At 35.3% G+C, this 72,089-nt stretch overlaps 1 protein-coding gene across 1 annotated transcript; it reads left to right on the forward strand.

The window, feature by feature from the left end:
* Window positions 1-18,194: 18,194 nt before the first annotated feature.
* Window positions 18,195-19,697, forward strand: LOC117933078 (GDP-mannose transporter GONST3-like). The gene has a single exon (XM_034854443.1). The coding sequence runs from the start codon at window positions 18,392-18,394 to the stop codon at window positions 19,415-19,417; it is 1,026 nt and encodes a 341-aa protein (XP_034710334.1). The 5' UTR covers window positions 18,195-18,391; the 3' UTR covers window positions 19,418-19,697.
* Window positions 19,698-72,089: the final 52,392 nt, after the last annotated feature.

Raw genomic sequence — 72,089 nt, forward strand, 5'->3', positions numbered from 1 at the left:
AAAATAAAAGAAAAATAAGTGGCAACTCCAAGTTTTTTTAAAAAAAAAAATTAAAATTTTCACAATAAATAAAAAATGAGTCGTGCCATCGAGTGGGAACGCATCGTGCGAAATGCGAGGTCCACAATCACACAATGAAAAAAAAAAAGATTTTTTTGAAAAAATACCCACAAAAAACAAGATAAAACATATCTTAGTTTTCAAGAATTTTAAAACTAACTTAGCTAAGTTAAGGAATGAATGTAAGATGTGTTTGGCGATTTTTTTTTTGATAAAAATAGTTGTAGACCCCCATTTGACTATCAGCCTTTTTCCCGCCACCTTTGAGGAGTGGCTGGGTGGGAACGACTTCTAAGGGCGAGCTACTGGAGACGCGTGGCTGGGGGAACTGACCATCACCATGGTGGTGGTTGGGACGGCGACGGGCTAAGCGGTGAATAGGAGAGCAGGTCCAGGGAGGAAAAAGAAAAAGAGAAAAAATTTTGACGGAACAGAGGAGTGGAGATTGGCTTGCGAGAGGAGAAAAAAAGGAAAAAATGGGGATCTGGGGGAAGCAACGCGGAGGAAAAAAGGAAAAAGAGAGAAAGAAAAAAATAACAAGGGGATCTGAAGAGGCCGCACCCTTGAGAGATTTTTCGGAGAAGCCATACCATTGAGAGGAAGAAGGATCTTCATCTGACTAAATCGTTCCTTAGACGAGGTTAGTGTTCCTTGACTTTGTTTTATTGGATTCAAAATACAAATGAAGGTGAATATATGTTTAGTTATGCTGTGAATGCTGTCCTTGGCATGTTTTCGCTTTATTTTTATTTTTTTAAATAAATGGAATGAGATTATGGCCTGCCATGTTGGGATTTATATGATCAGTTATGAGGAAATGGGAGTGGGCGTGAGATGCTGTGGGCGGCTGCGCGCGGCCACAGGCGTTGCAGGTCTCTTCGGGCTGGCGGAAATCTATATAAAACTTGGTTGGTGACGATGCCAAGAAGGTTGAGGCATTGGTCACCAGGCTGATTACACACACCTCGGCAAGGTAAGCACAAGGCGTGTTCGAAGCATTTCGTGGCAGCCATGGCTGTGGAAGGGAACCTGATGAAGGAGCGTTCTTTGAGGGGCATGGAGACGAAGGCGATGCAATGTTATGCAAAAGGTAGATGGAAAGGGTTCCGAGATTAGCATGGGTGTATTTGCTTTCTGTATGGTGTTGGATGCTTTGAGTAAAAAATGTGTAGTGTCAGTGCTTTAAAAAAAAAATGATGATGTTGGCAGAGGCTTGATTTGAATTTAATGGTGTACATAAAGCATGTGTTTGGCTCAGCTATGCATGACCACTTTCTCTCAGGGCGCGTGTCATCCTTTTAAGAGTATTTACTTATTTGTTTATTTTCTTTCCATGTATTTAAAAATTCCATGCCAAAAATAATTTCCTTCAAAATTTAGTTTTTTTTTACGTACTGTTCTCAAACAATTCTTTGACATCCCGGTCTTCGAATTTGTTTTTTTAGGTATTACTATTATTCCCATCATTTACTTATTTTAAAACTTCACCTTTAAATAATCTTTCAAAATTCTTGTTTCTAAATTTAAATTTCAATTTTCGTAAATTCCCAATATTCCCACTAATTTATTTAATCGTTAGCATTTTATTTATTTATTTTAAAACTTCATTTTAAATCAAATTCTTTAAAACTTCTGATTTCCAAATTAGATCCCTAATCCCGTAAATTCCCAATATTCCCACTAATTTATTTAATCATTAGCATTTTATTTACTTATTTCAAAACTCCATTTTAAATCAAATTCTTTAAAACTTCTAATCTCCGAATTAAATTCCTAATCCCGAAAGTTCCCATATTCCCATTAATTTATTTAATCATTAACATTTTATTTATTTATTTCAAAACTGATTACTACTCAAAAAGTGCTATTTGATAGCTTTTAATTAATCCCTTTAAACACTTTTGAGTAGTAGTTAGTGCCTTTTAACCCAATTAGCATGTTAAGGCCCCTTTCAATCAATTCTAATCAAATTGTGTAAGTTTTGGTGTTTTTGTTAGTATTTTTGATCACCAAAGCTATATGAGATTTAGGAGAGTTATTTGGAATCCTTGTCAAAGCAATGGGAAGCTCAGAGGTATGAAGAACTAAAGCTTTGAAGCACTTTTGCCATAGCAAAGTGGAAATGCAAGGAGGGGAAGCAAAGAGAATCTAGCCATGAAGCATTCTTGATGACAGTCACTGCAGCCACTTTTGGAGCACTTCCTGATGTCCAATTTATGCATGCTATATGTCATTTGAAAGCTTAGGAAGTCAACAATCCAATGCTTCAAACCGTGTGCAATTCGGAGTTGAAATGAGGAAGTTATAGCCTTTGGAAGATGACTGCTCCAAACTGAAGGAAGGCTTCAGAAAAGTGCTGCGAAATCACCATTTTGTTGCGGAATGATTTCGCAGCCTTTTGTACAGTACCATGGATTTCCCCTGAAGCTTCACGCCGCGATGGAAGCCAAACACCACAAGATGGAAGTCAACTTCGCAGAGGTGTTGAATCAGCCTTTTGCTGCAAAGAAATTTCGCAGCCCTTCTTATGCACCTGCGAAATTTCGCAGACCTCATTTTTCACCTGCGAAATGGTCCTTAGTGCTTCCCGATATTTGTAACCGACACTTGGAGATATTTTTCATTAGATTTTTGTTGCCTAAATGCCCAAATTCTCCTTGTAAGCCACCAATTATAGGATTCCTTAGCTTTTAAGTTAGGAATTTGGCTAAAATATCCATGTAATAGCTGTAAATGTAATTTTGGTATAAATAGAGCCCGAGGAGCCTGTTCTGAGGGTGTTGAACCTTTTGTAAGTTTCAAAGGAAGTAAAATCGGAGCTTGAGCTCTGCTTTACCTTCTCACTTTGATTGTGTTTTTTATTTATTTATTAAGTTATGCACTCTCTGAGGAGTTTTCCCCAGAGAATGAGTAACTAAACCTTTTAGTTCCTTGGAGTTAAGGTTGCCAGGAAAGGTTCCAAGTGCAAGAATAGAGGCTTTGTGGTTTCAGCTATGAATGAATAGAAAGTGTGTCCCGTGAATGGTTTCTAATGTTTTTAGTTAACTTAAAACGCCTTGGAGTCACCTGGGCCAACACTTGGTAAGGCAAGTGATCTCTAACCATGGAGATGCACTAGTTTACCCCTTGCGAGCCTCTGGTAGGTGACTTGAAGGTAGGATTTTCTAGAATTGCCAACACTTGGTAAGCTTTTGGACTCTAAGGAGACATCCATTAGTTATCTCTTGCGAGCTTGTGAAGGGAAGTCCAAGGTTAAAGATCACCTTGAATGGTAAAGGCTAGTGAGAGGCTCAAACCATTGCAAGTTGCATCAGTGAGAGAATTAAAGCTGAAATCCAATTGAGGGATGCATTTGTGCAGCACCTGTTAGAGAATTGACTTTATGTTAATTCTCTAATGTGAGGAATTGAACCAACTGACCGGAGCTATGCTATTGCATGAGGAACCTCCCCTGTATACCTGAATCTCCAAGGAATGCTTTTCTTCTTAAGTAATTTTCATCACTTGCTGTGTTGTTAATCTAAGTCCAAACCTTTTTCAACCAAAGTTTGTGTTTTATTTCTTAAGCTATTCTTGAAATGAAACAACACCAATTCACTTTGAATTGGTATCATTTTTAGTTTGAGTACCCTTCCCAGTGAACGATCCTAGAGCCACTATGCTATAGTAGCTTTTTCTTTGCTACCCTAGTTCATGGTGTTGTAGGTTATAAATTTTGTTGATTACTCCCGCCATCAAGGAGCACCAGCTGGACACGAATCAGCTGAGACACCAATTAGGCATGAATCAAATGGTGCCATTGCCGGGGAAGGTGTCAAGTTATAGTGATACTATTTCAGTATACTTGTGATTTTCATCACAAGTGTGGTAACGTTTCTTAAACTTTACTAACTCTCATTTTTTTAGTTTTACTGATTCATAATCTAAATTTAGCTTTCAAATTCAGCTTAGTTTTATTTTGTATTTGTAGCCCTGTTTTCTTTTGTTGTCCTGTATTTTCATTTTAGTTTCAGATAGTTACTAGTTGTGTATGCCAAAGTGGATACGAGGCAATGGAGGAAGGCTTGTTAGAAGTGATACCCTTCATACTAAGGAATTGGAATTGAGCTTGAATATCATGGAAACTACACCTGAAGATCAGCATAGTCACCAAGTTCGTCAAGACAATCTCAATGAATTTAGATCAATGAGGGACCGTATGCATCCACCTCGTATGAGTGCACCATCATGTATAATACCTCCTACAGAGCAGCTAGTGATCAGACCGTATATTGTTCCACTTCTACCAACTTTCCATGGAATGGAAAGTGAGAATCCCTATGCACATATTAAGGAATTTGAAGATGTTTGTAATACATTCCAAGAGGGAGGAGCTTCAATTGATTTGATGAGGCTTAAGTTATTTCCTTTTACTTTAAAGGATAAAGCCAAAATTTGGCTTAATTCTTTAAGGCCAAGGAGTATCCGTACTTGGACTGACTTACAAGCTGAATTCCTTAAGAAATTCTTTCCCACTCATAGAACAAATGGCTTGAAAAGGCAAATTTCAAATTTCTCAGCTAAAGAGAATGAGAAATTCTATGAGTGTTGGGAAAGATATATGGAAGCTATAAATGCATGTCCTCACCATGGCTTTGATACTTGGCTATTGGTGAGTTATTTTTATGATGGGATGTCATCCCCAATGAAGCAACTCCTGGAGACAATGTGTGGAGGAGATTTCATGAGCAAAAATCCGGAGGAAGCTATGGATTTCTTGAATTATGTAGCTGAAGTTTCAAGGGGATGGGATGAACCAACCAAAGGAGAAGTGGGAAGGATGAAATCTCAACTTAGTGCTTTCAATGCTAAGGCTGGGATGTATACCTTGAAAGAGGAGGATGATACAAAGCAAAGTTTGCAGCTGTGACAAGAAGATTGGAGGAGCTGGAACTGAAAAAGCATGAAGTGCAAGCTGTGCTGAACACCAGTGCAAGTGAAGCTATGTCCTAATTGTCAATCATATGAACACTTGGTGGAGGAATGCCCTACAATTTCAGCTGAAAGGGAAATGTTTGGAGAGCAAGCAAATGTTGTTGGACAATTCAAGCCCAATAACAATGCACCCTATGGAAACACTTACAACTCAAGTTGGAGGAATCATCCAAATTTTCATGGAAGCCTAGAGCACCTCAGTACCAACAGCCAGATCAACCATCTCAGCAATCTTCAAGTCTTGAACAAGCCATTTTGAATCTCAGCAAGGTAGTGGGAGATTTTGTTGGAGAACAAAAAGCCATCAATACCCAACTTAATCAAAGAATTGACAGAGTAGAGAATACTCTGAACAAAAGGATGGATGGAATGCAAAATGATATAACCCAAAGAATTGATAATCTCCAGTACTCAATATCAAGGCTCACAAATTTGAATACAGTGCAAGAAAAGGGAAGATTTCCTTCTCAACCCAACCAAAATCCCAAGGGTGTCCATGAAGTGGAAAACCATGAGGGGGAATCATCACAGATGAAAGATGTCAAAGCCTTGATCACTCTAAGGAGTGGTAAGAAAATTGAGCAGCCACCACCTAAGCCACCTGTTGAAGAAGAAGAGACAAAGAAGGAGGAGGAAATGAAAGACAAAGAAGGAGAGATCAGTGATAAGAAAGAGGACCATGAGTCAACAATGAATGCAAATCCAGAGAAGGAACTTCTGAAGGAAGAAATGCTGAAGAAATCAACTTCTCCACCTTTTCCTCAAGCATTGCATGGGAAGAAGGGGTTAGAAATGCAGCTGAAATTCTTGAAGTATTGAGACAAGTTAAAGTCAATATCCCACTGTTGGATATGATTAAGCAAGTTCCAACATATGCAAAATTCCTAAAGGACTTGTGTACTATCAAAAGAGGGTTGACTGTAAATAAGAAAGCCTTCTTGACTGAGCAAGTAAGTGCAATCTTACAGTGTAAGTCTCCTTTGAAGTACAAAGATCCGGGAAGTCCTACCATTTCAGTCATGATTGGAGGAAAGGTAGTGGAGAAAGCTTTATTAGACTTGGGAGCTAGTGTGAATTTGCTTCCATATACTGTCTACAAGCAATTGGGCTTGGTGAGTTGAAGCCAACAGCAATCACTCTATCTCTAGCAGATAGATCAGTAAAAATTCCCAGAGGAGTAATTGAGGATGTCTTGGTTCAAGTTGATAATTTCTACTATCCGGTGGATTTTATTGTTCTTGATACGGATCCTACTGTTAAGGAAGCTAATTTAGTTCCTATCATCTTGGGAAGGCCATTCCTAGCTACCTCAAATGCAATCATCAACTGTAGGAATGGGCTCATGCAACTCACTTTTGGCAATATGACACTTGATCTCAACATTTTTTATATGTCTAAAAAGCAAATCATTCCGGAAGAAGAAGAGGGTCCAGAAGAAGTGTGTATTATTGATACTCTGGTAGAGGAGCACTGTAATCAGAATGTGCAAGACAAGCTGAATGAAAGTTTTGTGGATTGTGAGGAAGGTTTGTCTGAACCTCCTAATGAGCTTGCTACTTTACAAAGTTGGAGGAGGATAGAAGAGATTCTACCTTTGTTCAATAAAGAAGAAGGAGCAGATGCTGAAAAAGAGATCCCAAAACTCAATTTGAAGCCTCTACCTATAGAGCTGAAATATACATATCTTGAAGACAATAATCAATGTCCTGTTGTAATATCTTCATCTCTGACCAATCATCAAGAGAAGTGTTTACTGGAAGTTCTCAAGAGGTGTAAGAAAGCTATAGGATGACAAATATCTGATTTGAAAGGCATTAGTCCTTTAGTCTGCACGCATCATATATATATGGAGGAGGAAGCTAAGCCAATTCGTCAATTTCAAAGAAGATTGAATCCTCATCTACAAGAGGTTGTGCGAGCTGAGGTGCTGAAGCTACTTCAAGCAGGTATTATCTACCCTATATCTGATAGCTCTTGGGTGAGTCCTACTCAAGTGGTCCCAAAGAAGTCAGGGATTACTGTGGTTCAGAATGAAGAAGGAGAAGAAATCACTACGCGTCTCACTACAGGGTGGAGGGTGTGTATTGATTATAGAAAGTTGAATGCAGTAACCAGAAAAGATCATTTTCCATTGCCGTTTATTGATCAAGTGTTGGAGAGAGTCTCTGGCCATCCGTTCTACTGTTTTTTGGACGGGTATTCAGGGTATTTTCAAATTGAGATTGCTATGGAAGATCAGGAAAAGACCACTTTTACATGTCCATTTGGAACCTATGCCTATAGAAGAATGCCTTTTGGTTTATGTAATGCACCTGCAACATTCCAAAGGTGTATGTTGAGTATCTTCAGTGATATGGTGGAGCGAATTATGGAGGTTTTCATGGATGACATCACCGTATATGGAGGTACATTTGAGGAATGCTTAGTCAATTTGGAAGCAGTTCTTCACAGATGCATTGAAAAAGACTTGGTGCTCAATTGGGAAAAATGCCATTTTATGGTACGTCAAGGAATTGTCCTTGGTCATATCATCTCTGAAAAGGGCATTGAAGTTGATAAAGCAAAGGTGGAGCTCATTTCCAAATTGCCATCCCCAACAACTGTAAAAGGAGTAAGGCAGTTCCTTGGCCATGCTGGTTTCTATAGGAGGTTCATTAAAGACTTTTCAAAGCTTTCAAAACCTCTTTGTGAGCTGTTAGCTAAGGATGCTAAGTTTGTATGGGATGAAAGATGTCAAGATAGCTTTGATCAATTGAAGAAATTTTTGACAACAACTCCAATAGTGAGGGCCCCTAACTGGCAACTACCTTTTGAACTAATGTGTGATGCCAGTGACTTTGCTATAGGAGCTGTGCTTGGTCAAAGAGAAGATGGGAAGCCCTATGTGATCTATTATGCAAGCAAAACATTGAATGAAGCCCAAAGGAACTACACAACTACAGAGAAAGAATTGCTAGCTGTGGTATTTGCCTTGGACAAATTTCGTGCTTATTTGGTAGGGTCTTTCATTATTGTTTTTACTGACCATTCAGCCTTGAAGTATTTATTGACAAAGCAAGATGCAAAAGCAAGGTTGATAAGATGGATTCTTTTGTTACAAGAATTCGATCTCCAAATCAGAGATAAGAAAGGAGTGGAAAATGTGGTAGCTGACCACCTCTCAAGGTTAGCCATAACACATAATTCTCATGTCTTACCTATTAATGATGACTTTCCTGAGGAATCACTTATGTTCCTAGTCAAAACTCCTTGGTATGCTCATATTGCTAATTATTTAGTCACTGGTGAAATTCCAAGTGAGTGGAATGCACAGGACAGGAAGCACTTCTTTGCAAAAATCCATGCTTATTATTGGGAAGAACCTTTCCTTTTTAAGTATTGTGCAGATCAGATCATAAGGAAATGTGTGCCTGAGGAAGAGCAACAGGGAATTCTAACCCATTGTCATGAGAATGCATGTGGAGGCCACTTTGCCTCTCAGAAAACAGCTATGGTGTTGCAATCAGGGTTTACTTGGCCATCTCTGTTCAAAGATGCCCACATCATGTGCAGAAGTTGTGATAGATGCCAAAGGCTTGGCAAGCTGACAAAAAGAAATCAAATGCCCATGAACCCCATACTAATAGTAGAGCTATTTGATGTATGGGGCATTGACTTCATGGGACCTTTTCCAATGTCTTTTGGTAATTCTTACATCTTAGTGGGGGTGGATTATGTTTCTAAATGGATTGAGGCAGTGCCCTGTAAACAAAATGATCATAGAGTGGTTCTTATTTCTGAAAGAGAACATTTTTGCAAGATTCGGGGTGCCCAAAGCTATAATCAGCGATGGAGGTTCTCATTTTTGCAACAAGCCTTTTGAAAGTTTGTTAGCCAAGTATGGAGTGAAGCATAAGGTAGCTACACCTTATCATCCACAGACTTCCGGGCAAGTTGAGCTAGCAAACAGGGAGATAAAGAACATATTGATGAAAGTGGTGAGTACAAGCAGGAAAAATTGGTCTGTTAAGCTTCATGACTCATTATGGGCCTATAGAACAGCTTATAAGACTATTCTTGGTATGTTCCCCTATCGTCTTGTCTATGGTAAAGCATGTCATCTCCCTGTGGAAGTTGAATACAAAGCTTGGTGGGCAATCAAAAAGTTGAATATGGACTTGATCAGAGCAGGAGCAAAGAGGAGCTTAGACCTTAATGAGATGGAGGAATTGAGAAATGATGCTTACATCAACTCCAAAGTTGCAAAACAGAGGATGAAGAAGTGGCATGATCAATTGATTTCTAACAAGGAATTTCAGAAGGGACAAAGAGTTTTACTCTATGACACAAGACTTCATATTTTTCCTGGAAAGCTCAAGTCAAGGTGGATAGGTCCATTCATTATCCATCAAGTACTTAACCATGGGGTAGTGGAATTATTGAATTCCAATGGCAAGGACACTTTTAAAGTCAATGGATATCGTCTCAAGCCATTCATGGAGCCGTTCAAACCAGACAAGGAGGAGATCAACCTCCTTGAGCCTCAAAAAGCCTAAGCAAAGAAGGGTTTGATGAACTTTGTTTCACCAAAGTCCAAAATTTTTGTAAACTTTGTAAATTTTAAAGTTTTATTTCTACTTTTGATCTTAGTTTTTGATCTTAAATTGTGTGTTTTTATGTAATTTCATCTTTTTGAATGATTCCAGGTGAGAGAAAATGCAAAGGAAGAAATCGGGAAGAAATCGGAGCGAAAACAGAGCAAAAACAGAGCCAAAACAAGAGAAAAAGAGCTCTGCGAGATTTCGCAGCCAAAGAGGATTTCTCTGCGAAAATGGCTTTTTGTTGCGAAATCAGTTCGCAACACTTTTGAGTCCTCTGCGAAAGTTTTCGTAGCTGCGAATCCAAGATTGGCACACGAGTGCCACTCCGCAGCACAGGAGCCCCCATTTCGCAGCTGCGAAGTGCTCTGCGAACCACTAAGGCATAAAAAGCCCCAATTCCGCAGCGATTTCTCCATTGCGAAGGGTGTTCCGCAATTGCGAAACCGATTTTTGGCACACGAGCGCCATTCCGCAGCATAGTGACTCCAATTTCGCAGCTGCGAAGTGAGCTGCGAAAGCGATTTTCTCCTACGAAACGCCCAATTTTGCTGCGAAAGTGATTTTCTTCTGCGAAACCTAAAAATGACCTTTAGTATTCCTCTAGTCTTTATAAATACCGGTCATTTGGGCTGCGAAACCATTTCAGAAAGAGGAAAAGTTGCAGCAGCTGTCCATTCGTCTCCTCTCCAAAGCCCGACGCTGCTAGCACCTCCGTTCGTCCCCCCCGTTCATCACCGCCGCCCAAAACCTCTTCAGGTTGTCATGGCACGAACTAGAGGCGCGAAGTCTTCCTCTCTCTCCGCCCGAAAGTCAGCGCCGCGCGAACCGCCTGTGCAAGCTTCAACCTTTGAGCCGCCGCGGCCAGACGTTGCTCCGCCTCCTGTGAAGTCCGCGTCAAAGAAGCGCTCAGCCAAGCTCGTAGTTCAGACGCCTCCGGCGAGGCGCTATCTTACCAGGTCAGGGGGCCGGCCCCTGCAAAAGCGAGCTAGAGTGGAAAGCTTGGAGCCCATCGACTTGACAGAGCAGTCCCCTATTCCATCTCCTGTTCCATCTCCAGTTCCATCTCCTGTTCCATCTCCGGCACCGCCGGCGAAGCCTCAAGCAAGCCAGCCGCCGCCTTCTGAGCCCCAAATTCCATCTGAGCTAGCTCCGGAAGCGATAATCAGGCGTCCAATGCTCACTCAGCCACCAATTGAAGGCAATTTGGACTGCCGAGCTAGGCCATTCCATTCTGAGTTGTGTTTTGACACAGCCGCCTTCCAGTTGCGCCCAGAGCTTGACGGTTCTTTCCAATTGCTACGAAGACATCGAATAGAACAGCTTCTGACCCCGCGGGACTTCTTCTATCCAAGAGTGGCCATGGATTTTTATCAATCCATGACTACTCAGCAGGTCAGGGATCCTACCTTAATTCATTTCACTATTGATGGTAGACATGGCATCCTGGGAACTCGGCATATAGCTGAGGCTTTGCATATTCCATATGAGCCCAGCCATTTTGATGACTTCAGAGCTTGGGCCAATCCATCTCAGCTGGAGATGGTGCATATTCTGTCTGGAGGAGCTTCCAGAAATCCATATCTGTTGAGGGGGGAACTTCCTCCAAGGATGTTCCTCATTGATGCCCTTTTGCGCCATAATATCTATCCCCTCCAGCATTGGACCCAGAGAAGAGGAATTCTGTTGGAGGCTTTGTTCAGAATGTCTGAGGGGTGCTTTTTTGGCCCTCACCACTTGATCATGGCAGCCCTTCTCTATTTTGAAGAGAATGTGCATAAGAAAAAGTTGCCCAAAGCTGATGCCATCCCTCTTCTCTTCCCGAGGCTGCAATGCCAAATTCTTGAGCATTTGGGGTACCCAGCAGAGCCTCAATTGGAGCGAAAGAGGATTTGTAGAGATGTGTTTACTTTCGAAAAATGGAGCAACATGACAGCTTATAGGATGGAGCAACCAGAGCTTCCACAGCCAGCTCAGGCTCCAGCTGCTAGGAGAGCATCCCCACGTCTTATACCTGAGGGTATACCTGTTGCCTCTCCCTCCACAGCCAGAGCCTCTCCAATCCCTCCAGTTGCCCCAGCTTCAGCACAGCCTTCCACATCAGCCGAGCCTAGGATGGCTATCCCTATTTCTGAGTACAGGGATTTATGCCAGGCATTGGAGACCTTGACAGCCTCTCAGAGCAGCCTTGCTCAGGAGATGGCAGCCTTGAGAGCTCGCCAGGAGCAAATGATGACCACTCAGGCTCTCCAATCCCTCCAGTTGCCCCAGCTCCAACAGCATCTTGGTCTCCCATCAGCAGTAGAGCCATCTCCTTAGGCCATCAGCTCTAGCACCACCCTCCTATCTGAACATATATATGTCTTTTATATATTGCTTTTATGTATTTTGTTTTAGTTACTCATATATGAAATCCCCCACATTTTGATATTACATATGGGGATTGCTTAGATTACTTGTATTACTTCTTTGCCAATTGTACTCAAATGATTAAAGTAATGCAAAGTCTAGTTTTTTTGTTAACTCTTAGCATTAATTTATTCTTATTTCCTTTGCTCACACCTTTTATTCTTTTTGAAACATGTGGTTTCTCCAATCAGTATTCGAAATTGATATCACTCAGGAGGTACCACTTCCTCCCTATAATTTTCGATCACCCATATCACATTGAGGACAATGCTCAGCTCGGTTGGGGGGGGGGGGGGGGGGGGGGGAGAAATGAGGAAGGAAGTAGGCTAAGTTATTTTGATAATTCAATTGTGCCTAGTAATTTAGTTGTAGTTTTTTGCTTGTTACTATAATCTCCATGGATTTTGAGGAAAAATTTTCAAATTAAAATAGGAGAAACTGAACTTTTGCTTTTCATCTAACTTAGAGTTTGGATTATGCTTGCTAAAGTGGTTCAATTGTTGAAACTTCTATTGAATTCAAGTTTAGTCCTTCCACTTTAAGCTATCCACACATTGTGCACAATAGATTCCGATTATAAGATGAAAAACTATTTCCCCCTTAACTTAGAAAATTTTAGACTTGGTACCTTTGACCTCATTTTAATGATATTGAGACACCCTATGAAAGGCCAATGAGCCTTTGAAAAAGAAAAAAAGAGATAAAATAAAATGTTTGCTTGCCTTGAAACCCGAGCAAGGTCTGAGGGGTATATGGTGAAAACCTTTAAAACCTGGTGCCCTAAGCCTTAATTGGTTGGGAGTCACCGACCTCAATGCTCGTTACAAGGGCGGATAGGTGGAGTTAGCATATGGTAGGCAAAAAAGGGTATATGAAAAAGTCTAGGGTAAAATCCGAGGAGTTAGTGGTTGAAAGATCTTTAAAGCTTGATGCCCTAAACCTTGATTGGTTGGGAGTCATCGATGGACCCCCGTTACATGGACAAAACAGAAAAGAATGCCCCTTAAGCCTGTTACCTTAAAAAAAAAAAAAAAAAAAAAAAAAAAAAAAAAAAAAAAAAAAAAAAAAAAAAGAAAGGTGTGTTCTCTGCTTATTGAATTTGGTCAGCTTGCTAAGTGTTGAAAAGAGATAGGTTGGGAGGAGAGATTAGTTTAGCATGCTATATTCGGAAACTATCATCTTACACTTAGATTTTTGTGGAAGATTAAAGTTTGGTTCTTTGGAAGTGAAAATGATTTTAAAACTTCAATTTGCATAATGCATTCCCTTGATCAATGGTATTTAGCAAAGTTTTTGATAACTCTTGTTGAAATTTGAGGTTATATTCCTTTAATGTTCCATGTGAGAGTTTGTAAGTCATGCCACTTAAATATTTTTTTGGAAGTGATTAGCATGATGTTGTAAATTATGGTATTTTTATTTTGTTTTTCTCTCCTTCATTGCTAAGGGACTAGCAATATGTCAGTTGGGGGGAGTGATTACTACTCAAAAAGTGCTATTTGATAGCTTTTAATTAATCCCTTTAAACACTTTTGAGTAGTAGTTAGTGCCTTTTAACCCAATTAGCATGTTAAGGCCCCTTTTAATCAATTCTAATCAAATTGTGTAAGTTTTGGTGTTTTTGTTAGTATTTTTTATCACCAAAGCTATATGAGATTTAGGAGAGTTATTTGGAATCCTTGTCAAAGCAATGGGAAGCTTAGAGGTATGAAGAACTAAAGCTTTGAAGCACTTTTGCCATAGCAAAGTGGAAATGCAAGGAGGGGAAGCAAAGAGAATCCAGCCATGAAGCATTCTTGATGACAGTCACTGCAGCCACTTTTGGAGCACTTCCTGATGTCCAATTTATGCATGCTATATGTCATTTGAAAGCTTAGGAAGTCAACAATCCAATGCTTCAAACCGTGTGCAATTCGGAGTTGAAATGAGGAAGTTACAGCCTTTTGAAGATGACTGCTCCAAATTGAAGGAAGGCTTCAGAAAAGTGCTGCGAAATCACCATTTTGTTGCGGAATGATTTCGCAGCCTTTTTGTACAGTACCATGGATTTCCCCTGAAGCTTCACGCCGCGATGGAAGCCAAACACCACAAGATGGAAGTCAACTTCGCAGAGGTGTTGAATCAGCCTTTTGCTGCAAAGAAATTTCGCAGCCCTTCATATGCACCTGCGAAATTTCGCAGACCTCATTTTTCACCTGCGAAATGGTCCTTAGTGCTTCCCGATATTTGTAACCGACACTTGGAGATATTTTTCATTAGATTTTTGTTGCCTAAATGCCCAAATTCTCCTTGTAAGCCACCAATTATAGGATTCCTTAGCTTTTAAGTTAGGAATTTGGCTAAAATATCCATGTAATAGCTGTAAATGTAATTTTGGTATAAATAGAGCCCGAGGAGCCTGTTCTGAGGGTGTTGAACCTTTTGTAAGTTTCAAAGGAAGTAAAATCCGGAGCTTGAGCTCTGCTTTACCTTCTCACTTTGATTGTGTTTTTTTATTTATTTATTAAGTTATGCACTCTCTGAGGAGTTTTCCCCAGAGAATGAGTAACTAAACCTTTTAGTTCCTTGGAGTTAAGGTTGTTGGGAAAGGTTCCAAGTGCAAGATAGAGGCTTTGTGGTTTCAGCTATGAATGAATAGAAAGTGTGTCCCGTGAATGGTTTCTAATGTTTTTAGTTAACTTAAAACGCCTTGGAGTCACCTGGGCCAACACTTGGTAAGGCAAGTGATCTCTAACCATGGAGATGCACTAGTTTACCCCTTGCGAGCCTCTGGTAGGTGACTTGAAGGTAGGATTTTCTAGAATTGCCAACACTTGGTAAACTTTTGGACTCTAAGGAGACATCCATTAGTTATCTCTTGCGAGCTTGTGAAGGGAAGTCTAAGGTTAAAGATCACCTTGAATGGTAAAGGCTAGTGAGAGGCTCAAACCATTGCAAGTTGCATCAGTGAGAGAATTAAAGCTAAAATCCAATTGAGGGATGCATTTGTGCAGCACCTGTTAGAGAATTGACTTTATGTTAATTCTCTAATGTGAGGAATTGAGCCAACTGACCGGAGCTATGCTATTGCATGAGGAACCTCCCCTGTATACCTGAATCTCCAAGGAATGCTTTTCTTCTTAAGTAATTTTCATCACTTGCTGTGTTGTTAATCTAAGTCCAAACTTTTTTCAACCAAAGTTTGTGTTTTATTTCTTAAGCTATTCTTGAAATGAAACAACACCAATTCACTTTGAATTGGTATCATTTTTAGTTTGAGTACCCTTCTCAGTGAACGATCCTAGAGCCACTATGCTATAGTAGCTTTTTCTTTGCTACCCTAGTTCATGGTGTTGTAGGTTATAAATTTTGTTGATTACTCCCGCCATCAAGGAGCACCAGCTGGACACGAATCAGCTGAGACACCAATTAGGCATGAATCGAAAACCCCATTTTAAATCAAATTCTTCAAAACCTCTGATTTCCGAATTAAATTCCTAATCCCGAAAATTCCAATATTCACATTAACCTATTTAATTATTATTATTTTATTCATTTATTCTAAAATCTCATTTTAAACAATTCTTTAAAATTCCAACTTTTGAACTTAATTTCCAATTCCCAAAATTCTAATTTCTTTCTAATTTAATTCCCCAAAATTCAAATTCTTAAATTTAATTCCCAAGACTCCAATTTTTAAATAAATTTCAAAAATCCAGTTTTCTCTTTAACAGTTTTAATGCTTTTCAGGTTTCAAATAATCTTCTATTTATCTCGATTTTACATAAGCATGAATATCATTTTCATAATCTCAGAATAATGGAATTTGTGAGATCAATTTGTGCAAGATCAATCGGGCTTTGGTGGGGGCCCTACATACGTGACTTTATGATTGATTGATTGATTGTTTGCTTTGATTATTATACATGATTGATTTACCCTACTCTCTAACATACCTGCGACTATTCCTAAATTGTGCACTAACCCTCTCTATTGATAGCGCATGGTGGCTCGTTGCCCAGGTATGTACCCATTTTCCTCTAATTGTTGTCTATGCATGTCTCGACTCTTTGTGTGCATGATCATTCAGGATATTCACTGATTTACTCGTAAATTGCCACCTCAGCTTCATTTTATTAGTAGAGACCCGATTTTAGGGACTTAGAGGGTGCTATGGTCTTTTACCGTACCTTCCCGATAAGTAACCTGACCCCTGAGCCCGATTCGGTTTCTCGTAGATCACCTTTTCCAAAATAAGGAGTCGCACTTAGGGTTTTCTTTCTTATTTTGTTACCCTTTAAAAATAAAACAAAAATAAGTGGCGACTCCAAGTCATTTTCTTAATCAAATAAAATCATTTTTCGAAATTAAAAATCGAGCTCGCCATCGAGTGGGAAGCGCATGAGCACGAAATGCGGGGTCCACAAAATGACGACTCCAAGTCATTTTTCCTAATCAATAAAACCAATTTTTTAAAATCAAAATCGAGCTCGCCATCGAGTGGGAAACGCATGAACCGAAATGCGGGGTCCACAATAGTATTTTATGAATTTGTAGTGAAAATAGATCAATATATTTTAATTATTTTGACTTGTTTTCTAAATATTATTTAAAAAAATAATTATATAAATATAAAGAATAATTTAAAATAAAGTATTATAAATAAGAATTATTATTAAAAAAATATTTTAAAATATAAAATATATTTATTCTAAAAAAACATTAAAAAAAACGTCCCAAACATGGTAGTAAGTTTTTCCAGAATTTCCTAATCCCAACGATTTTGTTAATATTAATAATCCTAGTTTATATATAAGAGATAAAATATTAATCTGTCCACGAAAATCTAAGATCTTGGGCCTAAATATTTTCTTAGACTCCTGAAAAAGCCCATTAGGCATATACGGATGGTAGAATCTCCTCTTTCTCCTTTTTAATGTGACAGAGAAATGACCACCATGAATGCCAACTACCACTATTAATGACCGGTATTTTCTTCCCTCACACATTACTGCACTCCATATTTGCATCCTTTTTTACCTTCTCTGAATTGCATTCATTGCTACTGAAATCTGTCGTGCTTTTATATTTTCGAGGCACTTTCCTTTGTGGATAATCCTCCTCCCTAATAATGGCTGTATGTATCCTAGGATGTATTCTATGTAGTTGTAGCAATATTTCCAAGGGATCCAACCTTTCTATGAGGAGGGGGAAAATCTTTGTTTCAATAGAAGAAGTGAAAAGATTTCTTCCAAACCTTATATAGAAACAATTCAATATCACATTCAAGTAGGGGGGTTATTTTTAAGAATTTAGATTATTTCATCCTTTTAACCAAATAATCCTATTTATGAAAAAAAAAAATACTTGATTCAAATTTTGTAGTAAATAGTAACAATTATGGTGAAATTAGTATTTTCTATGAAACAATGGTTTCATGCAATAATAAAAATATCAGTAATTACGGATATATTGGTAGTTCGATTTTACATATATATCAAAAGATATTTTAATACAAAATATCGATTAAATTAAAATTGAATTAAACTTTTGAAAATGTAAAATAAAACTCTTAGAAATTTTGAAGTTGTTTTGTTGAATAAATTAATATATATATATATATATATATATATATATATTAATAATTAAATTACATCAAATATTATTCGATAATAATATTGTGATATTTGATTATAATATATTTAATTAAATGATATAAAATAAATGATGATAAAATGTATAATTTTTTAATATTTAATTAATATATTAATGATATTAAAAACTTTTTGTTACTCAATTAAATGAAATTTTTTTATCTAATTATAAAATAATTATAATTAATTTATTATTTAAAGTATTATTTTAATATTTTGTGTATATGAAAACTTTTAATCTATATAAATTTAGTTCAAAATAATTAACAAGGGTAAGCTTACCCCAATGGTGAGTGGGTGCTCAACCAACCTTTTGGTTGGAGGTTCAACTCCTTAGGCATCATGGAAACAGCTCGTTTTCGAGCTTTGACTTGGTCAACGTCACCATACTTCTGTGGGGAATTTTGTTTCCATGTACCGACACACAGATATTTTAATCAGCGGTTTCATGCTACCTTTTCTTCTTATGTCTTATTTAATTATTGGTACTAAATCACATGAGTTAATACAGCAAATATGCAAGTGATATTTACCCTTCGTTTTCAAGAAGAATCACCCCTAACACTGCGTACAATTGGTGTTACAAGTACTAGTACCATTTTTCTCATCAGATCTCAAGGTTTTAACCATATTTTATATCTGTTCACATGGATCCCAATGTTCAGCCTCACATTTCCCTTACAAATCGAGTACAATAGCTAACAGCGAAATGTAAATTTTGGCTTATGCTTCAGATCCATGTCCAACGATGAGGAAAATCCCAAAGCTGTTGAGCCCCGCAAGGCCTCAGAAACCCTTTCCTCTTCCACCCAAAACCCAGCAACCTGCTGCAAAGCCTTGCTCCGCCGAGCTTCAATCTATGGAGTTGCCTTGGGATACTGCATCTCTGCGTCACTCCTTTCCATCATCAACAAATGGGCAGTCATGAGATTCCCATATCCAGGAGCACTTACTGCTCTACAGTACTTCACAAGCGTCGCCGGAGTCCTCATCGGCGGGTGGCTCAAGCTCATAGATCATGGTGGTCTTCACGGCCACACGTTGTGGCGGTTCTTCCCGGCTGCAGTCTTGTTCTACATCTCCATCTTCACCAACAGTGAGCTCCTCCTCCACTCCAACGTTGACACGTTCATCGTGGTAAGGTCAGCTGTCCCCATCTTTGTTGCAGTGGGAGAGACCCTCTTCTTGCACCAGCCATGGCCGTCAGTAAAGACTTGGCTCTCCCTCGCCACCATTTTCGGTGGAAGTGTGCTTTATGTGCTAACAGATAATCAGTTCAGTGTCATGGCGTATAGCTGGGGAGTGGCCTACTTGGTGAGCATGTCCATAGACTTCGTATACATAAAGCATGTGGTTATGAACATAGGTTTAAAGACTTGGGGCCTTGTCCTCTACAATAATCTCGAGGCTCTCCTGTTGTTTCCATTGGAGTTGCTGGTAATGGGAGAGTGGGAGAAGCTAAGGCATGAGGTCCATGAATGGAATTGGTACTCCTTTGAGGTGGTTTTGCCAGTGGGTTTGTCATGTTTGTTTGGTCTATCCATCTCTTTCTTTGGGTTTTCTTGCAGAAGGGCGATTTCTGCAACTGGGTTTACAGTTCTTGGGACAGTGAACAAGCTGTTGACGGTGGTGATTAATCTGGTGGTATGGGACAAGCATTCTAAGTTTGTGGGGACTGTGGGCCTTTTGATTTGTATGATGGGTGGGGTTATGTATCAGCAATTCACAAGCAACAAAAGCCTACGGCCTGCAGCAAAAAAGTAAAGAATCGTGCAAGACAGTAATGAGCAACGGCAGAAGATAAATGCTAGCAAGAGCAGTGTAAAGGAAGTCATGGGTGAAATGAGTGGTGTCCCTTTTTTTTTCTTTTTTTTTTTCCAATTTTTAATTATTACCGTTCTTTTTATTATCATTATTTCTTTTTCTTTTTTTGGATTTGACAGAAGTTAGGCCACATGCATTCAGAGGGAGATGTCTCGGTGATGCCATGAACATTTTTTCTCAGTACAAAATGACCTTTCAAAGAAGGTTTTTTTCCCTTAAGTTAAAATTTATGTGTATGTACCCATAATTGTCATCTCCAACACAAGGGTGTAACCTTCATTTCACATTTCAAATTCAAAGACTTAAAAAAATATAAATTGACACAAATATTTATTTTATATTGAAAATTATCAATTATCAAATTAATAGAACTAAAATTTTATAATTTTTCAAAACTAACTTTAAAACTAATGCATCAATCAAAATACTATCATATAAACCTTAAAATTTATCCTAATTTTATTTTTATATTAATTTTTAACCTCATTTTATCCTTAGTGTTTTAATCCAAACATATTTGATTTTTTTCATTTATTCATATCTTTTAAATCTTAATTTTTCTTATTTTATATTTTATATTATATCATATATTATTATTATTATTATTTCCTTTCTTTTCTTTTCTTTCTTCTTTCCTACCTTTCCCTTTCCCATACCACTCCATATCTCTCCTCTATCTTCTCACTCTTTTTTCCTTCTCGACATTTGTAGCCTCCAACCAACCCCACACCCACCCCCCACCTTTCTCTCCTCTACCTTTTCACTTTTTTCTTCCTTTTCTTTTCCCATTTTTTTGGGGCTGCTGCTCTTCCTCTTCTTCCTCCACACTGCCGCATAGACGACACTCCATACACCGCACGACCTTCTCTCCCTCCCCTCTTCTCCCATTCTTTTTGCTCCCATTTATACTCTTCCTTTTATTACATTTTATTTTATTTTAGTTTCCCAAAAATCTATCACTCCTCACCGCCGTCGTTAGGACAACCGGCCAGTCACTGCCGAGGAGCCATTGCCGGCCGGCGATCTCTTTCCTTCTTTCACTTTCTCATTTTATTTTATTTGATTTTCCTTTTCCTTTGTTTTTTTTTCTTTCTTTCTCCCTTCAACTCCAGCCACCCGTCGCCGGCCAATAATTCCGGCGACTCATAGATTCTTAAAAAAAAAAAAGTGTAAGCCCATTTATGTATTTATTTATTTTATTTATTTATTTATTATTATTATCATTTTTTTTTGTTTATGTGATTTGAATGGTTGAATTAATATGAAATTTAGATTTTGTTAATTAATATAAAATTTGGTTTTGTGAATACATTGCATTTGTTGATTAATTTGGTATTTTTGGATTACGTCAATTGCATATTAATTATTTATTTGAGCTTATTGGATTGAGCTTGAACTCTTATTTCTTTGGGCTTATATATCCTTAATGTGAGATTGTTAATTAATATGAAACTTGTGCTCATTTGTTATGAGTAAAATTGGTTCGATTGAGTGATAATTGATATAAGTTTTATCAATTTGAAATATTTAATTTGGACAAGAGATAATTGTGGTATATTTTGGATGTTATTTCGGCTTTACATATTAAATTGAATTCAATTATTTTGGATTATGAGATATTGACTGTAGGCCTAATGAAATTTGTTTTAATTATCAAATTTTTGGACTTGGTTGATTATGCTTATATATTGGTCATTAATTCGAAAATTTTGGATTAGGCCTTATGACATATGAGATATTTTAATTGAATTATATTTGTTAATTTGAGTCCATTTTAATTTATTGGACTAATTTAAAGTGTGAATTTGGACTTGAATATTTGTTTTGAACTTTGTATATTTTTTTATATTTATATTTCAATTATTTTTGTTTTTGCATGAGCCTCTGTAATTTCTATTAGTTGAAGACAAATTCATGACATGTAGAATATGAAATTGGAACAAAGTGAGACTCAAAAAATTGTAAATGAAGCATTGAACTTGCTGTAAGATTGTTTGGATACACGTCTTATATTTCACTATTATTTGTTTTTATTTTATTGGTTTTTGTAAATATTTATTTGCATATATTTATTTGTTGTGTACAGAATTGAATGTCAAACAAACCAGAAATTTTGTTTAAATAAGATGAATAATTTAGTAAACATGTTTTAATAAAATAATAGTTTTAAAATATTCTTTTTAATAAAAATTTAGAAAAATTATTTTAGGAAAATGGGAAAATTATTTTTAATGAAAATTGAAAAAAATTGTTTTTAGTAATAATTGTTTGAAAATTTATTTGTTTGATAAAAATTACCCCTAAAATTTTTTTTGTAAATAAAATCGTCCCAAAAGTTAGTTTTTAATAAAATTGTCCTAAAAAATTGATTTAAAAAAAAAAAGAATTCTATTTCCTTAATTAAACTGAGATTAAAAGTAATTTTTGTAAATAAAAGTCTCAAATATTTTTGTAATAAGAATGGAATTTGCAAATTGAAGTTGTAGAATTTTATTTTTAATAAAATTGGATTGAAAATATGTTCATAAATAAAGTTGGTAAAGAAATTGATTCCTTTGTAAATAGAAATTAAATTGAAAGACTTTTAAAGCTCAATAAAAAAATATTAATACAATTTCATGGATAAAACATTTTCAATTATAATTAAAAATAGAAGAATAATGTACATTCTTTCTCATAAAAACTTTTGAGTTAATCAAAATGTTAACTATTGTATCTCATTCACTTGGGTCAAACAATCAAAATCAAACACTTTATTTCATTTATTAAAAACTTAAAAAAAAACATATATTTTTATATTTTTTCTGATGTAAAACAAAAGAAAAAGTTCTAATATATTTTTTTTATGCAAAATATGTTTGATTCATGCATAAAAACAAAAGTAATATTTTACACATTTCAAAATAATATATAAAAAGTAAATTATTTTTTTTTATAAAATCTGCATTAATTTTCCTTACCTCAAAAGCACTCAAAAACTTTGACGAAATTAATCCTGAAGAAACTCCTCACCTAACATAACATAAGAAAAATAATTATTATTATTGATTATTTATCTAAAATTATAACTTTGACAATCCTATAAATTTAGGCATTAATATTTCTAATTATGAAAGATAATTTAATTAATCTATTCCTTATTTAAGTAAAATTAATAAGTTTCTAATTATATAAAACTTTTTTTTTTTTTTTTCAATTTGATTATAAGAACCAAAAGGTTTGAAATTTCAGAATACGCGAAATAGCGTCTATAGCATGGGTCAATACGATATTGCCATTGAAATTTTGAATGAGCGATTTTTCGAATTTTTTTCCAAAATTGTGACACGAAAGGGATTCAAATTTGCATTGAAATGATGGAATTGAACCTAAGCAACCACCAGGGCAACTTGACTCTTGTATATATATATATATATATGCATAACATTAATATATTAAAGCCATCATAAAACTAAAGTACTAAAACAAATATTTTAATAAATAAATAAATTCTAATTATTTTATTTTATTTCATTAATTGATTACTAAAAGTATAAAAACTATCATTATAATTTTCTTAAGAAGTCTTTTTTTATATCATTTATATGAACATTAAATATAAAAATATAAATATTAAAAAAATCATTGTATCATCATTTATTTTACATTATTGAGCACATTTGAATTAAATAAATTATAGTTTTAATATTAAATATGTCATCATTTATGTCATTAATCATATTTTTTAAATTATAATTACTTCACTTTTAATTTTATTTAATTTTGATTGTTTTTATTTTAAAATATTCAAAATATAAATTTATTCAAAAGTTGATAAAATATAAAAAAAAGTTAATGAACTCCTAACATAATTTTTAATAATTTTAATTATTTAAATAAATTAATATCAATAGTAGAAGTTGTTACTACAAATTTGTAATAAAATTTTAAAAATCAATTCTTAAATAAAATATTTATATAAATCTTTAAAATGATTTAATTTGTTATCTAAAATGTAAAAAAAATGTTTTAAAAAAAGTTGTTTTTAATTTTTAAAATAAGTGAATATAAACATATTAAAGGAATTTAAAATAATTTTTAAAAAATTGGTAAATATTATTCTTAACCATACCTATCTCAATTATACTTGCAAAATAACTTTAATAGGTGTATTTTTGCTTATTCTATAATTTTTTTTGAAGCTTTTTCAAGCATTTTCACGAATTTTGAACAATTTCTGTCATATAGATATTTTTATCAAAACATCCACTAATATTTTACCGATATTTTTTATATTCATAAAATCTAAGTATCAATATTTCCGTGTTTACCCATATTTTCATCCTTGCTTAGTATATCACTATTTTAATTAAATTACAATTTTATTTCACTAATTAAATTCTATTTTATTCAATGTTTTTAGAACTAAACTGGTTATTGAATCAGAAAAATTACCTATTCACGGTTCACTGGTCGGACCAATGGTCAAATCGATGACGTCATAAATATATATTTTATTATTTTATATATTATTAAAAATTAATAAACTAATAAATTCTATCTAAATTGTTACGAGATGCAACATCATTCCCAACTTTTTTTATGACATGAATCAGTATGTAAATTGTTCCCCATACCAACCAAATGCAACATCATGTCTGACTTTTTTATAAGTAATAATCACATCAAGAATTTTATATGAAAAGAACTTAAAAACAACAATGTATTATCTTAAGACCCAATGCCTTTATTTTTTTTTCTTTCTTTGAAGCTAAGCACCACTGCATCTTAATAGTTTCTCTGGTTGGGACCGAATCCCCATGACCCCCAAGTTTTCGAGGCATACTCTTCTTGCCCAGCTATCCAATACAATCTCCATCACTTAAATTCTCTAAGAAACCTCAAACAATTTCCAGAAATTTTCAATTTTCTATTTGGTTGAAATCGTGGGCTTGTGCTCTCGATGCTATTGAGTCAAACCCTACAGGCAATTGGGCTTTTGGCAATGCTCATAACTTGCCAGTTCGGCTTTAGGATGGGTTTCAGAAAACACACAGTAAAGTTTATAACACGAACCTGTATGTAAATTAATTTCCTACACAACAATATCCTGTACAAGATTCCATTTGAGAAGACACGATGAGGAAAGAGAGAAGACCCAATCGGGTTAAATAATAATATCATACCTTGATTTCCATTTTTCCAGGTTACAGGCTTGTAGCTACTGTAGGGGAGGTTACAATAGTAGAGTGGGGGCTTACAGGCGGCCGAAGGGGGTTTACAGCCAGGGTTCCAACGCCAGGGGGTGGCTTGGCGTCTTGCAACGATGCGGCGAGGAAGATGAGACTCAAGCAATGGTGATCTTGCAACGACCGGTGGAAGGAGATTTTGCACAGTGCAACGGCTGGCGCTGGGAGCCTATCACGATGCGTTGGGGGCGAGCAGCAGCTGCGGTTTGGAGAGGGAGGGTTTGGAGAAGGAGGTTTTATATCCTCCAAAATGGTGTCGTTTTGATCTTGAAAAAAAAAATTGAATCGAACTAAACGGTTCGGAATGAACCGGCTGATTCGTTTGGTTCACTGGTTGAATCACCGGTTCAACCGGTTCGATCTCGATTCAACCCGTTTCTAGTCTAATTGACCATACCAGACTGGAACCATGACTGGTCGACGGTCGAACCGGCCGGTTCGGTCCGATTTTAAAACCATGATTTTATTTCACAAGCACACACTTTTTTTTTTCTTTCTAACTATCATTGTACACACGACCACAAAACTTTTTTTTTTTTTTTTTTCACGCTTCCACAGATCATGTAACTTTTGTTTTTGTTTTTTTGTTTTTTGCTCAAGATCTATGATTTCGTTTATTCTATTTTTTTTTTGTTAATTTCATTGCTTAGATATACTTATTTGAAAATTTGAATTTTCTCTATTTTCATCAGTAAGCTAACCTATATTCATAAATTTCCAATCTTTTTTATCTAAAAATTAAATAATCAATCCTTATCTAGATTGAGATTTTTCAAAGAATATCAAGTGTTTAAAACTAATTAACAAATCTAAAATACTAATCTAAGAGTTAAAATCTCACTTGAAAAACTGATCTTCAACCATAAACCTTCAAATCATCAACCTTACTTTGCCTTACACTCTCTGATCTCTATGCAAAGGGGTTTTTTTTTAATAGATAAGACAAGAAAAATCTAATTTATACTTAAGACTTTTAAATATGAAAAGATTTTTCTACCCTTAATAAATTTATTTAACTATTTATTTATATTTTTTTAATTTACTACTTTAATCCCAAAAAATTTAGGGTGTTACATCCTCCTTCTTTTAACAAAAGTTTAGTTCTCTGAACTTGACATACTTAAGTTTTGAAATAATTGAGGATTCTTTTCTCTCATCTCCTCTTCTAATTCCCAAGTGGCCTCTTGAATACTATGATTGCTCCACTGGACCTTTACCAACTTGACAACAACATGATGTAGCACCTTGTCCATCACATCCACAATCTAAATGGGTACTTCTTCATAAGCCAAGTCCTCAAAATTCTAAATAGGCTCAAACTCCACAACATGAGAGGGATCAAAGACGTATTTTCTCAAAGTCCGTACATAGAATACATTATGAATCTTAGATAGGCTCGTGGTCAAGACCACTTTATATGCCAAAGTGCCTACTTTTAAAAGAAATTTCAAATCAACCCACAAATTGAGGACTGAGCTTTCCCTTTCTCCCAAATCTCATCACAGACTATATAATTGAAACTTTTAAGAAAACAGGATCACCTACCTCAAACTCTAAATTTCGCCTATAATTGCCAACATAACTCTTCTATCTATTTTGAATTGCTTTCAATCTCTCTTTAATCAAGGCAACCCTTTCAACAATCAATTGTACAAGTTCAGGACCCAAAAGTTCCCTCTCTCCAACATCATACTAACAAGTAGGAGATCGACATTTTCTACCATACAACCTCTTAAAATGTGTCATCCTAATGCGAGTTTGAAAGCTATTATTATAGACAAACTCTACTAAAGGTAAGTAGTCATCTTAATTACTTTTCAAGTCTAGAACATAAGCTTTCAACAAATCTTCCCAAACTCCGATTACCATCGATTTGAGGATGGAAAGTAGTACTGAAACTCAACTTAGTACCTAAAGCTTTCTGTGGACTATGATAAAATCTAGAAGTAAAATGAGGATCCCTATCTGATTTTATAGAAATAGGTACCCCATGCATTCTTACAATCTCCTTAACATATAGAGAAGCCAGATGGTCCATAGAAAAATTGACTTTCATAGGCAAAAAGTGACCAAACTTCTTCAACCGATCAACAATCACCTAAATAGTATTATTAAAAAGTGACCAAACTTCTTCAATCGATCAACAATCACCCAAATAGTATTAGTACCCCTCTCTAAGGTTCTAGGCAACCCTATCACAAAATCCATGGTAATATGTTCCCACTTCCATTCAAGAATAGAAAGTGGTTGCAAAGACTTTGCTAGTTGTTGATGCTCAACTTTCACTAGTTGACACACCAAACACTAAGCCACAAAATTATGTAATATTTCAGTTTATATCTGATCACCAGTAATTTTGCATTAAATCTTTATACATCGTCATCCCTCTTGGATGGATTGTAAGCCTAGAACAATGAGTTTCTTCCAAAAGCTCCCTCTTTAAGTCTCTAGCTTTTGGAACACGAAGTCTAGTCCCAAATCTCAAGATCTTATCATCAGATAAAACAAAGTAAGAGTTATCGCCCTTTTTAACTTCTTCCATAAGTTTCACTAATTGCAAATCATTCTTTTATAGGGTCTTAATTCTCTCAACCAAGTTTGGTTGTACACTAAAACTGACTACAAGTGCTCCCGAGTCCAAAAATTTAATATAGACTTGTAAACTCCTCAAATCCTCTAGCAATCACCTCTAACCACCTTTGATTGTTGCTAAGGAGCCAACTAATTTTCTGCTCAAGGCATTAGTCATAGCATTCGTCTTCCTTGGATGACACCTCATAACACAATGACAATCTTTAAGTAATTCTATTTATCTCATTTGTCTCATATTTAATTCCTTTAAAAAAAACAAATACTTCAAACTCTTATGATTTGTGAATATCTCATAAGTTTCACCAAAGATAAAATGTCTCCAAATCTTAAGTGCAAAAATCAATACATCTAACTCTAGATCATGAGTGAGGTAATTTTTCTCATAAGGCTTTAACTATCTAAAAGCATAAGCCATAACTTTCCTATGCTGCATAAGGACATAACCCAAACCCTGATAAGAGACATCACTATACAACGCAAATCCTCTTGAACTTGAAAGATTAATTAAAATAGGAGCTATCATTAATTTGCACTTCAACTCTTGAAAGCTACATTCACAATCTTTCATCTGGCTCTTCTCTCTATGGAAATGATGCAAGTCTTGAAGTAAAATTATGGAAATCCTAACTCATATTGGCTGAAATTCTGGTACCTCCATATTACTGTTAGAATGAATTTCGATAAATGCCCAAACCTTCTAAACCTCTAGCATGTTTCCAATGTGGTATCAAAATTGGTGTTGGCATGTATCATAGTGCATATTCATGAATTGTCACGTATCAAAATTGTATCATAGTGTATCTTCATGTATCATATATCAAAATTTTGCTCCTTGTATCGAAATTGTATCTAAATGTGTCACCATGTATCAAAATAGTATTGTGATGTATTGAAATTCATTTTGATAATCCTTCAAGCTTTATGTATCTTTAGAATGCTTCTACAATGAAATTTTGATACCTTCACTATATCGAAATGGTATCAAAATTTATCTATTGTATCAAAATTGTATCAAAATCCATTTTTCTAAACTCTTGAACTCAGTGGATCTCTATAAGATTGAAATTGGTGATTTCGATACCTCCATAGTGGTATCAAAATTGGCTTCTAGTATTGAAATGGAGTATCACCCATTATCAAAATTCATTTCGATAATGCCTCAAATTCTTTGTATCCTAATTGATTTGCTTTCTTTTATTGAAGTGGTATCGATGTGTATTGAAATGAGTTCTTGGTATTAGATTGTTGTATCAAAATTCCCTAACTTATATTGATTTTTTTTTCTTTATCTTTTTTCATGCATTCAAGCATCTTGACCTTGCTTCCAACATCCTTAAATCTTAGGTTGCCATGTACTTATATTTATGCACATATTATCTTCTTCTTGATGCATTCTTCACTAGATGTAAATATTAGTCTTCCATTTGGGGCTTAGCATATATTTAAACTAAAAGATAATGATTTTCACTTAAAAGTTATTCAAAAACCTATTTTATTATATAGAAAAAACACTAGTTTTGAGTGCTAATCAATCAGTCAATAGGGAGATAAATGTTTGGTTCTTTAATACATATTTGTGTGATATTGTAATGGACTGGTGCATTATTGTTAACCTCAAAGGACCAAATTAGTCCCCTTAGATTCTCATGGATTTGATCAAATGCAAAGTATTGGTCATATGGAATGGTATGCTACTAATGATATAATATTAAATCTTCTAAAGACATGGCATAAGAAAGTAAATATATTTGTTGAGAATTTAAGAATAACCATTTTTATCACTAATCAATTAGTCAACTTTACTTTTAGGATTTTTAGAGAAATGTTGATTACCATCTTTATCAATAAAGTACATCTCTATCTTCTATTCTTTTATTTTAATAGAATTTGTTAAGGTCAACAAAATATTTGATCATATGGATGGTATAATCAAATACCCTTGCATGTCATACCTTTAACAATCATCTATTTTAATGATTTTAGGTGGGCTTATTCTGTAAACTTATCTTTCTTTTTGTATCATTTTACCACTTTTGGTGGTAAGGTGTGGTCTTCTTTAATAATGATCACCATAGTGTTAGAAGTTATTTTATATCATGTACCATGATTGGGATCACATCTCAATCCATGGTGAAATTTTTTTTTGATTGCATTAACTTTAAGGAATGTTGGCAACTCAATAGGACATGATACGATTTTTCCTTAGTTATAATGAGCTTTGGGAGGATCATAGTTTGTTGGTGATCATATACCTCTTTCAATTATTCCATATGATGGATGGAATGAGCTATTTAGAACTAAAGTTTCATAGAGAATGATAATTAGGGAAGAAGATTAATACTTTTTAGTTATCTTATAAGGATATAATAGTTTCTTCCTTAATTATTGAAATAATTTGGACCAAAATGTCAAAAGTCACAAATTCAAGTTTGTGACATGTTTATGACCTATAGATATGTGATCAAATAATATATTGAAAACCATTATCAATTAAATGGGTTTAAAAGAAATAACAACTCATATAATTTTATCATATAATAAATAAAACAAGCATTGTAGTTTAATAAAAATTATATGTAATAATATATCCAACAGAAAACTAAGAATATTTAAGTAAAACTTTAAAATATGGAACACATGTAACTATTCATATAATATTCTTTTCCATGTACAATGGCTTTAATCCATAAATTTTATGTCTAGTTATGAGCGATTATAAAATTAACTTTTTTATATAGCTCCTAGCTATGAGAAATTAGTACCATATTAACTTTTGTACATAGATTTTAGCTATGAGAAAAATGTTGAATAGTTTTTATAAAGCTTCAAACTATAATAATATATAAAATAATAACTCTTCATAACTTCCATTTATTGGAAATGCATGTTTCTTGTCACATAACTTCAAGCTAGGAAAGTATTTTACATAATTTTGTACATAAAAGAATATGCAAAATATATATATATCGCTTCAAGTTATAAGAATATATAAATTATTTTTTATGTAGCTTCAGGCTACTATAGTAATTATATTGCTTCCAATTATAATAGTATATTCAAATATCTTTCTATATATAGCTTTCGACTATATATATATATATATATATATATATCGCTTCAAGTTATAAGAATATATAAATTATTTTTTATGTAGCTTCAGGCTGCTATAGTAATTATATTGCTTCCAACTATAATAGTATATTCAAATATCTTTCTATATATAGCTTTCGACTATATAATATAATACGAGATAATACTTTCATATTATGATAAGGAGAAATACTTATGTTGGCAGACATTGGAAACTAATATAATAATTAGGCAACATTTACTAAATAATAAAAATGAAAAAAAAAATAATTTTATCATAACATTTATTTATGAATATACGAAATTTTTTTTAAAAATTGCATAAACAAACTATTTTTTTTTTTTTTTTTTTTTTTTTTGCGTAGCTTTTGACCATAAAATTCTATCAAATTATTAATTGATAAATTTGTTCTATATAACTTTTGTTTATACAACAAAATTAAAAATTGTCTGCATAAATTTTAGCTATAAAATTATTCCTTAACTATTTTATATATAATTTCTAGTTATGAAATAATTGGCAATACAAATTGTCTTCATAGCTATTGGTAAATTGAAATTGTAATAACAAAAGCAAAATAAAATAAGATACCACTTTTTATATATCATTTGAAATATGAGTATTTAAAGAATGTAAAATGTCATACTGTAAACCCCTCTTGGACCTTGGGTTTTTCTCAAACCCGGGAAAGCTAGCAGCTGGCTGTAGGAATGAGTGGGGGCCGGTTTCTTCAAGTGTTGAAGGGCTGCATGGGATCACAGACCACCTACCTCTACGTTCATGATGAGATGTTTTGATCATAGGACAAAAAAGTGGGTGAAAGCTGGACTGGAGATGGGTGAGTCGGCGGATTCGGGGGATGGAGATGTGAGGGAGGTCATGGTGGTGAGGAGAGACTTTTAGGGTTTTTTTTTTTTTTTTTTCCAGAGTGAGGGGTTTTTTTGGGGAGGTTTTTGTTGGAGTTTTTCTGGAGAGAAAATTGGACGGAGAGGAGGAGGGGAGTACCTCTGCGTTTAGACGAGTGCTGAAAGGCGAGCACATCTGGCACGGAGAAGAGACTTCCAGATAAATCTGGAAGGTCAGCGAGTGAGCCACCGAGACCCTGGTAAAAGATCCATCTTGATCATTTCTGGGTGTTAAATACCCCATCTTCTTCTCTTATAAAAAGCTAGCGTTCCAGCCTTGGTCTGCTAGGAAAGTTAAAAGAATTAGAGGTCTTGCCAAATGAAGAGCTTACACCACGGAGCTCCACCCGGATTGACTCAAGAAGTCACCGTTCGAATTAGGTCTTGAGTTTCCGGGAAGGCAAGGAATTTGCGATTTAGGTTGGCACTTTACATCCAGAGATGGCTGCACGTTTTGCTTCCAGATTGTATCATGGCAGGTGGCTTCATGGTTTTTAAGTGGTGATTGGTTTTCTCTCTCTGGTTAGTTCACGTGTTAAAACATTGTATAAGCTTTTTGGTCTATCTCACTCTTAATGAGTTTATAGCAATTAATATGTATTCTCTTGCTCTATTAAAAACTTACCTGAAGTTGCACAACATAATTAGTTTCGGTTTCTTAAATGGGTATCTGCATATGTTATTCAGTTTTTCATTTTGCATGGTTTCTGCTCTTATCATAGAAACTTTAAACTTTATGAATGGTTAAACGTGCTGAGCTCTACCTCTTGTTCTTGGAATAACTGGAATTGTTTGCTTCATAATGAAATTAGGGTACGGGGGAGCTTAACGAAAGAGATGAAAGGTGCCACATTTGAGGGCAGTCTTGGAATTCTTTTTTTTTTTTTTAATATGAATAGTGTCGGGTCAATTTAGTTTATCAAACTTTAATTGTTGAAATTCAATTATCCGAAACTCTAATTATTTGTTTATTTATTATTATTGTTATTATTATTATTCTTTATTTTATTTTATTTTATTTTTCTTTCAATTTAATTCTCGAAATAGTTTTCTAAGGTTCTGATTTTAAATTTAATATTCCAAGATTCAAATTTATAAATTTAATCTTCCAAAAATTCCAACATTTCAAATTTATTTATCTATTTATTTTTAAAATGCCCCCTTCAAATGAATTTTAGAAACTCCCATTTCTTTCAAATCTAAATTCCATTTCTCAATTTCCAAAATCCCAAATTTCTAAATTTATTTATTTAATCGTCTCTATTTTCATTATTGTTATTATTTTATTTATTTCTTTTAAAATTTTCAATCATTAAAGTTTAATTCTTCAAAAATCTGACTTCTAAATTTAATTTTCAATCTAAAAAATTTCACTATTCATTTTCATTCGTTTAAATATTACTTTCGTTATTATTATTATAATTCCATTTTTTTTTAAATTCCAATCATTAAAATTCAATTCTTCAAAAATCTAATTTCCAAATTTAATTTTCAATCTAAAAAATTCTATTATTCATTTTCATTCGTTTAAATATTATTTTCATTATTATCATTATAATTCCATTTATTTATTTATGTCTTTTAAAAATTCCAATCATTAAAGTTCAATTCTTCAAAAATCTGACTTCCAAATTTAATTTTCAATATAAAAATTCCACTATTCATTTTCATTCATTTAAATATTATTATTTTTATTATTATTATAATTCCATTTATTTATTTCTTTTAAAAATTCTAATCATTAAAGTTCAATTCTTCAAAAATCTGATTTCCAAATTTAATTTTCAATCTCAAAATAACACTATTCACGTTCATTCGTTTAAATATTATTTTCGTTATTATTATTATTATTATTATTATTCCATATTTATTTATTTATATTCCAATCATATAAAGTTCAATTCTTCAAAAATCTGACTTCCAAATTTAATTTTCAATCTAAAAAATTCCACTATTCATGTTCATTCGTTTAAATATTATTTTTGTTATTATTATTATTGTTTCATATTTATTTATTTAAAAAAAAATTCCGTTTTTAAACAATTATTCAAAAATCTGATTTCCAATCTAAAAAATTTCACTATTCACATTCATTTGTTTAATGATTATTTTCGTTATTATTATTATTCTATTAATTTACTTATTCACTTATTCATATATTTAAAATCTCATCTCTAAATAATCCTTCGAATTTCTAATCTCTATGTTCAATTTACAATTTCCAAAATTCTAACTTTCGCAATTATTTATCACATCATTATTATTTCGTTATTATTATTATTTCATTTATTTATTTATTCACTTATTCATTCATTTAAAATTCTGTCTTTAAATAATTTTTCAAAATTCCGATTTCCAAATTTAGTTATCTGAAATTCTAATTTTCCTATCTCTGAACTTAATTTTCAGTTTCCAATATTCCAATTATCGCATTTATCCGATTACTCATTTATTATTATCATTATTATTATTATTATTATCATTTTATTCATTCATTTCTAAAAATTCCGCCTTCAAATGATTTTCAAGATTTCCAATTTTTATAGATCAATTTTCATAGTTTCTACTTCTCAAATAATTTTCAATTCTGATTTCCTTCAAAATTTAATTTCCAAAGTCCCAATTTTCGTAATTTTTTTTTTAATCTTAAACTCTCAAAATAATTTTCTAAATTCCAATTTCTTTCAAATTTAATTTCTAAAATTCTCATTCTTACATTTAATTCCTAAAAATCCAAATTTCAAATAATCTCTAAAGCTCCAATTTTCAAATAATCTCTAAGATTCCAATTTTCAAATAAATTTCAAAAATCAAGTTTTCCCTCGAACAGTTTAAATTTCTGTTTGATGATGCATGTGATATGTTTTGTGCTCTTTATTGTACACTGACCCCATTTTTATGATAGCGCATTGCTCGTTTGTGGCCCAGGTACGCATCCACTCCCATTTCGATCATTCTCTATGTGTGTTTTGATTCCCATATGCGCATGATCGATTTGAGTATCCATTGATTTTCCTTTTGATTGTCACGTCAGCTTCATTTTATTAGTAGGGACCCGACTTTAGGGACTTAGAGGGGTGCTACGGTCTTTACCGTGCCTTCCCGATAAGTAACCTGACCCCCGAGCCCGATCCGGTTTTTCACAGACCACTTTTTCCAAAATAAGGAGTCACACTTAAGGTTTTCTTTCTTATTTTGTTTACCCTTTTAAAAATAAAACAAAAATAAGTGGCGACTCCAAGTCTTTTTTTTAATAATAAATAAATAAAATCATTTTCAAATAAAAATCAAGCTTGCCATCGAGTGGAAGTGCATGAGTAGAAATGTGGGGTCCACAAAATGGCGACTCCACTAGGGATTGTTTAGAGGGTCAAGTTTGAACTTAGGATGAAGTAAATGTGGCATTTGATTGGTCGATCAGTGGATACCTATCTCTTAATTACACATTGAGAGTTCTTGATATCATTGGATGCATGCTTGATTATTGTACTCATTTGAGGCATGGACATGCCGATTATGATGATTGATTATCTTGATTGAGCATTCCGATTGTGGCGATTTTTCCTGTGCTTCATAGTTATATTTGTTTGGGACATTGATATGTTGATTATGTTGATTGATCATTTTACCTTGCTTAGCATAGTGACTCTGATTTTGCCATGTTTGTTCTGATTACCTCACATGTATAGACTCACCATTGTATGTCATTTGATTTGACATCGATCAATGGATACCTATCTCTCGATTACACGTTGAGAGTTCTTGATATCATTGGATGCATGCTTGGTTATTGTACTCATTTGAGGCATGGACATGCCGATTATGATGATTGATTATCTTGATTGAGCATTCCGATTGTGGCGATTTTTCTCGTGCTTCATAGCTATATTTGTTTGGGACATTGATATGTTGATTGATCATCTTACCTTGCTTAGCACAGTGACTCGGATTTTTCCATGTTTGTTCTGATTACCTCACATGTATAGACTCACCATTGTATATCATTTGATTTGACATGATTGATTTTTTTGGGTATATATTATCTTGATTATCATGGAGCATGCTATTATTACTAGATATTCTTCTCGATTAGTTTGTGTGTAGATTTGGATGATATATACCTGTTTTGCATGACTGTCTGTTGCATGACTTCTCTCATTCCGTGTGATTGTATGGGTTGCTTGTCTATGTGGGACACACACCTATCCCCTTATCTCCAAGTCCCTAGCCTCGGTTGACCTAGTTTTCTAGGGTCTCGTATTTGATATGAGACTCGTTGCTTTGTTTGCTCTTCGATCGAGCTAGTGATTAGGAATAGGGTCTAGCGATGGGCTATATCTATGTTTGGGAGCATTTCGGAGGTGGTCGACATATTGATGCTGATTGGAGTCCGAACTTTGAAGACTTGTATAGCCCAGAGCTAGATTTTAGGATATTTGTGTGGCCAGTGTGTTTTCTTTTAGTTTCATAGGATTTTCGGATGCACCCACACCACTCACAGTACACCTTAGATCGTCGATGGGTGATCAGAGTTGCCATTAGGAGAACTTTCACCATAGGAAACCCCCTGGGATGTCGAGGTAATGCATGTGTGGAGGTGATGACCACCTTGCATGGAAGCACCCCCTCTTTTCAGAGGCGTGCAGAGGGTTGCGTACCACCAGAGGGTACGATCGCTTTTGCTAGGGATCTTTTAAAGTCCACCCATTTCATTTTAGGTCCACCTTGACCTTGTAGGATGAGCTTAGATCCTTTGATTAGGATTCCTTCCTCACACGTGGGTGCATCTGAGAGCCTTCAGAGGCGCTTTAGTCACCACCTAGGTTCATTGTTTTCTCTTTTTGGGTTTCCATTTGAGAGTGCTCAGAGATTGGTATGAGTTTGAGTATCGATTGGATCACCTTTGCCATGTCACCTTAGTTTGTTCTTTTTACTCGATGAGTTTGTCATGCTTTCTCCCTAGGGCTTTCGTTTATCTTTCTTGGCTCGACACACCCCTTCACTTTGTTGTCACTTATTGGATGCTTCGGGATATGTTCATCGATCGTGATCATCTTTTTACACTGTGCACCTATCACAGGTTCGATACACCATTCTTTGTTTGATCCTTGATTCAATTTTCGACTCGACACTCATATGTTCATTACAGAAAGGTGAAAGACACATTTTCACATTCACACTTTTTTCGAGAGAGTTGCCTTGATCACCTTATTATTTTTCTCTTATAGAGCTCGAGTTGAAGGTTGAGTAAATGATATGTGGTTATTGATGGAGTATTGATCTTGTGATAGTGTTGTTTTTCACACCTCATTCATTTTCTAGATCACTGATAGAAATTGTTTAGTCACATTTGTAGCCATCTCACAGTGGACACCTTTATGACCTTAGAGTTTCTACCATATTTCTAGTTTTAGATTGCCATCACAGGACTGTATTTCATACGATGTCTTGTACTTTTGACTTGAGACATATTGTCACTTATACATCATGATCACTTTGGCCTGACCTATCATAGAGGATATTGAGCTTATTAGCATAGGATCGGAGATTTGACTTAGGGAGTTTGAGATTGTGACCCATCTTCTTATGATCAGAGCAGTGTCTTACCCATTCTCACACCTTGACTTTGCTTTGACCTACATCCATCCATTGTTAGCGTTACACAACGTCACCTTTGAGATCATTACATGACCTTTCCATCCCTAGTTGTTCTAGCTTTGTATATCATTTCTTTGATTTGACCAAGTAGAGTGTGAGGAGTTTGAGCCTAGGGTTGATCTCGCATGGCGAGGGATGGCTTACGATTTTTGGGTGGCTTACGACATGAGGATTGGTCGATTACTTGATGGACTGTCACTTATTCTGCCATGAGTATAGAGATTGATCTTGTATGATGAGAGTTAGCTTGTGATGAGCAGTTGTGCCTGATGAGATCGTCATTTACTTTGCTTTGAGAGGATTACCTTTGAGATTATTGTGGAGCATTTTCAGTATGGTTTGGCGCACGATTCCAGAGGTTTGACGCGATTATATCAGATGGATATTGATCTTTAGTATCGATCATTTAAGGGCTTGAGAGCACGATGTTTGAGACTGTGGTTGCAGGATGGGTGGCCTTCATTTCGGTTAGCCATGTACCCTTTCACCCTTTTGATATATATAGTCTGTTGCTAGCCCATTGAGCCTCGCATGCGCATTATAACCTTTCTTTCTTATCGCCTTGCTCACATTTTTCACACCGGGATAGGGGCCCTTTAGTATATGCATCCATTGTTTGGGAGTTTCATGAGCCTTGGACTTAGGGACACGCTCTTCTCATTATATTTTCCTATCATTGCACCCCTGCATTTTCATCACACTTCATCGGTTGTGTTATCCATCTCATTTTCTCTATTCTACATGCTGCTTGTTTTGCACCATCTCCTTTCTCCCTGAGTGGTGATCCTTCTCAGTTCATTACATGGAGGGTAGTTATATCATTCCCACTATCTATCCCACGGACACTGATCCAGGGATCCTCGGTTTGAGAAGGCCACTTCGTCAGAGAGAGTGTATGCTACATTAGCATTTGAGAGTATGTTTATCCATTTTTTGACCTCATCTTGGGAGTTTTTTCATTTGCGTTTAGAGCATGTACATTTTGTATGTATGTTAAAAAAAAAGAAAAAAAAATAATGAAATGAAAAAAAAAATGAAAAAAAAAGAAAGACGCATGTGTGTATTATTTTCTATCATTGAGCGTGTATATCGATGTTCGAGGGTCACTTGATTGAGTATGTTTGTTGATGGGAGTTCGTATGTGAGATTTCTGAGACCCTTCATGCTTTGTATCCATTTTATTGTATATTTTGAGAGCGAGATGAGTGACCTTCTTTTAAGAGCTCTGGGTCATTGTCCCTTCCATTATTACGTTCATTGTTGATGTGACTTTACTCCATGTCTAATTTGAGTTGATCACTACTCCTCTTTATGTTATTTGTTTCATCTTTATCCTCGTTTTCGCTTCTAATTCATCATTTTCACTTCACGTCTTACTCTTTTCTTACAGCAACCCATCTCAGGTTTGATACTCTCTTCGCGTCATTATTACACATATCACTATCAGTTCATTTTTCTCAATTCGTCTCCTCATCAACATCATATTCACATTAGGCATCATTAGGTCCATGGCTCACGGGATTTACTATACATGTTGCATTTCATATATGAGGGCATGAGTTTCTGATCATTGGGTATTTGAGCCTTGTTTCCTTTCATTTCTTTCACCTTATTACCTTAGCCTACGTTACATCCTGGGTCTCAAGACCACCCTGAGGCCATGATATCAAGCATCGTGTTTTGATAGCTCTCATGTGGGCGATACTTGGGATTGGTTGGAGGGCATTTTGATTATGATAGGCCAGGAGTTGTGGTATGACCCTATACTGGGGCATAGCCACCTTAGAGAGTTTTTTTATCGGGTATGCAGCCATTCTGTTTGATACATCGCATTGGGACACACATTTCTTGGTCGAGGTTTGATTTTTTAGATGGCCGTTATGCCAGGGCATACTACTCTCAGTCGATGATGGATTTTTGAGTCATGGCCACCATTCGGAGGAGATCAGACGTCATTTTTCACATTGGAGCATGAGGCATGTTTGATATATTTCATCTGGTGTACTTTGCATAAGGGCATATTTCTTAGTTGATGATGGTTTTTGAGGCATAGCTGTTCCTTGGAGGTGATTAGATTCCTTTCACATTGGGGTATGAGATATGACTGGGTGCTTTGATTGGATGTGTTTATAAGAGCATAGCCTTCTCATCATGGTTGACAGATGTTTGAGATGATTGGATCAGGATACTGACAATTATGAGAGCATGCATCGGAGTTTAGTCATTTCAAAGATTGCATTATACTAGGGCATAATCCTTTCATTGGTGATTGATTTTAGAGATATCAGCTTATATTTGGGCATGATCATGTCAGAGTGCATTTTTGTTGAGGCATATCACTTTGATTGATCTTTTTCATATTAAGACATGCTCTTTCTTTAGATGAGGTCAGATACTTTCTTCACACCACCACTGTGACTTTGAGGAGTGGAGATTCATTTTGATTAGATGATGTATGATTGGTTGTACTCTTCTCATCGATGTCTGCTTTGGAGTTGCTCACATTGGGGCATTGCCCAACCATCGATGATGGATTTTGTGAGATGACGATTTATGCCAGACACATGCTTTTCAGATATTATCTTGCATTGAGGGCTTACCCATCTTGAGAGGATGCATTCATACTAGGGCATAGCCATCTTGTTGATTTTTGACATTGAGACTCCACCTCCTATTTATGATCGCTGCTTTTGATGGATCGTAGAGTCGTTGACACTTTGGGTTCAGACTTCTCAACATACTTGGCTCGACTTGGATACCCGCTTTCCTTTGTTACACACTCATACATCCTACATTCAGCACCATTATACCTGCATCCATCTTGTCAGAGCCTCACATCTTTTGAGCCCACATATTTCATCATCCTACATGGCTATATCCTTTTCTTTTGATCAAAGGAAGATGTAGATTAGTCTTAAGCTTTTTGGTTGAGTTTTCACATGCCTTTGGATATTAGGTTCAATATTTTCCATGATGGCAGGGCCTATTAGGTTGTTGATATATTTGTGTTGATGTTTTCATGATTAATAGTTGATATGTTGTGTTTTGTTTTGCTTATATTTCAGACTTAGAGTTTTGGTCAGCATTTGTCTGGTTCATTAGTTTAGTTTTGCTTTGATTAGTTTCTGTGATGTATAGTCTTGTTTAAGCATTTATTCATTGATGTTAAACTTTTTCATTGCATCATCGTTGAGCATATCCTAGAGTGTCTTGTACTGTGACATTCTGTGTCTTATATTGGTTACTATTTTACACTAGGGCATACCCTCATCCTTGAGTTCATGAGATATTTTGCAGATTTTCTTCCTACTCGTTCTACTTCTTGATTCTTATGAGTCCTCATACTGGGGCATACCCCATTTCTAGGTTTATCATATCTCTTGTTGATTTCATGGTCGTTTGACCCATTTGCTGATACTTCCAAGTCTTTTAGTGGGGCATCCTCCATTTTCATTGAGTTTGTTATCTCAATCACTTATTTAGGGTTATTTTGGGTGTTTCTGGTTGTAGACCACATTCCTTGTTTCCTGTTTTTGCTTTAGGTGTTTTCGTTTGCGGATTGCATACTTCTCCTCCTTCCTTCAGCTTGTTTAGGGCATCCCCTTATTGTCAGTTTGTTTAGGGCATCCCCCTACTATCATTTTGTTTAGGGCATCTTCCTTTCCTTTAGTTTATTTGAGGTTTCCCATTTTCTTCAGTTTATTTAGAACATCTCTCTACCGTCAGTTTATTTAGGGCATCACCCTACGACCAGTTTGTTTAGGACATCCCCTTAGTGTTAGCTTGTTTAGGGCATCCCCCTACTGTCATTTTGTTTAGGGCATCCCCCTTCCTTCAACTTGTTTAGGGCATCCCCCCATTGTTAGTTTGTTTAGGGCATCCCCCTACCGTCATTTTGTTTAGGGCATACCACATTTCCAGAGATAGCTGTGTCCTCATTTTAGTGAGTTGATCATCTTGATTTTAATCACCCTTTAGTGGTTTGACTTAGAGTCGTAGACTACGATCTCCCATTTTGGGCGTACAGTGCCCTTTTCCATGGAGTCACATGATCCTCATCGCTCACGAGATGAATGCCGAGTTGATGACCAATTGTTATCTTATCATGATCCCCAAGTGGAGTCTTTCTTAGGCCATTCCGTCAGGCTCTTCTTCTTCTTGGAGTCGTCTCTTTGATGTTTAGATCTAATTCAGATGTGTTTGGATCACCGGGATTGCGCGTTTGATGAGGGATGATTCGATGTCACTTGTTTTTCTGACCTGTCACACATCCGATGCCATACTGGGGCATATTCCATTTCGAGTGACATTTATGGATCTTCATTGAGTCGCCTGATCATCCTTACTTGTGAGACGTGTATCGAGACGATGACTCGTTCGCCATTTTTATGATGATTCCTCAGTAGAGACTCTTGGGAGCCGTCCGGTTAGGCCCGCACTTCTCGGCATTTAGATGCCATCATGCTTCTCCATCCGGGAGGTACATCTTGGATATGTGGGCATGATTCAGTTATAGATTCGGATGACCAAGATTACATGTTTGATGAGAGATGGTTTCATGTCACTTGTTCTTCTGACCTATCACACATCCGATGCCATATTAGGGCATATTCCGTTTCAGGCGAGATCTATAGATCTTCACAGAGTTGCATGCTTATCCCCACTTGCGAGATGTACGCTGAGATGATTGACTGGTTCACTATTTTATGATGATCCCTCAGTGGAGCCTCTGTGGAGCCATTTAGCTAGGCCCACATTTCTCAGCATTTGGTTGCCGCCGTGTTTCTTATCCTGGGAGACGTTCCCTAGTTGTTTGGATTTGATTTGGATAACAGAGATCACATGTTCAATGATAGATGATTCCATGTCACCTAGTTTCTGACCTATTGTACATTCGACGCCATACTGGAGCATATTTCCGTCCTGGACAAGATTTACAGATCTTCATGGAGTTGCATGCTTATCCCCACTTACGAGATGTATGCCAAGACGATGACGTGTTCATTATTTTATCATGATCCTTCAGTGAGCCTCTCTGGATCTATTCAGCCAGGCCCACATTTTTCAGCATTTGGTTGTCGTCATGCTTATTATTTCGGGAGACATTTCATAGATGTTTGGGTTTGATTTGGATTACGGAGATCGCGCATTTGATGATGGATGATTTCATGTCACCCGATTTCTGACCTATCGTACATCTAGTGCCATACTAGGGCATATTTCCGTTTTGGATGAGAGTTATAGATCTTCATGGAGCTGTGTGATCACCCCCACTTATGAGATGCGCACCGAGACGATGACATGTTCGCTATTTTTACAATGATTCCTTAGCGGAGCATCCCGGGAGCCATCCAGCTAGGCCCTCACTTCTCGGCACTTAGATGCCATCATGCTTCTCCATCTGGGAGGTACATCTTAGATCTGTGGGTATGATTCAGTTATGGATTCAGATGACCATGATTACATATTTGCTGATGGATGATTTGATGTCATTTGATCATTTCGACCTGTCACACATTCGATGCCATACTGAGGCATATTTGCCCTTTTGGTCGAGATTTGTAGATTTCCGTGGATTTGCATGACCATCCCCAGTTGTGAGATACACGTTGGCCGGCTGATTCGATTTTATTTTGTCTTGATTCTCCGATGGAGCCTTTCTTGGGTCATTTAGTCAGACTCATACTTCCTGACGTTGTTGTGATTTTTGGATTGAATTATTTCGGGTGCATTGATTCCCACATCATCATTTTAGTGGGGTGCATGTCAGATCCTTTGTATGTCCCCATGGAGTTATTCTTGAGTTATTAGGACAGATCAGATATATTTGATGCCATACTGGGGCATATTTCCCTGATTTAGCTATGAAGATGGTCATTCTCTCACAGATCTGTTACAGTTTTCATTACTCAGTTGAGAGATGTTGCATTTGCTTCACTGGTCACTATTCCTATGCTTTCGTCGAGATGAGCTTTCAGTTGAGCACGATGTTCGGGTTTTGATCACCCCACTAGCCAGGATTCAGTAGATTGTTATGTTGAGATCGTGGTGTGTCTCTTACCAGACTACTCCTTAAGACTATCGGATTCTCCGTTCGGGATGACAATAGATTTTTCCGGCAGAGCATTATGAGTTAGAGGAGTTCAACTTATTGCGACACTCCGACAAACCTCGTGATTTCGTCGAGCGGGTCATGAGACTATGTTCACCGTCGACCTGATCATTTTGACTAGCTAGTAGAGCATCTTTTGGGACTCATGGAGTCTCTTTCAGACCCTTCCAGCGGATTGAGGGTTGCGGCGGCATGCTACACTGAGGCATATCCCCCCCCCCTCCCCCTTATCATTTCCTTGTAGTTTGGCGTTCAAAGCCGCCATCCATTATCGGTTATGACGTTCAGACTCGTCCATTTTCAGCCTGGTGTTCAAAGCCACCATGTCCTCTCGTTTACGACGTTTAGAGTTGTCTTTCTCAGCTTGACATTCATAGTTATCATTGGCGTTCACAGCCGTTGTTTCTGTTTGGCATTCATGGCTATTATTTTTAGGTTGGCGTTCAGAGCCATCATTTCTTCGCAATTTGGCTTTCAGAGCCATGTTCATAGTTCGACAATCATCATCATTATATCATTTTTAGTTTTGGCGTTTAGAGCCATCATCATCGCTTCTCCGTTTCGGCGTTCAGAGCCATCATCATCGCATTTTCAGTTTTGGCGTTCAGAGCCATCATCATCGCTTCTTAGTTTCGGCGTTCAGAGCCATCATCATCACATTTTCAGTTTGACGTTTAGAGTCGCATTTTTCAGTTTCGGCGTTCAGAGCCATCATCATCGCATTTTTGGTTTCGGCATTCAGAGCCATCATTATCGCTTCTTAGTTTTTGGCATTCAGAGCCATCATCATCACATTTTCAGCTTGACGTTCATAATCACATTTTCAGTTTCGGTGTTTAGAGCCATCATCATCGCGTTTTTGGTTTCGGCGTTCAGAGCCATCATTATCGCTTCTTAGTTTTCAGCGTTCAGAGCCATCATCATCACATTTTCAGTTTGACGTTCAGAGTCGCATTTTCAGTTTCGGCGTTCATGAGCCACCATCATCGCATTTTTGGTTTCATCGTTCAGAGCCATCATTATCGCTTCTCAGTTTCGGCGTTCAAAGCCATCATCATCTCATTTTCAGTTTTGGAGTTCAGAGCCATCATCACTTCTTAGTTTGATATTCAGAGTCACATTCTCAGTTTCGGCGTTCAGAGCCACCATCATTTTTCAGCTTAACGTTCAAAGCCACCATTCCTTCCCAACTTGACATTCAGGGTCATCATCCTATCATAATCGGGTGTTTGTCACCACCTTTTCGGCGTTCAGAGCTATATTCAGCCATTCAGAGTCATCGTCCACACTCAGGCATTCAGATCCATCGTTCATATTCAGGCGTTCAGAGCCATTGTTCACATTCAGATGTTCAGAGTCATCATCTACATTTAGGCGTTCAGAGCCACATTACTAGCATTTGGGATTGCCATTTTCTTTCAAATTAGCATACGTCTTCATTCTAACGTTCAGAGCCATTACATCATTCATTCCGTCGTTCAGAGCCACTAATTATCTTCGTTCGGTTTTCAGAGCCACTACTCACATCTTCATTCTAGCGTTTAGAGCCATTACAACATTCATTCCATCATTCAGAGCCACTAATTATCTTCGTTCGGCGTTCAGAGCCACTACTCATGTCTTCATTCCAGCATTCAGAGCCATTACAACATTCATTCCGTTATTCAGAGCCACTACTTATCTTCGTTCAGCGTTCAGAGCCACTACTTACGTCTTCATTCCAGCGTTCAGAGCCATTACATCATTCATTCCGTCATTCAGAGCCATCATCATTCTTAGTTTCGGCGTTTAGAGCCATCATCGTTTTTTAGTTTCGGCGTTCAGAGCCATCATCGTTTTTTAGTTTCGGCGTTCAGAACCATCATCGTTTTTCAGTTTCGGCGTTCAGAGCCATCATCATTCTCAGTTTTGGCGTTTAGAGCCATCATCGCTTCTCAGTTTCGGCGTTCAGAGCCATCATCGCTTCTCAGTTCCGATGTTCAGAGCCATCATCATTCTCAGTTTCGGCGTTCAGAGCCATCATCGATTCTCAGTTTCGGCATTTAGAGCCATCATCGCTTCTCAGTTTTGGCATTTAAAGCCATCATCGCTTCTCAGTTTCGGCGTTCAGAGCCATCATTGTTTTTCAGTTTCGGCGTTCAGAGCCATCATCGTTTTTCAGTTTCGGCGTTCAAAGTCATCATTGCTTCTCAGTTTTGGCATTCAGAGCCATTATTGTTTTTCAGTTTTGGCTTTCAGAGCCATCATTGCTTCTCAGTTTCGGCGTTCAGAGCCATCATCGCTTCTTAGTTTCAGCGTTCAGAGCCAACATCTCCTTCAGTTTTGGCATTTAGAGCCATATCTCTAGCTTGGAGTTCAGAGCTACCATCTTCTTTAGTTTGGCGTTCAGAGCCGCATTTCCAGTTAGGCGTTCAAAGCCACTGTCTTCTTTAGTTTTGGCGTTCAGAGCCGCATTTCTAGTTTGGAGTTCAAAGCCATATCTTTAGCTTGGAGTTCAGAGCTACCATCTTCTTTAGTTTGGCGTTCAGAGCCGCATCTCCAGTTAAGCGCTTAGAGCCACCATCTTCTTTAGTATGGCATTCAGAGCCGCATCTCCAGTTAGGCGTTCAAAGCCACTGTTTTCTTCAATTTTGGCATTCAGAGCCGCATTTCTAGTTTAGCGTTCGGAGCCACCATCCTCTCAGCTTGGAGTTCAGAGCTACCATCTTCTTTAGTTTGGCGTTCAAAGCCGTATCTTCAGTTAGGCGTTCAAAGCCGTTGTTTACCTCTAGTTCGACATCTAGATCACCTTGGTCATTTGACATTCAGAGCCGTCATTTGTCTTTAGCTTAGGCGTTCAGAGTTGTATCTTCAGTTGGGCGTTCAGAGCCATCATTTGTCTTTAGCCTAGGCGTTCAAAGCTATATTTTCAGTTAGGCGTTCAGAGTTGTATCTTCATCTTGGCGTTCAGAGCCATCATTTGTCTTTAGTTTAGGCGTTCAGAGCCTTTGTTCCTCTTCGGTTCAGCATTCAGAGCCACATTTTCATCTTGGTGTTCAGAGCCATATCTTCAGTTAAGCGTTCAGAGTCGTATCTTTAGTTAGGCATTTAGAGCCATTGTTTACTTCTAGTTTGACATCTAGATTAGTGTAAGGAATATGAACACTGAAGTGAAAAGAAAGTGTGAATAATGAGTGGAACAAAGTGAACCTTACTGAAGACATACCTTTCTAGATATGAGTTTCTTTTTAATTATAATTGAGACTTTGAGATTTGAGTCTTAGGATTATAGTAGCCTTCAACAATAATGGAAATTTTTTGTCTCAATTTGTCAATGTAAGTTTAGATCAAACCATAATAAATTGTTACACGTGCTTTGTTCACGTAAATGAATGTCTTTTTTTCATTTAACAAATGATTCTAAGATGGAACTAACCCATAATTTCCTTGTCTTCACTCATATCCATTAAAAACTACTACAAATTAATCCTAAAATATCAGTTCGACACAAATAAAACAACAGCCACAATCCATAGGGCTTCTCCTAGTGTTGTTGAGTAACCATAAATACTCAAAACATATGCATTATCATATTTGAAATCTTAATCTCAAGTTCCAGTCAATCCATGCCTTCTTTGGTTCATTTGATAAGTCTTATGGATAGAAAAGAACAAGAATGAAAAAAATGAACCCAAGCCAATATAACTTTATTTATGGGACAACATAGTAATCTATATTTGCTTTACTTCATTCTTGACAGACCTTTCTCTTCTTTTCCCACTGACTCTAAGTAGCAACCTTCATGATAAAAATAATAATAATAATAAAAATTCAAATTCTCCTTCTCCACCTTAGCAGCCTTTAATAAAAAATTAAAAAAAAACATCAAAATCCATTAACCTATTCCACATTTTCACCATCTCTCTAAAATGCTTGTTTGGTTTCTAAGAAACTAAAATTTTCAATATAAAAATTAAAGTTATAATGTTTTCCATTCCTTGACAGCTAAAACATATATTAGGTAGTTTGCCCAAAAAATTCCTTGACAACTAATTAAAAAGAAGATTATACAAAAAAAAAAAAAAATGTTCAACATTTTTTGGCAATTGAACAAGAGTACGTATTACAATATTAGAGTTAGACTTTAATCAAGAGGAAGATGGAACAAAGGTTATTAATAGAAATCTCAATTCATAGCAGCAATACTGATCCAACTCTCCCTATTGGTTGAAAGACAAGAAGGTATAAGGCAAAAAGATGAAATTGAGATTGTTTGCACAAGAGAAGCATATGAAAGGAAAATATTTTCTTAGTTTTCCAAGTAAATGTAAAATTGATGATTGTCTAAGCAAGCAAACAAAGAAAAAGAAGTTGCTTGCACACAAAGTAGAAATGAGCGATGGTCATGCCAAGAAAATAAGAGGTTCTTGCATTTTATGAGCAACCAAATAGGGGTAGACATTAAAGAACAGAAACTAAAGTTTAGGTTTACTCATAGAACACTGAACTCCACTTGCCCTGAGATTCAACTCTATTACCAACTAAATAAACTGAAATAATGCAAGAGGTGAGAACAAAGTCTTTTGTACAATGTTTTCAGAACCAAACCGATCACTGAACCGAAAAAATTACCGATTCATAGTTCACTGGTCAGATCGGTGATTGAACCGATGACGTCATAAATATATAACTTATATATTATTAAAATTAAAAATATTTAAAAGAAATTATATATATATATATATATATATATATATATATATAATTTTTTAATAAATTTCAATTTTATATTTAATATATCAAATTAAATGATAAAAATAAATATAAATGTATTTTGAAAAAACTTAATTTATAAACTTATTTATACCCATTTTAGGTAATTCAATCATTTTTCAAAGAACCCATCTGGACCCTTTATTTTCATATTTATATCCACCATTCATTTAAAAATCAAAACCTTAAAATCCTCTCTTCTTAGGTCCCCCTCCCCTCCTTCCCCCACCTTGGCGGCCCATTTTTCCCCATTTATCTTATTTTCTTATTTTCTCTTCTCATTTTTCTTTTCTCTTTTCATTCATTACTAGTCTCTCTCTCTCACCCATCACCAACCGCACCCTCCTCCCATTTTTCCCATTTCTTTTCTTCTTTCACCATACTCGCGCCTACCTTAAGTAGTGACCACCTCACCGTCGACAGTAGCTTGATCGTGATTGCTAATCACCAGCCAACAATCGTCTCATTCCCACCATCTCTCAATCTCTCTCTCATAGAAAAAAACTCGACATACAATGAATCGTTTGGTTCACTACAAATACCACCGATGGGATGCTTGTTTCAAACCATATATGGATTTCTTAAGCTTGCATACCAGATGCTCACCACCATTAGAAGAAAATCCTTCTGGTTGTTTCATGTAAACCTCTTCCTCTAGATTTCCATTGAGAAAGGTCATTTTCACATCCATTTGTTAAAACTCTAAGTCAAAATATGGAACTAATGTCATAATGATATGAAGAGAATTTTTCTTAGATATAGTAGAAAAGGTCTCCTTGTAGTCAATTTTTTCCTTTTGAGTGAATCCTTTAGCAATGAGTCTTGCTTTTTATTTTTCAATGTTGTCCAATGAATCTTTCTTTTTCTTGAAGACCCATTTACATCCAATGGCTTTTGCACTATCAGGCAACTTAACAAGATTCCATACTTCGTTAGATGTCATAGAATTCATCTCATCTTTCATAGCATCATACCATAACTTTGACTCTTTGCAACTTATGGCTTGTGAAAACGTTTCAGGATCATTTTTGGCTCCAATGTTGTAGTCCGATTCTTGTAAATACACAACATAATCACCAGTTATTGCTGTTTTTCTTGCTTTGGTAGATTCCTTAATGTTGTATCAACATTTTCCTAAGGATCATGTTGCTCAACTAGTTGTTCAACAATTTATGACAAATCTTGAACAACTTAATCTACTGGATTGTCATCAGTAGTTTGTGGAACTTCAATGATTGGTTGTCCATCACTTGTTTGAACTTGAGGGGCGTTGTAAATGACAATCAATCTATCACTTAAAGTGGAAGGTTGAGCATCAATATGATCTCTTTCAAAACCAATGTCCTGAAATCGATTGCTCCCACTAATTAAGTCATTCTCAAGAAACTTAGCATTTCTTGACTCCATAATCTTAGTGTTGTGAGATGGATAGTAGAATCTATACCCTTTAGACCTTTCGGAATATCCAATGAAATACACACTAATGGTCCTTGAGTCTAGTTTATTCTCTTGTAGGTTGTAAACTCTTACTTCAGACGGGCATCTCCAAATGCGTATATGTCACAAACACGATTTTCAACATTTCCATAATTCAAATGGCGTCTTGAGGACAACGTTTCTTGGAACTCGGTTCAATATATACACCATTGTTTTAAGAGCTTCAGTAAAAAAGGATTCAGGAAGCTTAGAGTTTCTACGCATACTCCTAACAATGTCCTTTAATGTTCGGTTTCTTCTTTCAGCCACACCATTTTGAGGTGGGGAACCAGGCATGGTGTATAGAGCAACTATCCCATGCTTTTGAAGAAACTTCGCAAAGGGACCAGGTACTTGTCCATCCTCGGTATATCTACCATAATATTCTCCACCTCTATCCATTCTCACGATCTTTATTTGCTTTTTGCATTGTTTCTCTACTTCAGCCTTAAAAACTTTAAAGGCATCCAATGCTTCATTCTTGTTATGAAGCAAGTAGATATACATGTATCATGAGTAATCATCTATGAAGGAGATGAAGTATTTCAGACCATATGTGTCTATGTCTAGATAATAAATATCTAAATGTATGATTTCTAATATGTTTGTGCTCCTCTTGGCACCCTTCTTAGACTGGTTGGTCCACTTTCCCCTAATGCAGTCCACACAAGTGTGAAAATCAGTAAAATCTAAAGTACCGATTACTCCATCATTTACTAATCTCTTAATTCTCTATATGGAGATATGTCTTAATCTCTGGTGCCACAACATAGAGGAATCTTCATTCATAACACATCGTTTTGTACCAGTGTGAACATGCATAGTGTTATTAGTGGTATCGTTTTGCAAATAGATAAAGAAAAGACCATTAGACAATGTACCATTTCCAACAAGATTAGATTTATAAAAAAAACTGAAAGATGTCTCATTAAAACTAAACAAATAACCCAAAGGTACAACTTTTGAAACTGAAATCAAATTCCTAGAGAAACTTAGAACATAAAATGTCTTTTCTAAATTCAAAATAAAACCACTACTTAAAACTAAACTACATGTTCCAATAGCCTCCACATGTGAATGATTCGTTCCCAATTGGTGTCTCAGCTGATTCATGTCCAGCTGGTGCTCTTTGATTGAGAGAGTAATCAATAAAATTTATAACCTATATCACCATGCATTAGGATAGCTTTAGCTAATATAGCATAGTGGCTCTAGGATCGTTCACTGGGAAGGGTTTTCAACTCACAATTAATATCAATTCAAAGCTGAATTGGTGCCTTTTCATTTCAAGGTTAGTTTTAAAAGAAAACATAATCTTTGGTGGAAAAGGTTTGGTTTTAAGCTAACTAAAAAGAAAGTAATGGAAATTACTTATGAAGAAAAACATTCCTTGGAGGTTTGGGTTCACAAGGGAGGTTCCTTATGCAAAAACAAAGCTCCGGTCATTTGGTTCATTTCCTCGCACTAGAGAATTAACATATAGTCAATTCTCTAACCGGTGTTGTACAGATGTATCCTTTAAACGGATTTCAACTCTAATTCCCTCTCACTGATGCAACTTGCAATGGCTCGTGCCTCTCACCTAGCATTTTCCATTCAAGGTGATCTTTAACTTTGGACTTCCCTTCTCAAGCTCACAAGAGATAACTAATGGATGTCTCCTTGGAGTCTAAAAGCTTACCAAGTGTTGGCAATTCTAGAAAATCCTACCTTCAAGTCACTCCCAAAAGCTTGCAAGAGGTAAACTAGTGCATCTCCATGGACGGAGATCACTTGCCTTACCAAGAGTTGGTTCAAGTGAATTGAAGGTGTTTTAAGTTAACTAAAAACATAGAAATCATTAAAGGATAACACTTTCTCTTCATTAATGGCTGAAACCACAAAGCTACTAAATCTTGCACTTGGAACCTTTCCCGGCAACCTTAGCTCCAAGGAACTAAAAGTCTAGCCACTCATTCTTTGAGGAAACTTCCTCAGAGCTTGTTTTGCTAGTAAGAAAAATTAAATGAATATAAACAATCAAAACAAGTCGGTAAGGTAGAGCAAAGGCTCTGTATTTTACTTCCTTGCAAAAACTGTACAAAGGGATGCGTCTCTTACATCCTATGATATGATATCTGTGTAAAGAAAATTATAAACTATATATAAGAGGTTATTCCCCCTTTGTTCTTACTTAAAGACTAAGGAATCCTATGATAGGTGGATTACAAGGAGACTTTGGGAATTTAGACAACAAATATCTTAAGCAAAATATCTCAAAGTGTCGGTCGCAAATATCGAGAAACTTCAGGAGAACACCGTGGCACTGTGCAACATTCTACCTTCAGCTTGGAGTGATCCGGGTAAGCGCTATCAGGGGATCCGGATATGTCTGACCGGGGAAGTTGAAACACCCTCATCTTCCATCCGGCGTCAAGCGCCGGATGTGAAATATTCGGAGAAGGTGGAACGCAGCCGGATAGAATTCCGGATGTGAGACATTCGGAGAAGGTGAAACGTTGGGCGGATAGGATTCCGGATGTGAGATATCCGCGTATCGTTATCCGGATTCCCCAAGAGGACATGCGGCGTGCTCCCCTATCCAGACTCCCTCAGGGAGAAGCACCCGGCACTTGCGAACATCACACCCGAACGATAACATATCCTATCCGGATATGTTGTCCGGATCATTGACTAAAGTGAGCAAGCCTTGCTACGTCAGTCCGACAGCCTGCCACAGCCCACGTTTCGCCGCCATCCGATGGTGTGTCCGGACGCCCTATCCGGACATCTTTTGCCATGGATTCCAAAGAACTCTCCTCAATCTCGGATTGCTTTGGTGATCATAAAGCTATCAAAACACCAAAACTTAACACAATTTGATTAGAATTGATTGCAAGGGTCCTTAACATGTTAATTGGGTTAAAAGGTGATAACTACTACTCAAAAGTGTTTAAAAGAGTTAATCACAAGCTATCAAATAGCACTTTTTGAGTAGTAATTAGTGAACACATCTTGTTTCCTGCATAAATGCATTGCTTACTTGGCATTGGCTTCCTTAGGTTTTGCATACTTGGCAAGGTATTTGAAACATGGATTGTAGAATTAAAATCAATCCACCATGTGTTATGGAATTTGGTGCAATCCTTTTCATGTGCCCCTTCTTCTTGCAGAAAAAGCATCTATTGGCCTTCTTGATTCTACCTTGGGGTGGTATTTTACCTTTCCTTTTCTTTTTGGCCTGATTCTGATCCTTTCCTTCCATTGCCATTAATGCATTCTTACCTAATTCCATTTTCAGTCTTCCCTCCTCTTGAACACACATGGTCAGAAACTCATTAATTGACCACTTATCCTTGTGTGTGTTGTAGAAGATTTTGAAGGGTCCATATTGTTGTGGAAGAGTGTTCAAAATAAAGTGCACAAGGAAGGAGTCAGACATTTCAACCTCAAGTGTCTTCAATTGTGCCGTAATGTCCCTCATTTGCATTATGTGCTCTCACACATCACTCACATCGGTGAGCCTTAAGGATGAAAACTTCATTATCAAGGTGCTGACAAGTGCCTTATCTGAAGTCACAAATTGCTCATCAATAGCCTTTAGTAATGCCTTGACATTGTCGTGCTGATTGGCAGAACCACGAATACAATCAAAGATTTTGGTCTTTATGAACATTAGACTAAGGCGATTTGATCACTACCATTGTTCATAGAGAGCCTTTTCAGTTGTAGTGCTTGTGTCAATAATGGTTGGCTTGTCTTTCTCGATAGCATAATCAATGTCCATGCACCCGAAATGAAGGAGAATTCTCTCATTCCAAACCTTATAGTTATCACATTCAATTCGGGAATGTCAAATTTTATATTAGAGAAATTCACAGGTTGGATGACTACATAAATATTAAACATATATGCTTATAATTCAAAATTGAGACCAATAACAATATATCATGTTTTACCAATGTAACTCATGTTCCAAAATTATGAATCTAGTAACATAAAACTTACCTGTAGGCTAAAGTTCTAATTCAATTAGATCCATATAAAACCTTATGATAAAACTATCAAATTATGTTCCCTTTCCTAATTCCTATAGGTAATTAAGAAATATAATTTGATATTTTATCCTAATTAATCATACAAATATAGTAAAAAATTCATGTGGGATAAAATTTTATTATATCAAATATAATTAATTACCCGTAATGTCATTTTTCTATATATGATCCTAAAACACTTAATATATAATTTTGCATAATTAAAGATGTTGTGGCTACTTCTTAATTAATTTAAACTATATGGATCACTTGCATTTAATTAATTCACAAGAAAAGCTTATATAAATTGCATGAAATCATAAGCAATATGTATACAAATTAAACTCAATATCAATGTATTAATATTATTCAACTCAATATTGTATGTATAATAAAACAATATATCATAGACACAAAAGTATGAAATAAATATTATAAGCACATAAATATCTAAAATGAAATCCATAAAGAGCCTTTAAGAATCAATTTAATGTGCAAAATTATTTAATTTAATGTTGAATGCATAATAAACCATAAAAATATACATTCAACTAACAAAAATAAATAATTTAGCACATAAAATATCCATAAATTAACAAATCTTAAAACACTAAATTTTATGAACTTTTTTATTTTATTTTATTTTATTTTTTTTAAAGATTGCTTCTGGGAGAAGTCAAACTTAGGTAGCGGTTAGGGAAAGACAAGGCTAAGACCAATTGGGCTATTGCCTCTTTTCCTATTTTTTTTTTTTTTACTTATTTCTTCCTTGTTTACAGTCAAAATGACAAAGCCCATGTAGTAGTCTTCTACCTTCAATCGGGTATGTTTGATCCATTTGCGACCCAAAATGAAACCCGATGATGTCCATGTATTCCAAACAATAGATTGACGATTTAAAACGCTGAAATATTAGAAATCTCATCTCTTAATGATTTCTAACCATATTTTTCATTAAAAACTTCTAAAAAACTATAAACTCCAAAATACCAAAAATCATTGTATTTTTTGGTTAAAAAATTGTAAAAACGAACAAAGCAAAGGCACACAATGCTATGATAACAAATGTTAGGCATAAATTATCTATACATGCTCATAACAATCCTTAAATAGCAATTAGATCGTAAGAGGAATTGAAATACAGATAAAAAAACATACCTTCCACCATTGCCATTCTTACAGGTTAAAAACAGTGTTTTCAGTTTTTCAGGTTTCAGGTGCTTCTAAACCTATCTCGACCTCTTCTAGATGGTGTTTTTAAGATTGAAAGAGATTGAAGGCTTAGTTAGTGTTTAGCCATTTTTTTAAAGACTCTTTCCATCACCGAGTCTGCTTCAAGCGTGCACAGAACATGGGGCAGTGATGCAAATGTGGTACTGAACGTTAATCCTCACTCCTAAATTAATGGAATGAATGTGGACCACATTCCGAATCATGTCTTCAGTTTGTTACCGAAGATTTAGGAGAAACAAAATCCCAACAGCAGAAGCCTCGAGAGTCTTCCAAGGAACTTTCATTAGTTGGAACATCTTTGAAGTCTCTCTTGTAAGTGGTGCTCAAAGCTAAAGAGTTTTCCCAAAATCAAGGGAAATAAGAGCAAACTAAGATTAATTTATATGGAACAACTATATTAATAGAAGTAGCATCATCAATTGAGCATCTAAATGGGCTTGAAGACTTCAATTTAAGTTGATGCTTCAAACTTGTAAGTCTTCCGAGGAGTATTTGTAATTTAAGTTCTCTTCAAACTCTCTATCTGTATAACTGTTTGAAACTAAAGGGTTTTCCAAAAATGAAGGACAATATGGATATCTAGAAAGGCTTGATTTGAGTGGAACAGCTATAGAAAAGCTTTCATCATCAATTGGACCTCTCAAAACTCTTAAACACCTATATTTGTCATGTTGCAAAAACCTTGTGAATCTCCTAGAGAGCATTTTCAATTTGAGCTCTCTTGAAACTCTCAATGTGTGGGGTTGTTTGAAGCTAAAGAACTTTCCAAAAATCATAACAATATGGAAAATCTAAAAAGGCTTGATTTGAGTAAAGAGTATAGAAGAGCTTCCATATTCAATTGGACATATAAAGGCTCTTAAACACCTAGATTTATCATATTGTAAAAACCTTGTGAATCTTTCAGGGAGTATTTGCAATTTGAGCTCTCTTGAATAGCTTAGGGTCCAGCGATGTCCAAAACTCAAGAGATTGGAGGTGAAGCTAAGGGGTGGTTCACACATCTTAATATCATTAAATACAGCTTGTTGCATAATAAAGCAAGGAGTAATCTGGAGCAGTGACCGCTTCTCCTCATTAGAAACATCACATCTATGATGCAGTCAAATGGAGGGAGAGATCCCTAATCATCATATTTGCCCTCTGTCATCACTGGTGGAATTATCTATAAGAAACTGTTATCCATGAAAAGAGACATCCTCAGTGATAGTTTCTCTCGATCATCATTGGAAGTGTCATCTGTCGGTGACTTCAATATAATGGAAGTAGGAATCCAAGGAATCCTCAGTGATATTTGGAACCTATCTTCACTGGTGGAATTGTCTCTAAATAACTGCAATCTAAAGGAAGGCAAAATCCTCAATCATATTTGCCACCTGTCATCATTGGAAGAATTATCTCTGGATGGGAGCCATTTTAGTAGCATACACGCTGGAATCACACGACTTTCCAATCTGAGAGCCCTCAACTTGAGCCGCTGCAAGAAGCTTCAAGAAATTCCAGAGCTTCCATCAAGTTTAAGAAGACTTAAGTTGAGCCACTGCAAGAAGCTTCAAGCAATTCCACAGCTTCCATCAAGTCTGCAACTTTTGAATATGCACTGTACAGATGGTATTTCATCGCTGTCGATTCATTCTCTGGTTAATTGCTTCAAATCAAAATTAATTCAGGTATAATTTTCATAGCACAGGCCTCTTACTTTTGTACCCACTGGATTTACATAGCGCTTTTGTGCAGGAACCCCAGATTTCTCTTGGTGCTTCAGATTTTGGAAGGAGTATTTTTATTCCTAGGAGTAGTGGAATTCTGGAGGGAACAAAGAATCAGAGTATGGGAAGTAATGACGTAAGAATAGAGCTCCCTCAAACTTGGTATGAAAATAATGAATTTCTGGGATTTGCATTATTCTATTGTGTTCCGGTAAAATTATCAATCAAAAGTTGTGGATACACTCTTAATTAAATATCAATGTGATTGCCCTGATGACGATGATGGTAGTGTATCAGATCTAGTGTGGGTTACATATTATCCCAAGCATGCTATTAAGAAGCAATATCACTCCAATCAATGGACACACTTTATGGCTTCATTTAAGGGCTACATAACCCTTAAAACGAAAGAGTGGGATCCATCTTTTATATGCTAGCTGCTTCAAATGTCAACGAAATGAGGAGAGCCAACAGAAGCTTTGTTTAAAAGGCAGTGCTATTAACATGCTTCCTTTTATTGAGAGTCCCTTTGAACTTGGTAGTCTGTACGTGTTTGCGGGAGTGCAAAAACCTTGACAGTCTGCCAACTACCATATGTGAGTTGAAGTCCCTTACAACTCTCTCTTGCTCTGGATGTTCAAAACTATCTTTCCAGAAATCCTAGAGACTTTGGAAAATTTAAGAGAGATTCATTTAGATGGGACTGCCATCAAAGAACTACCATCATCAATTCAACATCTAAGAGGGCTTCGGTATTTGAATCTGGCATATTGCAACAACCTTGTGAGCTTTCCAGAAACCATTTGTCATTTGAAATCCCTCATATTTCTCTCTTGCTCTGGTTGTTCACAACTAAATACCTTTCCAGAAATCCTGGAGAATATGGAAAATTGAAGAAAGCTTTCTTTAGATGGAACTGCCATAAAAGAGCTACCAGCATCAATTGAACAACTAGGAGGGCTTCAACATTTGCACCTGTCAAATTGCAACAACCTTGTGAATCTTCCGGAAAGCATTTGTAACTTGAGATTTCTCAAAAATCTCAATGTTAATCTCTGTTCAAAAATTGAGAAATTTCCTCAGAACCTGGGGAGTTTGCAATGTTTAGAGCTTCTGGGAGCTGCAGGTTTAGATTCCAATCGAGTTCTAGTAGCAATTCAGAGTGATGATTGCCACATGTCATCATGAGAAGCATTAAATCGAAGCATCAACTATTTCAGTAGCATAATTCCTATCAGCATCATTCAACTTTCTAAATTGAGAGTCCTCCACTTGAGTCATTGCCAGAAGCTTCTACAAATTCCAGAACTTCCACCAAGTTTACGAACTCTTGATGTACACGCCTGCCCATACCTGGAAACATTATCAAGGCCGTCAAGTCTACTTGGTTTTTCTTTGTTCATATGCTTCAAATCAGCAATTGAGGTATGATTTTCTCAGACTTTTAACATTTTTTTTCCTTTTATTTTTTTGAAACACAAGATTTACGCTACTCTTTCATGCAGGAGTTTGAATGCGGGTCCCATTGGAGCAGGGGAATCTAAATTGTTATTCCAGGAAATAATGGAATTCCAAAGTGGATGAGCCAACAGAGAAAAGGAGTTCAAATAACAATAGAGCTTCCTATGGATTGGTACCAGAATAACGACTTCTTGGGATTTGTCTTATACTCTGTTTATGTTCCACTTCATATTGAATCCAAGGAAGATCCTTGTGGTTTAAGATGTAAATTGAATTTCCATGGTCATTGATATGAATTTCTGGATGATCTCCCTTCTAAATTCGGGTCCATGGATGGTCTCTCCTCTAAATTCTGGCCCATAGGTGGACTCTCGTTTAGAAGTAGTCATTTGTGCCACCATAATGGTGATGAATTAAATGGAGTTTGGGTGGCATATTATCCAAAGGTTGCTATTCCGAATCGGTATAAGTCAAATAAATGGAGACATTTGAAGGCACCATTTCGTGGTTACTTGGGTAATAAACAATTGAAAGAGTGTGGATTCCATCTTATATATATGCCCAAGATTGTTAGTGTTGAACTTCTATATTCTCCATTAACACCAAACACACATACAGGATTTATGTATATATATCAATTCATTCAAAGATTATGCTTGCATATTCATTGGAACATACTCGAGTCCATTTTTCGTTTTGTTGAAGATGTATGGATCCTCTAAGGTTGTAGAGGGCACCACCTCTTACTGAATTCTCTCTAACGATGGGAGCGGGAGAGAATAGGTTCCTTTTGTTTCAAAAGATGTGATAACATAATAGAACAGACAAAAGCCTCACCCTATTTTTATACCCTCTTGTCTTAGGGACCATACCCATTGGGCTATTGGGCCTCATGAGTCTTAGGCCCATCATCTAAGGACGTGATGGCATTGGGCTCTACACATTAGGTGGCCCATACTATAGTTCAAATAGAAATTGTATATAAATAGATAGCTAAATCCTGAACAATGATTAATATGATGTCAATCCACATTTATTCTATCAGTTAGCAGAACCATCTCACAAGATACCAGTATAAAAGGCATCAAGCGCGATCATACACCAATATTGATACAGTACCCAGATGTTCAAAGATGTTGTGGCACCAAATCAGTAGCAGAAAATATTGATGTTAAGGGATAGAGCTGCTTGACGACACACATAATACAGATCATGACCATTCTTCAATTGATACAATAAAACAAAATATTGATGACAATGTTGTTGATGCCCAAGATGATTAAGAGGACCATATGCACAAGTGGTTGTACCTTCTTTGCCAATCTATTCAATGGATATGTTGTTGAAGATACTAAACATTCATCTCAAGCTTTTGGTAAGCTGCCTTTCTCTTGGTAAGCTTTTGCTATGTGATTTTAAGTGTTCAAATTCTTTCTAAAGATTTATTTATTTTTCTTCCTCTATTCTCTTACTTTTTTCTAATTTTTTCTAAAGCTTTTGCTACTCTATTTTGAAAGTTCAAGTCCATAGGCCTAAAATCCAAATGTTGTTTAAAAAAAAAAAATCATTTTTATTAGGACTTGTTTTCGAATATTTTTAGGACAAACTTGATTGCACCATTAATTTTGAAGTATTAAACATTGAGTTAGATAAGTTAGTAGAGGAAATTACATATTAGCCTTGAACTTGATTAGTTAAGCCATGAAAGTTCATACTAAATAAAATATTTCAAGTTAATTTTCATTTGTTATTAATGTCTTGCCTATTTGAACTCACATTTTATTCCATTATGTACTTTATATATATATATATAGTTGTCTCAAAAAGAGATAGTCTCCAAGTAAGAATGATCAATCAAATTAGGTGGGGAAGAACATTTCAATTTCAAGTATTTTGCTTTAGAATATTTAGAGAGGTGCATGTTCTTAGACATCCCAAATGGGTTAAAAATTAAATTATGACACATTGGTTTATTGAATGGTACTAAATATATGAACTTCATGGTACAAATGGCACAACTATCGGCCATTTTATCTCACAACTACAACAAATTGGTTTTCTACATGGGGATGATACGTCAGATTGGTTTTTCAACTGCTCATAGTAATCTCTCTTTTGTTTGATGTTCTCTATGTTAAGGATAAAATTGTAAATTTATGTACCATTGGCATAATAATTTTTGTTGTTGTTGGAAAATTTATGGTTTCAAGAACTTGTTGTGGCACATTGCCTCTTTTCTAAAGGAATGAATTCTGGATTATTGTCACTGCATTCACCTCAAACAAGGCAGAACCTGTCATTTCTTGCAATAGATGTGTATGCAAAGCTTGTTATTTTGATTCTAAAGGTAGTATACACATATGTGTGATTTTTTGGAATATGTTATTTAACATGTTCATTATTAGAACTTATTTTATGGTTTATTAATTTTGTGTAATAGAGTATGGATCAAGTAAACTCCTCCTCTTGCCAAAGGTTTGACAGTTTTACATTTGGTTTATGTATGTTCATGCGTCTTTAGCAGCAATGAATTTATGCTCTATCTTTTGGGTTTTGTAGATTTTTTCTGTAACTGCTGGAGTCATCCAAAGATATTCGGAGGAGAAGAAGGCATCTTTTAATCTAAGGCCATATTTCAGGTTGTTTATTAACTGGCTTTTTGACCTCATGTCCCTAAACCTTATCCTGGATGGTGCTAACTTTCAAGTATAAGTTGTTTTCATTTCATGCATGAGTATTGTAATTTGTAATTTGCTAGAAACTAACTAGATAAGGTTACTTTTCAGATGTTGATTGCTTTTTCTAATGCTTTCCATGTGTTGTAGCTTCTTAAAATCCTCGTATTCAGGTCAACATGCCATGCATTCAAGGTTTTTCTTTCTCAAATGTTAAAATCTGGGTTCTACATATGATTTTATGAAGCTCTTAAGAATGGATTTCACTTAAAAAGTACCTGGATCGTTGTCTATCCAAGTTGTTAAACCATGTTAAATGCTCCAAAAGGGGATAGTTTCCTTTAGGTTATGTTTGGTTCCCGGAAACTATAAAGGAAAGAAAAAAAATGTCAAAGAAAACGATTTTCTCATATTTGATTGTCCTATAAAATATTTCAAAGAAAATTAAATATAATTAAAATTAGTTATAAACTTGTGCATTTTAAAATTATTTAATCTTTATATTGATGAGTTAAAATAAATAAAATGAGTTTGAAATAGCAAATAAAAATAATTTATCATCTTTAACTTTATTTTTTATTTTCCTTCACTTTTTCTTTCCTCTCTATCTTCTTTCCTTTGTATTTTCCATCAAATTTTCCGAGAACCAAACATAGCATTTAGTGATTGTAGTTTTTTATAATATCTATTGATTTGTGTCCAAGAAGCTAGTCCAGAAGGTGGGAAAATTCAACTGTACTTTGAGGAACTTCTGAAAAGCAACAAAACAATACTTGTGGTATGATTTGAGAGCTTGTTTTTATATAATGTAGAATCTCATTATCAATCTAGAAGTTGAATAATTGCAGCTAAACTCTCGTAGGCCTTTTTGTTTTTTTTAGAGAAAAAAATACTCAAAAAAAAAATAAAAAGAATTAGAAGGGGAAGATTCTCCTTCAAATCTGTAGTTCAATTTCTGTTTTCACAAGTAATCCAAACGTCAAACCCATTAATCTTTTCTTCAAAAAACTATATCACTTGGAAGTATTAGAACAATATATAATCTTTTCCATCATTGACAAAAGCTGGCTATGCAACTAGTTCTTTTACAAGTGAGTTGGTGCCAGAAACCTAAATGGGTTTAATCCCTATAGCAAGACCGATCATTTAGGTTGTTTTTACTCTCTTGCCACTTGCATTTTCAAACATCTGTTACCTTGCTTGTGTCTCCCTGCAGGAGGAATTGCTGCTAGAGCATTTCAGTGACCTGATCAAGTTTGTAAAGACTAGAGCCTGTAAGTATCTCCATCTTTTCAACTTCACTATGGCATCATGGGATTTCTCTGTATGTATTGATTGTTGAATTTGTTGGATGCCAAAAAGCCATCATCTATCATGATTTTTAGTATGTTTCCCACCTTTTGCATATTGAATACAACTCCATTTCTAAAGAGATTTCCTTGAATATTTTAGGGTTGTTCTGTTTTAACCATTGTTGAGAGAAACAGATAATGAATTCAAATCATTGAAAATGGAATTGAGATAGATATTCCTTATTTTTTATTGCTGATAATTTGTGTGTATTGTATTTCTGATACTATCATAAAACTTTCAACTGAGTTCCTCGGTCTATTTTCAAGGGTTGAATTTGTTCACTAGGAGACTTAGGTCATGACTAGGTTACAGAGGCTTTTCTACTGGAGGCAGCAGGTAATTTGAGTTTACAGAACTTTGAAAGTTGGTGGCGTTGGTCCATGCCATATGAGCATTATAACTTTCTTTTCCTACTTCAAATGACAAACTGAATAAAAGAATTCTATTTTTTTTTTTCTCTTTCTATTCTTTTTCATTTTTTAAGTACTTTTGATAATTCAAACAAAGTATTATATACATCATGCCACATAGGGAACATGGCATTTGGTTGTAGTTGCTAAGGAAACTAGAAGCTTTAACCATTATCTACGAGATGCATATGAATTTGGTTTAGTAAAAGCTTAGGGAAATTTTGTGAAAAATCTTTTTCGTTTGCCATAGTTATGATCTTAGTAGGATTTCTATTTATCTTATATTTTTTATTAATAAAAATAAATATAATCGAAGAACTTTGATTGGATATTTTCCCACTTTAATGACTTGGATTCAACTAGTGTTGATTTGAAAAAACTAAAATAAAGCTCTTAAAGATATTATTTGTCTTGGAAAAAATATCAAATGGTAACAAACAAAAATGAGAAAAAAGATGGTGTGAAATAAATAAATAAAAGATTGCATTTGCATGTATAATACCAAGAAAAATCTAAAAGAGAAATGTGAAAAAAAAAAAATTAAAAGAACTAGAGTTATAAGAGAATCATTGACTCTTGACTCCAACCAAAGAAATCCCCTATTGTCCCAAAAAAAGGAAAATCCAATCCCACTATCATCTAATAATTAAAAATAAAAAATCACATAAAAATTATGCCTATCAAACCCACTATACAAGCACCATGATTGCTAAAGGATAATGAGGTTTGAAATTTGTTGTCTTAAAAGTATATATATGGCAAAAAAAAAAAGGTGAAAAAGTTTATTAAAAAAAAAAAGCAAATATGAGAGAAAAGTGAGAAAATAATTAGTAAAAGCGAAAAAAAAAAGCGCAAATGTGAAAGAAAAGTGAGAAAAGAACCGGTAAAGAGAGAGCTTCACCTACCTATAGCAATTGATGATTAGTGCAATACTATGAAAAACTTTGTTGACTATCAAGTGGGAATTCTTTGAAAATTCTCCAATACAAATCTATGGAAATTTCATGTATCCTTCACAATTTTTACTAGAAATTCTCAAAGAATTAAAAAATAAAAGAGAAAAATGAAATATCGCATGCACTTCAATGAATTAGGAGGTAATTTTTTTCATGTGAAGGCCAAAACTATCATTCAAAAATATCATGCACATATGTAACACTACCATCTATTAGGAATCGTTAAATAAATGATCAATTTTAAAAAATATTGTTCAATTTCAATCACTTTTGTATTCATATTTATCAATGTTTTTTAATTATAATTATGACTTTGACCTAAATATTGTTGGTGTTAGGCCAACAATTTCTTCTTTGGGTAGCTTCTTCTACACAGTTGCTAAGTAGACCTGCAAAATGAAGAAAGTTCAAAAATGAATGGATGAAGTCGTGTTATTTTCATTGACTAGCAGGTCTTAATATACACAGTGTATATTTTACACATGGAAGGTGTATATTTTACGTATGGAAGTGTGTATTTATAAAATAGGAAATACAATATTTACTTTCGTTCCTTTGCAGTTTGTAGCTTGGAAATTTTATTCTTTGTGATTTTATTCACTAGAGTTACAGCCTGTAGCTTGGAGATTTTATTCTCTTAAGCTGCATTGGAATTTGCCTGAGTTGGATTCTTAACATGCCCCCTCAAACTGGTGTGTAATTAAAGGATGAACACCCAGTTTGTCCCTAAACACCTAAAAGGTAGCCTTGGGTAAGGGCATGGTGAATATATCAGCAGGTTGAGATGATGAAAGGACGTGTCATGTGATAAAATGACCCACTGCAACTTTTTCTCAAACAAAGTGATAGTTGAGCTCAATATGCTTTGATCGTGAATGAAACAAAGTGTCAACTGACATATGAAGGACACCAATATCATGAAAAAGGAATGTGATCCATGTTATCTCAGCTGTGGTAGAGACCATAGATCAATATTCGGCTTCAGTTCTGGAGCGAGACATAATGGGTTGTTTCTTAGTACACCAAAAAATACAATTGGTACCAAGGAATGTGTAGAAACTAGTGATACGTCTCCTTGTTGTGGTGCAACTAGCCTAATCTACATCACTAAACGCATAAAGGTTGGTAGGGCTTTGGGCAATATAATGAAGACCAAAATGTCGTGTCCAATTTAAGTATCTCAAGATCTGTTTTACAGCCTTTAAATGGCTAAAAGTGGGGCTGCTAAGGAATTGAGACACTTTATTTACTATAAAGATGATGTTGGGTCTTGTGAAGGTGAGATATTGGAGAGTCCCTACTATGCTGCGAAAAGGGTAGCAGCAATGGGTTCTAAGTTTGAAGAGATGTCTTTTATAACCATTGGAAAGGGAGCACTCTCCAACATTTTTGTTTGTGAAGAATATCTTGTGTGTATTTGTTTTGAGACAAGAACACTCCACCAGGAAATGGCTTCATTTCTATTCCAAGAAAGTAGTGCAATGATCTGAGATCCTTGTTTGCAAACTCATGACTTAGCTTGTTGATTAGATGTTGGAGAAACTCATCGTTATTCCCTGTAAGGAGAATATCATCTACATAGATGAGAGTAATGGTTGTAATATTGTTAGTGTGATATATAAAAAGAAAGGCATCAAACATGTAATGGAAGCCAAGGTGCAGAAGATATTTGGAGAGTCTATCAAACCAGGCATGAGGTCTCTATTTCAATCCATAGAGTGAATTTTTAAGTAAGCAAACACGGTCTTTCTTAGTTGGATGAATGAACCCTAGTGGTTGCTCCATGTAGACAATTTCTTTGAGGTTACCATGCAAGAATGCATTTTTAACATCAAGTTGCCTTATCTTCCATTTGAAGGATAGGGAGAGAGCAATCGCTAACTGAATGGTTGTTGGTCGAACTAGTGGACTGAAGGTTTCGTCATAATCAACTCTAGAAATTCAAGTGAATCCCCTTGCAACCAACCGAGCCTTGAAACGATCTATGGTTCCATCCCCCTTTGTTTAATGTGATAAATCCACTTGTAACCGACAATATTAATCCTAGTCGGTCATGGAATGAAGTCCCAAGTATCATTAGTGTTGAGGGCGATAAGTTTCTTTTCCATAGTAGCTATCCAGCAAGGATCTTTCAAGGCTTCCCTAAGGGTCTTTAGTTCGGAGAGGAAGTATGGGTGGGGACCTTTGGTGGCAACCGTTGCATAATCTTTTAAATAATGAGTCGTACAAAGTCAAGCTGGCCGAAGGGAATTGTGAGAGCTTGAATTTGAGCATTTCATATCATGGATGTCAAGGTGTGTGGAGATGCCTTCCATGTTTGGGAGAGAAGCTAATGGAGTAGATGATGGAAATATTGCATCCTAATTTGCTTGACTTTTGGAGATTAGAGGATCTGCTCGGACTGAAACATTATTTTATAGAGAATCGGGACCTTCCATGTTTGGGAGAGAATTTGTTGGAGTGAATTATGGAAATATTACATCCTGATTTGCTTGATTTTTGGAGATTGGAGGATTCGAGACTGAAACATTATTTTGTGGAGAATCAGCTGGCTCTCTTAAAGGAGAGGTTGAATTTATAACTTGTGGACTCCCATGATTTTCACCTAGCTGCTCTAAATGGTTAGGAGTAGCATCTTCCTTCAACAATGAGGTACCTGTATTAGAGTCACAACAATTTGTAAAGTCAGACAAAGGCAAGGCTGTTGATTTTTCCCTTCAAGAAATCCCCTTATTTGAAAGGATTTTGTGTGAGCCATCAATTTTGCCAATCCATTTGTCCAAACTTGAAATTCAGATAAACTCAATTTTTGAGAATTTTCAGGTAGTTTAGTGGGCTTAAAGGGAAATGCTTCTTTATCAAATACAACATGCCTTGAAATATATACTCTTTTTGTTTTTGGTTCTAAACAACGATATCCTTTGTGTATTGGACTGTATCCAATGAAAACACAAGGATATGTTTTTGTGACAAATTTCAAACCACCTTGATTTTGAAGAGAAGAAAAACATAGACATCCCAATACGTGCAAACCATTGTAGTCTGGATTTGTCTTGTGAAGTTTTTTATATGGGTTTTCATTCAGTAAGACTAAAGATGGCAAACGATTAATCAAATACACAACTATGGAAAAAACTTTTACCCATAAAGATAAGGGCATATTAGCATGAAATGAAATTGTAAGCCTAGTTTCAACTATATGTCGATGTTTTCGTTCCACTACACCGTTTTGTTGAGGAGTTCCTAGACAAGACACATGGAGTTCAATGCCACAACTTTGAACATGATTAATTGATGTGCAAATTTGCAAGTATACGAATCGTTCAAGTAATATAATTGTACCTAAGTACAGATATCGAACCCATAAGGACTATGCTACTAATTCCTAAAATTTATTATTTCTCCTACTATTTGATCAACATAATTTTTTAAGTTGCAGAAGAAAGTAACTTAAACAATTAAAGAAAATAAATTCAAACTCTTCTGATTTAAACGATCTAGGGCTTTTGATTTCACTACAAACATTTTCATGCAATTGATTGTTAACCTAATTTCTATTATGCTTTATTTGGAGATTTAATTCCCTAAGCCAACCAATATTTTCTCTCGAAATATATCAAATTTCTCCTTAAATTACTAACCCAACATATCTCTATGTGAATTTAAGTCTAAAGGAGTAATTAAGATCTATGGAATTATTATAGACTTAACTATTAATCTCTTAGAATATGGGAATGTATCTTTACTATTCATTCATTCTAACATAATCTATTATATGGATCTAATTTAGATTCTAACTCTCGTTATCAACCTAAATCATAAATTCAATCAAAACTGGCCCTTAAGAATTGAAAGCTTTAAGTGCAGAATAGTTACACAAATAAATTGATGCAAAACAGAGAATTAAAATAAACTAATCAAAAACATAAATCGTGATTGAGATACATCGATCTTAGCCCTAGACATATTAAGATGAAGAATAAACATCTTGAATTACAATCATTAAGAAAATGGAAGAATAAACCAAAAAAATAGAAGGAAGTCTGTAAATCCCCTTCTTGTTCTCTAAGCTTTTTCTTCTCCGAGGTCTCTCCGGTCCCAAAATAAATTCTACTTTTGTCTATTTATAGCCTTGGTATCACAAACTCAAGTCCCACCTAATTCGGATATGAACAATATGAGATAAAAATAAATAAGTTTCAAATTTTAAATATCATACCATAACTCTCAATGCCTCCTGTCGCAACGCTTTAGTCTCGGGTCCTGAAGATATTTGAAATTCCTTCGGGCGTCGCGACGACCAAGTTCCTCCTATCGCAACAATTTAGTCTCGAGTCCCCAACTATGATTTTTCACATGTGTGTGCCACGACGCTTAAGTCCTTCCCGTTGCAACGCTTTCCTCTTGGGTAAGTCACTCACATTGTCATGTAAGGGGCCGTCGCGGTGCTTGAGAGCTCCAACCGTGGCGGTTTTCACATTTTCGTCGAACTTCATATTTTTCTTCCAATTTTGCCTCATATTGCTTTCTTTTCGTATTCTTGGCTATTTGAAACCTAAAACAATAAAAATAATGATTGTTAAGATAAAATTACTCTTAAACTAATGAAATATCAAGTTAAATAATAGATAATAAGTCGCTCTAAATCAACTTATCAAATTCCCCCAAACTTAACATTTTTCTAGTCCTCGAGCAAAAACAAAATAAACTCTAACCTAAAACTATCCTAAAAACAATTAAATCACAAACTAAATCAAGATTCAAAACTTCCCAAATTCATTCGTCAAGTTTAATTTTTAATATTGTCTCAAAAATTACTAATAACATAAAGCTGTCAAGAATCTATCGAACATTACAAAAATTAGAAGGGTAACTCAAACATTCATTCTATTCAAACCTTCAATCTACCAAAAAATCCAAGTAAGCAACCTCTCAAACAATCAATTCTACTACCTGGATAATTTTATAAAAACAATTATAGACAAAGTCGACCTCTAAAAAGTAATGTATGATATCAAATCTCATAGGCTTAGCTTTCTTGTCACTCTCCACTAATGTAGACTCATCATGTTACCTCAGATCAAAAGGTCTTTAATAAGCTTGTAATGTTAGGCTAAGGTGTTGGCTAAAAAAGAATGGAAAGGATAAATTCAAAGAATGAGAACACTCACAATTTAACAAAATGTAACAAACTCAAGAGCTTTTAATACTAACATCACTTCATATCTTCTTAAAAATTTTCATACTTTTATTTCTTTCGTGCTCATAAACACTTTTCACATATTTCACCACTAATGCCATTCTTTTTTTTTTTTTTTCACACACTCTTTCTTTATTTCTTCAAAACCCCAAAACTTATTTCCCTATTATAACTAGGGTTAACAATACACTTTTCCATTATTTTCTCCTTAATAAAATATTTTTGCTCTCAAACAAAATAAATAACAAACATGTAAATGTTCTCATCAAGGGTAAGGATAAGTGTTTAGGCTTAAAATAGGTAGAAAGATAGGCTTAAAGAAAGAAAAATAAGACTAACATTATATAAAAGGGCTCAAATAGGTAACTAGCAAATAAAATATTTTAAGTAAGGTAAGAAAAGCTCAAACGATCCAAAACTGGCCTAAATCATCTGCTAAGTAACATGAAAATCTAGGATTTTGCCTCGAGCAACAATCAACCAAGTTCTAAAATTTGTTGAGATCTCTAATCATCCACAATTGTCTAAATAAAATGTCTACAAGCATGCAAAATAGAATCGTTATCAAAATCACCATACTAGACCAACATCGAATCTCAAATCCAAACAAAACAAACATCCAAATTATCCTCAAAATCTAACTAATATCAAATTCCATTTAAAAAACCACGCATCATAGCCCTCAAAATCTAAGTAATATCAAATTCCATCCAAAAGAAATTAATTGTCACCCCCCCCTCCCCAAAATTAATTACTTTCATTGCCCTCAATGAACAAAAGAAAATAAAGTAAGGAAAAATTAAGGAATAGAAAAACTCCCTTTTTGATGAACTTTGGGACACATTGAAAAATTGCTCATTTCTCATTTAGTAGTGTCCTAAAAGAAAAAGAAAAAGAAAATTCTTGCGATCAAATAAGATTGTTAGCTAACATCAGTAATCATAATTTAGTTTATATAAACCAAAATAAAATAAAATAAAACACAAATAAAAACTAAATAAAATAAACAAAAACAGAAAATAAAACATAAAAATTTATTGTAGCTCCTCATCATCACCCTCATCACCACCAACATCTCCGCCACCCTCCATTGGCTGTGAAGAGGCATGCTCCTCTGGTTGTGGACGACCTGAAAAAAATGGCATAGTCGGGAACTAAGACATATCCACTGCCATTCCAATTGCCAACATCCTCATCATCTCTCCAATAGTATTATATTGGAGGAATATTGATAATTAATCAATTGCTGCAGCTGCTCACCTTGATGAGTAACCTGGCTCTCTAATCTTTCCATACGCTCAACCATAGTAAGGGGCCTTGAAGAAGAAAACTGTCGCCTTGCTTGTGAACCCTGAACAACTAGCCTCATTCTGTCATTCCCCTTCATTGCCTGCACCTTATTATCCATTATTGTAGACATAGGAGCTAAAGACTCCTCATTCGGTCCATATTGGACCCCACTAGCAGCACACATAGCAGTAATCAATGATGGATAAAATAAGGACATGGATGAATGCTTAGCACATTGAATGATATGAGATGATAAAAATTTCCCCAAATCTAGAGACTTTCTAGTAACAATAGAATATAGAAGCACTGCTCGCTCTTTATTAATGTCACTAAAATGTCTTATTGGCATCAACCTCGCCGCCAAGAAATAATACCAAGCTCTACATTCCCTAGTTAACCCAATACTTGGGAAGGTGACCGGCTTATCATTCGACATTTTCCATTGAGTACCTAGAACTGTAATAGTCCTTGATACCTCTTGATAATCAATTTCTCCACCAAGAAAAGTAGTATAATCATCATTCTCAATATCAGGCAAGTTGAAAAAAACATTAATAGCATGTCCACTGAAACCTACTTGTTTTCTTCTCACAAATACCTTTCAGTGATGACGTTCAGGCCCATTGGCATAAAATTCCCTAACAACCGAAAAGATAGCAGCTTGAGGTTGAGCACAAAAATTATCCCATTTTCTCTCCCTAATATTACCAGTAATGGTTGGCCAATTTATTCCAGTTACACACAAACCCCTTTCAGTTATCGGATTTTAGTTTGAAATAGAATCATAATAGAACCAAGTTGAAAATTTTGGTTTTATCAAATTGTATCACACCCTTATCCTTCCTTTTTTTTTGCTACTAGATGCATCCAAGGAGGAAAATATCGCGATATTTCGGCGATATATCGCCGAAATATCGTGTGTCGCAAGGTATCGACACGATTTTTCTTACAGAAATATCGCTCCGCCGATTTTTCGGGATAAATCTCGAGAAATCGGTTCCTCGATATATCGCCTGGTCAACGCGGGTCAACGGAGTCAAACGCGCTACAGTGAAAGTCAACCATGCTACAGTGTCCCGCTACAGTGCCCCCCCTTTTATTTGAAATTGCATCCGAGGGGATTTAAACCCCAAACCAAAAGGTTTGGGGTTCAGTCCTCTTACCAACTGGGCTAACTCACCCTTGTAATATAAAATGCATTATAGATATATATACTTCAAGTCATTATATAAAGAAAATGTTAAAAGAATATTTTAAAGAGCAAATTAATTATAATTATTTTATAATTAAATGTAAAATTTTCTTTTAATTAATTACCAAAAATATAAAAATTATATAATTTTATTCATAATGTTTTTAATATCATTAATTAAATATTAAAAAATTATATATATATCATAATTTATTTTATATTGTTTAATACAATTGAATTAAATGGATCATATTTTAATATTAATATATATTTTAAAATTAGACATATTATAATCAAATATCATAATATTATATGTAATTTAATAATAAATGTACACTTATAAAATTCATATTTTTATCGATGCATACGATATTATTATATGATAAATCATGTTATACATATATCAAAATTTTCAATAAAATAACTTTAAAATGTCTATTATACTTCTAATTATATTATTATGAGATTTTCCTTACATTTTCATGAATTTTTAACAATTTTAAGTATCCATCGATATATCTCCGATATATCCAAAAATATCTCCGATATATCCGATATATCTGTAAAATCGAAATACCGATATATCCGTGATTACCGATATTTTCATCCTTGGATGCATCCATATTCAACACAATCTTCAATCCAGAAAAAAATCACAGAAACAAAAATCAAAGGTAGAAATCCTTACCAAATTGTAGCAAAAAGCCAGAAACAATCACCCCAAATCGCTACCCAACAAGAAGAAGGATTGAATCTACGATTTCTCTTCCAAAATTACACCAAATGACTCTTCAATCTTGCTAAATATCTAAAACCCATGAGTCATCCAAAAGAAAACAAAGAATTAAAGGTTTATATATGATTAGGATCGAAAGATAGAGAGAAAATGAGAAAAGATTTTTTGTGAAAAATAAAGGGAAATGGCCCTTAAAACGTCCACTTACTTATCGCACAGTGACGCTCAAGTCTTTCCACCATGGTGCAAAACCCTAATTTTTACAAGTTCAATTCAATTGGGTGTGAGCGTTGTGGTGCAAAAGCCTTACCCACTGCGGCGATTTAGCCTTAGGATTTCTTATCATGCAGAGCTTGAAGAGCCCGCTGCGACGCTTAATGCCTCCCACCGCAGCGCTTTTCATTGGGTATGTAAAAAACCATTTTTTTCACTTGAAAATAAAGGAAAAGTAGTTAAAAATTTATACAAATAAAAATAAAAATAATTCCTAAACTACCAAATAATTAACTCTAAAAATTCACTAACTAAATTAAATTTGAAACAAAATAAAAACAAAATTGATAAAAA

Source organism: Vitis riparia, chromosome 16, assembly GCF_004353265.1.
Source record: "Vitis riparia cultivar Riparia Gloire de Montpellier isolate 1030 chromosome 16, EGFV_Vit.rip_1.0, whole genome shotgun sequence".
In the NCBI taxonomy this organism is placed as follows: Eukaryota; Viridiplantae; Streptophyta; class Magnoliopsida; order Vitales; family Vitaceae; genus Vitis; species Vitis riparia.

What these genes read in the sequence shown, in the direction of transcription:
- LOC117933078 (XM_034854443.1), top strand. Translation starts at nt 18,392, where the DNA reads ATGTCCAACGATGAGGAAAATCCCAAAGCTGTTGAGCCCCGCAAGGCC.